The following is a 72,089-nucleotide window of genomic DNA, read 5'->3' on the forward strand; positions in this document are numbered from 1 at the left end:
GCATCTTAAGGGGTAATCTAAAAAGTATGATCCTTTACTACCCATAATGGCTATGTGGTTTATGGAGACTTGAGTTATCTGAACTCAAACTCGTCTCCATATCAGTGCTCAATACTACTCCCAAAATATACTTAGCTCATATGTTTTTAAAAACAAAACTCTTTCTTTGGTTTGAGATAATTACTCAAAACTTAGATTAAAAGCTCTCTTGGAAATCTTAGTTTCCTTTCTTGCAGAAATGTAAAAACATTTTAACTCTTGGGAATACTTAGTTCCCGTATAATCATTGAAGAATGAATTTTACTCTTACTCTTTACTGGAAATTAGCTCAAAGGCTCTTTTGCAAATCTCAGTTTCCTTTCTTGTTTAAATGTGAAAACATTTACTCTTTGGGAATAGATAGTCCCGATATACTCTTCTGAAGAAATGCACTTCAAACTTTACTCTTTACTCAACTCAAAACTGAAGTCTTAAAACAAAGTTAAAAGATTTGTAAAATACTTTTGGAAACTTTATGAACTTCTCTTAACTTGACTCTTAACTTGACTCTTGACTTCTCTTGACTTGACTCTTAACTTTCCTTCAATTGAATTATGGATTCAAGGATTGTGATTTCTGATATGAAAGATCTCATGATGTTTAGGAATGATTTTAGATAGCTAAACATGAGAAATGATCAAGAATTCAGTGCCTGGAAACCAGTCTGCACCGCGTAGGTGTATTTAAATTTTGGTCGCGAAAATAATTTTTAAGGCAGAGAGGTCCGTGTACTTGCCGTGACGCGAAGGGAAAATTATGTTTTTGAGGAATAGGTCTGTGATGCGGACCTGGTACCCAGTTTCTACCCGTCTTGTTCTTTCTTCGTTTTCTAACCCCAATTCACCTAAACTCAGTTCTTTTTCTCAAATTTCCTTTAGATTCAGATACCCAGTATGTATACACAAGAATATAATTCAAACAACTCAATGAAACAATATTTTAACGTCAAGGAACTCCTCAATCTCAACCTAACTCAAGAACGAAGGACAATTTCAAGAACACCATTCAAGATCCGTCAACTTTCAACTTTCTAGAATAAACTTTGCTAAATTAATGATTGGCGTGTGGGTGAACGAACCCAACGCTATGAAAGACTCACATACCTCTTTAGGGATCAATCCTTGTCGAAATCTATAAGTTAAACCTTCAAGAACGACGAACTTTGTTCTTTCTCCAAAAACCCTAGGATAAATTTCCAATTGTCTAAATTGAACCAATTAAGTTTAGACCCCAATATAATTGCTAAAAACGAATTAACTTAATTGGGTGGTGAAAAGACCATAATGCACTTCTAAAATCCGGATTAGACTTTCCTTATTTGAACAACCCAACTTCTAATGGGCATAACTCACTCATACGAACTCAGAATCGCGCAAACTCGGCGGTGTTAGAAAGATTATTCCAATATATTTCCTATGATATCTGGAAACACACCTAAATCATCCTGAGCTAGGAGTTATGGTCGTTTGAAGTTGACCAAAAACTCAAACTTAACTTAACCAATTTTCCAGATTTTTATTATTTTCAAAAATCACTCTCTAATTCTAGCTCTTTCTAGTTCTTTCAATTTGCGAGATATTACAATATCTCCTCTTGGGAACATTTGTCCTCGAATGAGATTACTCTTAGTAGGCTAAGGGTGTAACATTAACATTCAACTCAAACACCCAACAAGCAATGCAATTACAACATGCTAATATTATAATGTCCTCGAATGAGATTTCTCTTAGTAGGCTAAGGGTGTAACATTAACATTCAACTCAAACATCCAACAAGTAATGCAATTACAACATGCTAATAGTATAAATAAAAGCCAAGATAAGGATTAGTACCTTAATATGGAACTTCTCCGGATTCAAAGAGATGTGGATATCTTTTCTTCATATCTTCCTCAGTTCCCCAAGTAGCTTCCTCAACAAATTGGTTCCTCCAAAGGACTTTGACTGATGCTACCTCTTTTGTTCTCAACGTGCGAACTTGGCGATCTAGAATCTGAACAGGATCTCCTCATAAGACAAGCTATCCTTGATCCAAATATCTTCAGTTGGTATGATCAATGAAGGATCGCCCATACACTTTTCCAGCATGGAGATGTGGAACACCGGATGGACTACTGCTAATTCTTGTGGTAGCTCTAACTCATAAGCTACATTGTCAATCCTCTTGGATATTCTGTAAGGCCAATATACCGGGGACTAAGCTTTCCCTTCTTACCAAATCGCATAACAACCTTCATGGGTGAAACTTTCAAATAAACTCAATCATCTATTTCAAACTCTAACTCCCTCTTTCTACCATCAGTGTAGGATTTCTGACGACTCTGCGTTGTTCTCAATCTCTCTCGAATAACTTTCACTTTCTTCATAACTTAATGAACTAAGTGTGGTCCTATCAACCCTGTTTCACCAACTTCAAACCATTCAATAGGAGATCTGCATCTTCTCCCATAAAGAGCTTTGTAAGGAGCTATCTCAATGCTAGAATGTCAACTATTGTTGTAAGCAACTCAATGAGAGGTAGGTGATCATCCCAATTAACTTTGAAATCAATCACACAATCTACCTTGATACCTCATGTATCATCTCGCAACTAGAAAGAACTAGAAATAAGTTTAAAATCTGGAAATAGTCAATTTTGGAAAGTATGAGGAAATCTAGAAAATTTTAAGTAAGTTAAAGTGAGTTTTTGGTCAACTTCAAATGACCATAACTTCTAGCTCAGGATGAGTTAGGTGTAGTTCCAGATATGGTTGGAAATCTCTTGGAATTATCTTTCCAACGCCTCCGAGTTTGCGCGATTCCAAGTTCGTATGAGTAAGTTATCCCCTTTGGAAGTTGGGCTGTTAGATCAAGGAAAGTCTAATCCGGGTTTTGGAAGGGTAAACTAGTCATATCCTTACCTACTTTGCCTATTTCGTTTTTAGGAATTAATTGGGGTAAAACAAGACTTTATTCAATTTAGAAAATTAGAATTTACGCTAGGGATTGGAGAGGAGAAGAGAGAACAGAAAAGAGGAGAGAAATCAAGAAATCGTCAACAACGTTCAAGATTTGCGAGTGGAATTTGTCGGGGGTGATCCCTACAAGGTATGTGAGATCACATAATGTTGGGTTAGTTTACCCACACGCCAAACTTGTTTCAATTCAGCAAAATTGGAGTTGTTTGAATGTTAAGAAAGTGAAGTTCTTGAAGAACATTGTTGAATTCTTGTTGGTTGATTGTTGAATGCCTAGTGTTGATTTGATTCGTGTTTCTGGGTTGTTTTTCGAGTTAAATCTATTGGGTATTGAGGGTACTAATGATTCTAAGTGTTTGGGAAAAGAACCATTAGAGTTTAGAGGGTTTAGAGATGAAAAACGGAGAAGAAAAGTCGTCAAACACTGGGTATAGGGGTGGGGCGTCGCTCCAGCCAGCGCCCCCCAAAAGGGTCCCTGAATGTTCACCCTTGGGGCAACGCGCCAGCCAGCACACCCCATACCAGTCCCTGAATGTTGAGGACTGGCGCCCTGCGCCTCTTAGAGCGCCAGGGACGCCAGTTCTCCCCATTCGCTCCCCACCTTTTCGTACTTGTTCCTTAGCAATGTACCTATGTTTTCTAGTTGATTCCAACACTCTAATGTACCTACTTCATGAAATCATCAAATACACGAGATCATGAACCTTGAATCCATAATCCAATTCAAGGAAAGTTAAGATCAAAGTCTAAGAAGTCAAGAGTCAAGTCTAGAAGTTAAGAAGCAAGTCAAAACAAAGTTTCCTAAAGTTTTTCAAGAGTGTTTAACAATGTTTTAAATTCATTTTAAGACTCAAGTTTTCAAGTTAAACATAGATTAAAGAGTTGAGTTCATTTCTCAAAAAGCTATTAGAGAACTAAGTATTCCCAAAGAAGTTTATAAATGTTTTCACATTTGAGCAAGAAAAGGGAACATCGATTCCAAGAGAGCCTTTGGGCTAAGATTTGAGTAATTATCTCAAACTAAAGAAAGAGTTATGTTTTTAAACATATGAGCTAAGTATATTTTTGGGAGTAGTATTGAGCACCGATATGGGGATGCGAGATCATATTAACTCAAGTCTCCATAAACCATGTAGCCATCATGGGTATTAATGGGTCATACTTTTTAGATGATCACATAAGTTAAGCTAGTGGATCCACTAAGTTAAGTAGGTTCTATATGACGGCAAAGTATAGGACCGTTCTGGAAGCATGTCAAAAGACGTTGTATCACCACTTAGGCTCATAGTGGTGGTTGTCGGTTAGAGAAACTCCCACCTAAACTATATTACTTTGTATATGAGTAAAGTTGAGTTTGTTATTGCATTTCTTTAATGAACTAAGTTGCTTTTACTGTTTTATAAATATTTTCATATAATGCATGTGTTTCATTGTTTTATTCTGAGTTAAGTTTATTCATGAGTTGAGAAGAGCCAAGGTAAGTGTTTTCTTCAGATTCCTTTCAAGCCTATATCTTGTTTTAGCATTCCAACTCGCATACTCGTACATTCAATGTACTGATGCCAATTGGCCTGCATTTTCTTATGATGCAGACGCAGGTAACCAGGATCAGCTTGAGCATTCAGAGTCTGTTGGTGAGCCTTCTTGCATTCCGGAGGACTCCTTTATTTTCTTTCTAGTCTTTCAGATGTTAGGATGATCGGGGGTCCTGTCCCGACATCCCTCTTTGTTTTAGAGGCTTCGTAGATAGTTATTAGTCAGACATCTTTACATTATCATTTCATATGTTAAGACTTGAGTTGCCATTTTGGCCCAGTTGAATGTTGACCATTAAACATTCTGAGTTATTTCACTAAAGTTATTTGAGTAAGTTCATTTGATTATAGTAAAATGTTTAGAGTCTTCTGCTGAATCAGTAAGCCAGGCCAAGTGTTCGCTTGGGGCCAACAATGGTCTTCGAGTGCCAGCCACGTCCAGGGTGTAGGCTCTAGGCGTGACACCTCAAAACACTAACTTCCCCTTGTTCAAAAGCCATCACTTTTTGCTTATGAACATGTGCCTTTAATTCAAGCAAAATAGGGTCTCGGTCTTGCTTATCTTTTACTTCTGGCACTAATGATGATTCAACCCCATTCATCACCACTACTCCTCCTTTTATGGAATTCATTAGTCGAACTCCTAGCCTTGCAAGTCTATGCTCCTCTTTTGCTAACTCTTTCTTACCTTTCTCAAAATGGGCAGTACTACACATAGATAATCTACTCAAGGCATCAACAACAACATTAGCCTTACCTGGGTGATAAAGAATACTCATGTCATAATCTTTGAGTAACTATAACCACCTTCTATGTCTAAGATTAAGCTCTTTCTAACTAAACACATACTGAAGACTCTTGTGATCGGTGAACACATCCACATGCACACCATAAAGATAATGGGTCCATATTTTCAAAGCAAATACTACGGCAGCCAACTCTAGATCATGGGTTGGGTAGTTCTTCTCATGAACCTTCAATTGTCTGGAGGCATAAGCTATTACTTTGCCATTCTGCATTAATACACAACCCAAACCAACTCTAGACGCATCACAATATACAACAAAGTCTTGCGTACCTTTTGGTAAGGTCAACACTGGGGCAGTAGTCAACCTCTTTTTCAATTCCTGAAAGCTTTTCTCACAAACTTCAGACCATTGAAACTTTACTATTTTCTGAGTCAACTTGGTCAAAGGGGACGAAATAGACGAGTACCCCTCTACGAACCTTCTATAATATCCAGCCAAACCCAAGAAACTCCTAATATCAGTTGGAGATGTGGGTCTAGGCCAATTTTGTACTACCTCTATCTTTTGGGTATCAACTCTAATTCCATCACTGGAAACTATGTGGCCCAAGAACGCCACAGACTCAAGCCAAAACTCACATTTAGAGAACTTAGTATATAACTCCTTATCTTTCAAAATCAGAAGAACTATTCTGAGATGACAAACATGATCTTCTTCAATCCTTAAATAGATTAGTATGTCATCAATGAAGACGATAATAAACATATCTAAATAAGGTTTGAAAACTCTATTCATAAGGTCCATGAACGCTGCAGGTGCATTGGTCAAACCAAAGGACATGACCAAACACTCATAATGACCATAACGGGTTCTGAAAGTTGTCTTTGGAATATCACATTCCTTTACTCTTAATTGATGGTAGCTAGATCTGAGGTCTATCTTAGAGAAACAAGTGGCACCCTGAAGTTGATCGAAAAGATCATCAATCCTTGGAAGAGTATACTTATTCTTGATGGTAAACTTATTCAACTGACGGTAATCTATACACATCTTAAGGGAACCATCTTTCTTTTCCACAAATAGGACCGAAACGCCCCAAGGTGAGATACTTGGTCGAATGAAACCTTTCTCTAAAAAATCTTTCAACTGCTCTTTAAGCTCTTTCAACTCTGCTGGTGCCATTCTATATGGCGGAATTGAGCTAGGACAAATATCTGGAAGAATGTCTATACCAAAGTCTATTTTTCTCTCATGAGGGACTCCGGGAAGATCATCAGGAATGACTTCTGGAAACTCTTTTACTACTGAAACTGACTGAATAAGAGGTATCTCAACACTAGAGTCATTAACTCAAACTAAGTGATAGACACACCCCTTGGAAATTAACTTTCTCGCCTTAAGGTACGAAATAAAACGACATTTAGGCACTGCTGAACTGTTCTTCAACTCTATAACTAGTTCACTGGAAACTGGAACTTGACTACTCGAGTTCTATAATCTATTGATGCATAATAGGCATAAAGTCAGTCCATACCTAGAATGACATCAAAATCTATCATATGGTACTCTTGTGATTGACGGAAATGGAACAATCACTATAGACTCTTTCTTCTAGAATAAACCCACCATCAGGTGTAGAAACACTTAAGGGCTCAAGAAGTTGCTCAGGAAGAATATCAAAATTGAAGACTTGGATCATACCAGTGACAACATCTGGCGAATCCTTTTGCTCTCGGCGACTAGCGATAGCATAAATACGGTTTCCTTCTCCGCCTTCCCTTGAAGTAGCTCATCTAGATACAGCTCTTTCTTGTGGAACAACTGAAGAAGACTGGGCTCTATTGCCCCCATTATCATTACTATGTCTGCTATTAGGACACTCTCTCATAAAATGACCATTCTGGCCACACCCTTGAGTGCTCCTACCACACTTAGCACATGCAGGAGTCTTAGTACCCTCTTGTGCCTTACTACCTTGCGAATGCGCAGGTCTAACTCTGAAATTCTGACTATTGTACTCACATTTGTCCCTTGGTACAGGTGCACTAGCATATGATGGAGCAGGCCCTTTCTTCTTTATTGGAAAGAAGACCGGTTTGCATTACTCTTTTGCTGCCCAGATTCATTCCATGATGTATTAGCCCTCTTATTCTCAAACTTTTCTCTATCCTTTAGCTGGTTCTTCTCAACTTTTTGCATATTGATCATCAACCTTGCTATGCCCATGTAACTTATTAGCATGGCTGCCTTACTTTCCTCACTTGATAGACGAGTCAACCTAATAACAAACATATTCATCCCATTCCTCATGTCGGCAACCATCTCTTTGCTTCTCTTAGCTCAAGGGGAAAGAAACGCCCATGAAGGCACTCTCAACCATAGGCCAGCTCAAAATCGGTTACGTGTAAGCACGAGTTAGAAAGAGACTTTTATAGAGATACACTCTATCGTACGAAGTGAATATGAAAGAAGTGAAGGAATTCCTAAATGTTGCAGCCTCTTAATTATAGATGTGGCGTGCTTCACACCGATAACTAGGACTCTATAGACACGACTTCATAGACTCCCTAGGACTCTTGAACTATGTGCTCTGATACCAAGTTTGTCACGCCCCGAGCATACATCCCGAACGTGGCTGGTACTTGAGAACTATTGCTGGACCCAAACGAACCCTTGGCCTGACTTACTTACTCAGCGGAAGACTCTAAGCATTATTACAATGATCAAATGCACATACTCAATTGTTTAATAAAATAACTTAGAATGTTTAAAAGTCAACATTCAACTTGGCCAAAATGGTAACTCAGGTCTTAACATATGAAATGATAATGTAAAGACAACTGAACTACTAACTGTCTATGAAGCCTCTAAATCAAAGAGGGATGTCAGGACAGGACCCCGATCATCCTAATAGCTGAAAACTAGAAAGCAAATGATAAAAGAGTCCTCCGGAATGCAATGAGGCTCACCAACTGACTTTGAGTGCTCAACCTAATCAACGAGGTGCTGGATGTTGATCCTAGTTACCTGCGTATGCATCATAAGACGATGCAGGCCAACTGACATCATTACATTAAATGTATGAGTGTGCGAGTTGGAATGCTAAACACAACTTAAGCTTGAAAAGGATCTGAAAGGAACACTTACCTTGGCTTTACTCAACTCCTGAATAACTTAACTCAATATAAAACAATAAACATATGCAATATATAGAAAGCTTGTAAAACAGTGGAAAACAACTTAGTTCGTTAAAGAAAAATGCAATAACAAACTCAGCGTTACTCATATAATAACGTAATATAGTTTCTGTGGGAGTTTCTCTAACCGACAACCACCACTATGAGCCTAAGTGGTGATACAACGTCTTGCCCACGCTGCCAGAACTGTCCTATACTTTGCCGTCATATAGAACGCTTAACTAAGTGGATCCACTAGTCTATGCTAAAAGCATCTTAAGGATTCATCTAAAAAGTATGATCATTTACTACCCATGATGGCTACATGGTTTATGGAAACGTGAGTTATCTGAACTCAAACTCATCCCCATATCGGTGCTCAATTCTACTCCCAAAATATACTTAGCTCATATGTTTGTAAAAATAAAACTCTTTCTTTGGTTTGAGATAATTACTCAAAACTTAGCTTAAAAGCTCTCTTGGAAATCTCAGTTTCCTTTCTTGCTCAAATGTAAAAACATTTTAACTCTTGGAAATACTTAGTTCCCGTATAATCTTACTCTTTACTGAAAACTAGCTCAAAGGCTCTTTTGAAAATCTCAATTTCCTTTCTTGTTTAAATATGAAAACATTTACTCTTTGGGAATACATAGTCCCGATATACTCTTTTGAAGAAATGCACTTCAAACTTTACTCTTTACTCAACTCAAAACTTAAGTCTTAAAACAAAGTTAAAACATTTGTAAAAGACTTTTGGAAATTTTATGAACTTCTCTTAACTTGGCTCTTGACTGCTCTTGACTTGACTCTTGACTTCTCTTTACTTGATTCTTAACTTCTCTTTACTTGACTCTTAACTTTCCTTGAATTGAATTATGGATTCAAAGATTGTGATTTGTGATAGGAAAGATCTCATGATGTTTAGGAATGATTTTAGGTAGCTAAACATTAGAAATGATCAAGAAGTCACTGCCTGGAAACTAGTCCGTGACGCGGAGGTGTATTTAAATTTTAGTCGCGAAAATAATTTTTAAGGTAGAGAGGTCCGTGTCCTTGCCGCGACGTGAAGGGAAAATTACGCTTCTGAGGAACAGGTTCGCGACGCGGACCAGGTACCCAGTTTCTTCCCGATTTGTTCCTTGTTCATTTTCTAACCCCAATTCACCTAAACTCGATTCTTTTCTCAAATTCCCTTTAGATTCAGATACCCAGTATGTATACACAAGAATCTAACTCAAACAACTGAAGGAACCAACATTTTAACCTCAAGGAACTCCTCAATCTCAACTTAACTCAAGAACGAAGGCCAATTTCAAGAACACCATTCAAGATTCATCAACTATCAACTTTCTAGAACAAACTTCGCTGAAATTAACATGATTGGCACGTGGGTGAACGAACCCAACGCTATGAAAGACTCACATACCTCTTTAGGGATCAATCCTTGTCGAAATCTACAAGCTAAACCTTCAAGAACGACGAACTTTGCTCTTTCTCCTCTTTTCTCCTCTTGCGTTCTTTCTCCAAAAATCCTAGCGTAAATTTCCAATTGTTTAAACTGAACCATTTCAGTTTAGACCCCAATTTAATTGCTAAAAATAAATTAACTTAATTGGGTGGTGAAAAGCCCATAATGCCCTTCTAAAATTCGGATTGGACTTTCCTTATTTGAACAACCCAACTTCCAATGGGCATAACTCACTCATACGAACTCGGAATCGCGCAAACTCGGCAGCATTGAAAAGATTATTCCAAGATCTTTCCTATGATATTTGGAAACACACCTAACTCATCCTGAGCTAGGAGTTATGGTCGTTTGAAGTTGACCAAAAACTCAAACTTCACTTAACTTGACCAATTTTCTAGATTTTTATTATTTCCAAAAATCACTCATTCTAATTCTAGTTCTTTCTAGTTCTTTCAATTTGCTAGATGTTACAGCGGGTTTAAGGTTGTGCGGGGCGGGTGGGATGCGGAATGGGTTGAAGTGGATTTTTTAAAACTTATGCGGGGCGGGTTGCCGGTATATGTGATTTTCTATGGGTTTAAATTTAGTTTTAATTTTTTACATGTTATAAGAATGATAGAGAATTATTTATTAAGATAATTTCTTTCAAGCTACTAAAATATTCAAGATAGTAAATGAAAATGGTTCAATAAAAAATAATTCAATTTCTTACATGTTTCCCAATTGACCTCTAAAAAATAAAATTTTAAGTCACTATCCTATTAAATTAATACAACTTAATGAAAAAATGATTTTATTTTTATGAATTGTATTTTTAGTATCAAACTTAACTAGAAAAAGAAAATATTTAAAAAATATGCGAGGCGGGTTCATGCGGAGCGGGTCTATGCAAGGTGGGGTGGAGCGGGTTGAAAATAAAAAAAAATGTTATGTGGGGCGGGGCTGAGCGGGGTGGATTAAAAATTTTGTTTGTTAAACTCAACCCGCACCGCCCCTACCCCACACCACCCCATTGTCATCCATATTCAGAACTCTGAAAAAATATTACTAGTTCCATCTTTTAGGGTTCTAACAGAATTACACCTCAGATGTAATCACTATTCACAAATTCTATTATTAACCAAAATGCTAATTTTTTTAGTAAACAATCGTCTCTAGTTTGATCATTGATGTCAGGAAAATCTTAGAAAGAATATTCTCATGCTAAATTCCTGAAAATAACCAATTCCTCACTTGCTGGATGATACTACTACTACTAAAATGTAGACAGACTCATGCATTTAATTATTACTTTTTTTTTAATTGAGACTTTTTTCCCCTTATTACATTTGACTAAAATTGTAGTATTATTTAGACATTATATGTCAAATAATTCTTCCAAATCAAATTAATGAGTTGAAGACAAAATAAAAGCTGTCAGTTTTTAAGGTTCCATCACACCAAGATAGATATTCATAAAGAAATCAATTGCGCAAATATACTAGTTTAAACAATTATTCCCTCAGCTCCCTCCATTTTTATTTGTTCATGTTTAAATAATAATTTTATTAGTATATCATTCTTATTAATTATAAATTAATTACATATTAAAGAATTAATAATATTTAATTACAAAGATAAATTTAATATAAAATAATAAATTATATATTTTTTTCTTTTTTAAATTAAATAAATAACTATTTTTAATATACGGAATAATTAAAAATTGAGAAATAGAGTATATATCACGCAAAATTATGGAATAAGTGAATTATAACGAGCTAGCTTCATGTGTTAAATCACTAATCAAGTAGTTATCCTGTCGTTTTTAAGTCCAAAATTGACATGACTAGACTAACGTACTAATTGTTATGCTCTGACAAGAGAAACCTTACAGATTTTCTTCAAACTTTCAAAGCTAGATGGCATTTAATTCAGAGAAGTATCTTAATTAGAAAGACAGTTCATCAAACAAGAATGGATGTTTTATTTGGTGGAGCTGTAGGATATATGTCTTGTACACAAATCCAGGTCGTCTACTTCCACAAGGAACAATATTTCACGAAGTGTGTCGAGGTGTTAAAGTGTGAATGCTCTTCTTATAAAAGTAAGTGTGAATGCTCTTCTTATAAAAGTAAGTGTGAATGCTCTTCTTCTAAAAGTGTGTCTAAGATTTGCGTGCTACTAAGATTTGAACACACAAATACTTTAAGGTGTGTCTTTGCTCTTTAGAGGCGCTTAAAACCACTGGATTATATCATACTGTTGTGTCAAGGGTGTCCAGAATATGTTATTTAACCACTTTGTTTATCATTATACGTGTATATATATTATAATTTTCCAACGAATGATGTCCAATTGGACACCCTAACATGAGTGTAGCTACGCCACTGAAAATTTGTGTCCTACGCGACATCTTACGTGTATTATACCACACATAACCCGCGTGTCTATTTGTTTGTTCAATTTTATATAAGTTTAAGTGTTTACTCGTGCACACTCAAAGTTGAAAGACATAAATGTCAACAAAGGTCAAGTTAAATGACATATTTGTATGTTTTTTTTTAAATATTACTCTTCCGTCCATTTTTGCTTGTACATCATTGACTTGACATACTAGTAACAAATAAAATAACAATTTTTTAAATTGAACAATTAAAAATAATAGATACGGAAGGAGTATCTAAAAGAAGGGATTGGACAAAAGAATAGTGTTTGAGGGAAGTTCATGCATTATATTATACATTTGATTTTGGAGAAAAGTAGTTGAATTTTAACCCTGGTGACCCCAGCCAAAATTTTGCTTTCAACTCCTCTGGACTTTTGGGTCCATGAAGGTTCTGCTTTACCTAGATTTGGCTTTGTTAGACAAGCCATGTAGAAGTGGGCAAAAGATGTTATATCTACTTTAGCAATATGTGTGCCCACAATATCACTACTAGCTAGATAATGCAATCAATAAGTGAAGTGAGGATAATAAACTACTATTCTATAGGCAAAAAGTTGTCACAACTCATAGTTACAATGTAATTTCAACAGGATATATATATAATTAAATCTTTAATAAAAAGTTAGATACTTTAGTATAGGGTGCCCACAACCCATAGTTTGTGCTATTATGACCATTGTCAAAGTGAAGATAAATGCCAGCCATACCATAATCATGAACATCAACTAACAAATTCCATTATATAATTAGAACCTGGCCTTTATAATACTTCTTCACTCAAATATTTTAACACTTACAAGTCCTAAAACCACTTTGGCAGTTATTGGTCTAACTGACAATTCTCTGCCACCATGGTCAGTACTCAGTTCTTGCTCCCCCTCCACACCCCCCCCCCCCCCCCCAAAACAAAAAATTAATTATTATTTTTTTGTTGGTTCTTTGTTTTGTGTTTTGTCAGGAGGAAGGTACAAAGTTAGAGTACAATTCTGTAAGGAATTGCAAAATGAAAGGAAAAGGTGGATTTAGAGCTTCTTCCTTCATCTATGGTAATGTATTTGTATTAAGTAATAAATTCATTAAATGTATACCAATAGCAAAAGGTATCACTTTCTTCCCAAAAATGCAAGTTCCGCCATCAGCACACCCAACAAGAAACATATACTTGATGTGTTGCACTGTAAAAATTCAAAACCCATAAAGTTGAAATTCAATTTGATTTTAATTTGTAGGTTTTGTGGGATTAGACAACATTGGATTTGTAGCAAACATGGTGAGCATGGTACTATACTTGTCATTCAAGATGCATTTCGACCTGAGTGGTTCAGCCAACACGGTCACCAACTTGTTAGGCTCAACATATTTGCTCTCTATAATTGGTGGTTTCATTTCTGATACTTACCTCAACAGATTCAACACCATTATCATTTTTGGAACTGCTGAAATACTCGTAAGTTTAATTTATTTATTGATCAATCGATGTAGAATTATGGATGAGTTATTAATGGTTGCATACATTAATTAGGCATGGGCGTTGATGACAATTCAAGCTCGTTACTCATTTTTGCAACCAAAGGCAAATTCATTAGAAGGTGGAATAGCAGTATTGTTCTATGTATCAGTGTGTTTGTTAGCATTGGGTACTGGTGGTGTTAGGGGAGCTTTACCAGCATTGGGTGCAGATCAATTTGATGAGAATAATTCAAAAGGAGCAGTTGGAAAATACTTCAACTGGCTATTGTTAAGCTCAGTGTCAGGTTCAGCTATTGGTGTAACAATTATTGTTTGGATTAGCACTAGCAAAGGTTGGTGGATGGGTTTCCTCATTAGTTTTGCTACTACTTTTCTTGGTTTCATTATTTTTATCTTTGGAAAGCCATTCTATCAACTTCAACTTCCTGCTCAAACCCCACCACTTACAAGGATACTCCAGGTATCTTTCTTTTTTATTTTATTCATCTTACATTTTAATAAACATGTCCTTTAATCTGGTTATCCGCTCATACCTATGCCCTTTAAATTTTGAGCGTACACAAAATTATATAAAGTTGAACAAGCAGTACTAGATACTCCCTCCGTCCCATTTTATGTGAGGTAATTTGACTCGGCACGGAGTTTAAAAAAGGAAAGAAGACTTTTAAAATTTGTGGTCCAAAATGAATGATATAAATTTGTGTGGCTGTAAATCATTTCATTAAAGGTAAAATAGACATTTTATAGTTAAATTGTTACTTAATATAAAAATGTGTCATTCTTTTCTGGACTGACTAAAAAGGAAAGTAAGTCACGTAAATTGGGACAAAAGGAGTACATGTTTTCTATGTGGGGTCTCACATGGATTGCCAAGTTGTCTACATATACTACAACATATAAAGGATTTAGCGATAATAATAAATATGAGTATTTATAACCATCACTCTATATAAATGTTTAGCGACACTGAATGCAATGACATAATTCAATTCCGGCAAGTGCTACTTGTTCAATTATGTATCTACTTAGACACATCTAAAATTAAAGGATATAAATGTCAATTAAAGCCAAATTAAAAGATATGTTTATGTATAACGTCAATTAATTAACGATTTATTATAATAATAATTATATAGGTTATCGTTGCGGCGATCAGAAACCGAAAGCTGCAATTACCAGATAACCCTGAACAATTGTATGAGAAAGACTCAGATTCATCAGACCCAAAAATTGCTCATACTAATCAATTCAGGTAATGTAATAATTATATCTTAACTAATTAATTAAGGCCTATATATATAATTTGAATAGAAGAAAATGACGTTTTACACGTCTATTATGTGTGAAACTGAAAATCTCTTGTGCATGGATGCAGGTGTTTAGACAAAGCTGCAGTTGTTCCAAAAAGTGTTGAAATAACAGAATGGAGAGTTTGCACAGTGAGTAAAGTGGAAGAAGTGAAAATAGTAACAAGAATGTTGCCTATAATAGGCAGCACCATTATAATGAACACATGTTTAGCACAGCTTCAAACATTCTCAGTCCAACAAGGTTATCGAATGAATCGTCATTTTGGTTCCTTTGAAGTACCAGCACCATCAGTACCAGTCATTCCATTACTCTTCATGTGTATTCTCATACCTATTTATGATTTATTATTCGTCCCATTTGCTCGTAAAATCACAAATCATCCCTCTGGAATCACACAACTCCAACGTGTAGGCGTTGGATTAGTCCTATCCATCATCTCTATGGGTATAGCTGCATTGGTTGAGATAAAAAGGAAGAATCAATCATTGAAAAATCCATTGCAACCTATACATGTGTTTTGGCTATCTTTCCAATATGCAATATTTGGTATTGCTGACATGTTTACATTAGTTGGAATGCTTGAGTTTTTTTACAAAGAAGCACCTATTGGAATGAGGTCACTTTCTACTTCATTTACATGGATTTCACTATCGTTTGGATACTTTTTGAGCAGCGCGTTTGTTGACATTATCAACTCAGTTACTAAAAGAGTTTCTTCAAGTAAAAAAGGATGGTTGGATGGACAAGATTTGGATCAGAATAATTTGCAACTTTTCTATTGGTTTTTGGCTATTCTAAGTTGCCTCAACTTTATAAATTATATTTATTGGGCTTGTTGGTACAAGTATAAATCAGATGATCATCAGACCTCAGCTAATGATATTGTTTTGCCTAAATCAGCTTCTGTTAGTAGGGTGCCATTTCTCAAGGTAGATCATGAAAATGATGTCACACTACAAGGATTGGAGGATCACAAGAATTAAATATGTTTTTAATTAAATGCTTTGTCTTTGTGGGGTGTGTTTTCATTCTTTTTGAGTTGATTGAAATTTAATCAGATTGTCAAAGCTTGAAATTAAATGAAGTATCTACTGTTCATTCATCTCATGTTCTTTTAGTTTGCAAATTTTGATGTCATATTAACTAAAATAATACTAACATTTTTTATGGTTTACAAAACCAAATATAGATATAGTGTGGGTGGTCAAATAAAAAGATATTGCATTAGACACATCAAAATTCAGTAAATACATGCCTCGCGAGTTTCCTTACAAAGACAACTCAACTGATTACAGTTATGCCCTTTCGCAACACTTTCATATTATTAAACTACGCACACTTGTTGAATCCTTCTCTTCTCACCAACTTGAAAGTTACATTTCCAACAATTTTGATGTAGCTCCTCAGAAGACACGAAAAAGGGGTTAAAAAGGGAGGAAACATCTAATATTACCACCATCAAAAAGGACAACAGACAACAGCCTAGGACATATATGGCATCTCAATAAACATGGATGTCAACGCCAATACTTCCCAGCTTCTTCATTGAATGATAGCGAATCCAGAGGTATGAAAGCCGAGAAATTGCTGCCTGGCGAGCAACTTGAACTCCTCTACATGCAAGCTTTAAATCCACTAACACTTCGTTACGTGTTAGATCTGACTCAACACTTTCATCATATCCATCAAGGTCACATTCAGAGACTAGAACTACTGAGCCATCATCAAAGACAGCAACTTCTTTTTGAGCTGGAAAGTCGAGCATTTTCGATGAATTATCATCTCCACAAACATCACTATCAGTATTTTTTACTCTTGCGTAGTATTCTTGAACAGCCTGCATATGTATGACGTTTTTAACTTCAGAAAAATAAGAATAGAAAGGACAGGGAATTCTAAGCTATCAAGGAAAGCATTTTAAATACAGTAATATATTCTTCTTCTTTTTGATAACCAAGAAATCCATTGGTTCCAGCTTCCATAAAATGGTGGATTAAATGCCCTCTCATCAAGAAATCCATGATGGCGTGAGTTATACTATTGCTTTTGTCATTGAACTATTGCCCCGAGGGCAGTAATATATACATATCATAAAAACACAAAAGCACACAAATTTAAAGTCGTGAGGGACCGGCTGACATATTCTAACTCAGATGCACAGAATTGAGCAAGAATATAAGTGCATTGCACTTGGAACAAAAACAACAAGAACAATTAAACCTCAATGCAGAACAGGTATCCTAGCTAAGAGCATACCTGCCACTGAGAGGGGGCCAACAACACCCTTGGTCTGATGGTTCTGACGTAATCATAAGCAGCCTCAGGTGTCATGTCCTTGTGTTTGACCTGCTCAAGAGGCATTATTAGAACACAAAATAGCCAAAGCAGATTATAATTGAACACTCTTAGGCGTGGTGCCCACCAGGTAGCAAAGGACAATGGTTGTACTACGCCCACGGCCAGCCTTGCAGTGTACGTATGTTGTCTTACCACAAGATGCATTACCTTCAAAGCCACAAGCATTAAAAGTATGAACGGGCAATCAGAGATAATGCAATGAAACTGCAAAGTCCGGCAATGTAAGATATATACTTGAAACCATGATATATGAAAACTGGGAGAAGATTCTTATCATCATTACTTACTTAAGAGCTGGGTGAAAAATACTTACTGTAGATGAATTCTATAGCTCGGTCAATATCTCCATCTGATGGTGCAAAAAGATAGTCTCTGGTAGGAATCACCAAGTGATTGATGTCATGATCCTACAAAAAAAAAAGAAAAAGAGGGGGCATCAATGGAATGAAAAATTGTTGCAAATCACCACCTTTTAAGAATGATAGGAAATGCTGGAACTTCTCGCTAATGTGCACTACTTACATAGCATTAGGCACAAACATATGGGACCAAGTATGTTTTCTCTAGTTGTAATTCATTCCTTCACATACTACATGCTTTAATTAAGAGTTTCACTCAAAATATGTATATAGACATATAACAATCCAGTCATCTTCTTTCAATCCTGTTACTGACCTATCGTAGTAAATAACAATCGCTTCTTAACAAGCAATTTTAATACATAATGAAATGTAATGACTAAAAAGATGGTGATAATAAGAAAGTGGGCTTAGACAGTACAAGATATAACGACGTTGGGACCAAAGTCTCATATGATTCATTCAACGTAACCACTCCAGCAACACCTAGAGCCTTCAAGCGAGGGACATCAGCAGGAAATGGAACAGCTCCTAACAGTATGAACTGAAAAATAGAAAATTAATCAATAAAAACTAACAACACCTCAATCAACTGAAAACAAAAAGTGAAAGAAAAGATAAATGGTTAGACCCCAATGTATGATTCAATACATGCATTTTACTTTTGAGAGACAATACTTCAGAGATATGATCTGCTCTGATAAAAGGACAGATAACAAAAGAACGAACTGAGAAAACTCTAAAACCCACAATATGGTAGTGCATGAACAAATATTAACAACAGCTCAAATTCACATGGTAGCTGTATATAAATGAAATTTTTGTTGAAAGCAGCTCGAATCAATAAACCAGAAATGCTGACAAGTCTACAAGAACTGCAAATATTTGGATCAAGAATTGGGAGGGGAGAGAGATTGGATAATGAAAAGGAATGGAAGTGAAAGGACAGTGGCAAAATAAGAGGGACAGGCTATTAAAACTCTTTCCTAAAAGGATACTAATTTTCTTCTCCTTACATTTGCTTTACACCCAATTCAAAATACTTGTGTAACTCTTTTGTATCCACTAAGTTCCTTTTTCATTCAGTACAATTTGGCCCAACAACAACATACCCCATGAAATCCCACGTAGTAGGGTCTGGGGATGGTAGAGTGTACGTCGACATTACCTCTACCTCGTTGAGAGGTTGTTTCTGAAATACCCTCTGCTCAAGTAAAGCAAATCATAGTAGTAATGGAAAGAAAAAACGACAATGGAGAAAAACATGACAACTAATAGGAAAGCAAGGGGGAACATATATGTAAGGAACCGTAACATCAACAAGAAGGCGCGATTACCTAAACCTAGTAAACAGCACATGATAATAGATACCAAAAGCCCAAGATTGCATTAATAGGCTCATACTATGACAAACACGGTGCTCTAGGCTGCCACCAAGCCAGAGACTACATGAATACGCTAATACTAAGACAACGTTCGACTACCTTCTAACCTTCTACCCTTATCATGTCCGCGGTAAGATTAAGTACAATCTGGCCATATCACGCAAATTGGTGCCACTGTCAGGTAAAAGAATCCTAAATTTTATACTTCTTGAACACCCAGTCATTTTAATCTTGAAATGTAAAAACTTAGGAAACGGTTTCTTCAAATATCACAACCTAGCCCGAGAAAGCAAAGGACAAGGGGAGTAAACAGGATGATGATATGCAATCACCTCCCGCACAAAATAAGAGAATACACAGCGAACACATAATTTACAACTCTAAATTGAAAGAAGAAGGGTAGAGGAGAATAGGTACAGAATTAATCAAATTCACCAAACCAAAGCAGCTAAAAGTATTAGAGAATCTGTGAAAAATGGAGCATTATAAATTAATGTCGCCAACTGTTACAGTTGCACATCTGGACCTCCAACACTGCATTTCTACAACGGTGACATAGAAAAGGTATCAACTTCTTAGAAAACCTCTTATATTAAATACTCAGCACTAATTTTTCCATGTTAAGCACCATAGCAATGAGAGGACGTTAGAGAAAACAATCCAACCATATGCATTGCAACTTAATACTAAGATAGCATATCCTATAATGGATCTCTCTGACAACCACTGAAGTTTCTCTGATTACAGCAGTTGCATCTCATAATTTTGTACTTACTCGTGACAAATTTTGAGCCAAGCTACTAGTTTTAGAGCCTAACAATCTACAAACTGATTTATGAACACCTAATGGGAAATTAAAAGGATAACCAAACATCCCATAAATATGTGGTCGAAATATTAGAAGCATAAACTCTATATAAAAGTGAGTAACAAATCACGCCCTAATGTAGAAGGTGAGCTTGAGGCAGTAAAGGTTAAAGAACTTTTGAGAACATTCACATCTATAACTTGATTTTCCTTTAGGCCTTCCCAAGTAATATTATTAATGGAATATTTGAACAAGTAACATGGACAATAGTTTATCAAGTTAAAAGAGTGCAGCTCCAATTGTAGCTCTCGATTGAAGTTACTATCAAGAGAGCAATGCACAGATGAAACAAATGATAAGGGAGGGATAATCTCCTCGACGCCAGCCAAGAGGTTGGATTCAAGTCACCAAGGGAGCAAAGTGGAAAAAGCTACCGTTGTCTCCTTGACAGGGCAATGGGTATTGCGTATGGGGTTTACTGTTTAAAATGACAAAGAAAGATAACAAATGAAAGAGCAATACTAAGAACTTGATCCTGGCTTACTTGGACTAGTCAAACTATGTGTCACATCTTAAAGTCAATAACATTTACTTCTATTATAAATTGAAGAAGTCTAATTACCAACACAGGAGATGTTAGGAAAAATGACATTGACCAACTAATATTATACAATGCAATATGAAATTAGAACTTAAAATCAATATATACATAAACAACAACAATAATTTGTAATAGTAAGCAAGATGAATACAGATAGGTACAAATGATACCTCATCAACCCTATCCCACCATCGAAACTCGGTCTGAATCTTGTTTCTCACAACATTATACAGCAATGTAGGATAAAAAAGAGCACGAGCCCCTGCTCCAACCAAAGCCCTTTTCGCATCCGAAACAGCCAATGGACCTTCACAAGTATCATCACAAAACTTCTCCTCCATGTTTACTACTTCCCCCTCCTCCTCCTTCAGTTCTTCAATATACATTTTTCTATTTTGCACTAAACAAAACCCTCAAAAATAATTTGGATCCAAACTTAATAAAAAGGTCCAATTTTTATTCCTATACAGTATGAATAGAAAGACCCAGAACCTGAAAAAATGAATTAAGTAATTAAAAAGCACATGAACAGAAGAAATTAGAAACCCAGAAAAATAAATTCAATTCAGGCACCAGTTTACTCACCAAAACTGAAATCAAATGCAGCAAAAAACTAAACTGGACAAAAATTGCACATATTCCAACAGCAAGATAAAACCCAAAAAGAATTGGATTGAAGCATGTATCTTTTCCAAGCCATATTTAATTTAATAACAAGAACAAGAAACAAGAAACTCAATCCCCCAAAAGGGAAGAAAATTGATGTATGGACTAAAACAATAAAATCAAGAAACAAGAATTCCAAAAAGAAAAAAAGAAGAGAAATTTGATGGGTTGAAGAAAGGTTCTTGGTTGTTGGGTGAAATCTAATTGTTCAAAGGGCATATAGAGTGGGTGACTTTCTCTCTCTAACAATTTTTGTGACTTTCTCTCTCTTTTTTCTATACCTTGCTTTTTCTCTCAACAGACAAACTCTCTCGTCTATGAGGCCCTGTACATACAATCAATTTTAGAAAACACACATTATTTTGTAAAATCAGATTACCCTTAATATTAATTATTCATTTCTTAATTTAGATATAAAATTATGTACTTTCTCGGTGAAGCTTTCTAAAAAAAAAATTTCAATATCCAAAATAATTGAAAATTGTTCAGAGTTCGAGATGGATATTTGAAAATAAAATCATAATTTTAAATAAAGTTTTATATTTTCTAGGAGAAAAATTACACTACTGTTTATAATGGAAATTATAATTTAAATTATGTTCAAAATGTTTTTTTCCTTAATATGTGTGTATTGTTTCACAAATTCAGATAATCTAGAATAGAGGAAATATCAATTAATATTTGTATTGTGGTAAAATAATACTATAAAAAATAATTAACCAGTCATAATAGGTTAACAATAAAATTAATATGATAAAAAAATCCTTAAAAATTTATTACATGCCATAATAAAATTTAAGAAAGGAAGTTAGCATATGGTTTATAACGGCAGAGTTGATTTTCTGGTTACCCGTCTTTGGAGGGAAACGTTATGGATATGGAAGGAAACGTATGAGGTCTGCACCTAATAAGATAATACTAAATATAGTATAATATTTTTTAATAATTTTTTTGAAATATAAAATAAATTTAAATAAAAATATGTAAGTTTCTAAAATTAGTGGATATTAATCGCAGTCAGTTGCTAAACAAAGAAAGACGTAAAAAATGACGAATCTAAAGTTTAATTTTTCAATAAATAACTTGATATATAAAATAAAGGAATAAGTTTTGTATAATGAGTTTCTAGCTTAAATACCCCTTTTTCAAAACTCAATTTAAAAAATATTTTCATGCACCTTTTGTACTTGTGTGACACCTTCAATCAAGTAAATTTGGCTGCATATATAATATGCGCAGACACAAGTATAAATCTTTTTTTCTAATTTTTTTTTTAAATCTTCTTATTTTCTTTATCTTCTATCTAAACTAAGTTGATATACATAATTTTTAATTTTTTTTACCTTGTATTTAGTTTTTCTTTAACTTCATTCATTGTTTTTTTTTTCTCCTTTTCAATTGATTTTTATTCTTTTATTTTCTTTGTCTTTCCTTTTGATTTGATTTCAACTTTAATCCCAAATGTCTTGAACTTAAAATAAGTTAATTTAGGATAAATATCAAAATACGTTTAAAAGAGAAAAGTTAAATCTAAGGACACTTTTAAAAAAATATTACTATTATTTTAAAATAAAATATACTTAATTTTTTAAAAATAATTAAAAGTGAAGAGATAAAGTTAATAAAAAGGAAAAGAGTAAAAAAAAGTTAAATAAGGAGGAAAATACATATTTTACAAAGAAAAAAATAAAATATATATAAGTTTTATTGTTTTAATGTCAATAATTATATGTACTAACTAATTGTGAATAATCAATTAAAAAAATATTTACTTTTTCATTGTTCACACACTCTCATTGCGAAATACTCATTTATGATATATTTATTTTATTTTAAAATAGTTTAGGGATAATAGAACTCTAGTTAAGTGTAACTATATCTATCAATAGAATTTCTAACATGATTTAGGAGATATTTATGCTTTATGGATAGACATTGATTTACATATTTCAACCAAACTGGAGGCAGAAGGAAAGAAAAATGAAATATGGAAGCAGAATGTTAATATGAAGATATGTTAGGGGTTTTATTGTCAATATCTAGTAGTTATGTATACAAATTCCAAAGTGAAGAGAAGATAAAGTTGCTCTGTATTAACATTTGTTTGTTTTCCCCAAATAAACGACAGAGCAGCCATTTTTCCATTGCAATTGAGTGACTGTTAATGCTCTGAAAGCTTCAATCTTTTCCATAGAAAGGACAAAGTCATGCTTCTCAATCTGTCCAACATTTCTTCTCCATGTAATTCCTCTCTTCGCTTTTGACACTTTTACATTACTTTTGCTTCAGAAATTATTCGAATTATTTATCTTCTTTGTGTTTCTCCTATTTGATAGCTTTGCTATGATGAACAATGTGAATGCCTTTTTCTTGTTTGATCTCCCTTTCACCTTAATTAAATGCTATATTATCCCCCCAAGAATTGTCTCCAAATTACTATTTCCTCTGTTTGTAATTACTTGTCTATTTTTGAATTGACACACCTATTAAGAAAAAAATAATTGATATAGTGAGTTTATCATTTTATCCCTATTAATTATGAAGTAATCAATTAAAAAACTTAACATTTTCAAGAAGTTCTACCATAAAAGTAGTTAGTTGTGTCATTTCTTAATGTAATTAGGGGCAACTAAAAAAAGAAATGTGGACAAGTAATTAAGGAACGAGGGAGTAACATTTAGTTCTAGCTACACCTATAGGTTTAGCTATAGGAATTGGCTCCACTTGATACATTTTATTCCAATGTTTTTTAAATCCTCGGAAAGCACGTGCCTCTTTGCCTTCATAAGATAGGGGTAAAGCTGTGTATCCTCCCCAGACCCCACTTGTGGGAATACACTAGGTATGCTGGTGTTGTTGGAGAGCATGTGCCAAGGCATTCGATATTGGGAGGATTCATCATAATTAAGTAGTTTCATATGTGTTGTTTAACTAACTATTCTCCTTTTATCTAGGCTTTGGACTAGCAATGTGAACTCATATAGGATTATATGTTAACTTAGGGAACAATTTCCTCTAGGAAGTTGAGATTATTGTTTATACTAATGGATTAACAGTATTCCTAGCTCAATTTTTTAGCATCTTCTTAACCATGTCAAGTGGTGTGTGTATTACTTCCTGTTTTCAATATTTGATATTGACAAAGAATTGAACTTGAGCTGAGGGTCCTTCGAAAACAACCTCTCTATTTCCACGAGGTAGCGATAAGGTATGCCTATGTACGCTCTACCCTCCCCGGACCCCATTTGTGGGATTTCATTGGGTATGTTGTTGTTGTTTCCATGTATTTTTTGCCATGAGAATACAATATAGGGTCCTTTAAGCTACATTTGCCAGCCTTTGATAGGTAATCTTTATGGTTTGTCATGCATTAATCCCTTTATTAAACTACTTGTTTTATTATCAATTTAGATACTTTATCAGCTTGTCATACAACTAAATCTTTTCCCAGAAAGAAGTCAACATTCCAGTGTTGCTTAGCTGCCACATTACAAGATAAAAGGTAACCTAACTTTTAACCACAATGTCAATCTTTTGTAGCTGAAATACAGAATATTTTCAGGGTTAGGGAACAGAAAGTAAATGTATTGCATTATGAGGACAATATGAAGCGCAGATCTCTCCTGTTTTTTCTGATTACATCCGGCATATCTCCCGCTTTTCCAGCTTTTGGGAAAACAAAGAGTAAAAACCCGTATGATGAAAGACGCTTACTAGAGCAGAACAAACGGATCCAGAGAGAAAATAATGCCCCTGAAGAGTTTCCCAGTTTCATCAGAGAAGGTTTGTTTACCCATGAGGGACTGTGTGGGTGGAAAAGACCATGTGTAGTACCCAAGTTTAAGACATCAGTAGTTAGACATCCATTTCCTTCTTTTGATACCACGATACTTTATAATGTGATAGTGACTCTTCAAATCCTTTTTCAGGTTTTACAGTTAAAGTAGTAACGCCTGACAACTATGAAAAGCGTGATTCAGGTCTTATATTGCGGGATTTTTCTGTTGGTGAAGGTGATTGCCCAAAGGATGGTCAACAGGTTTTCTTTCATTCTTTGTTCCTGAAAAACGTGATTTACTTTTATTAAATTGTCATTTATTTTGAATATATATATCCTATTGGGAAAATAGTATACTGTTCGTACATTCATTTCTCTACCGGAGACTTGGAACCAATATGGTACATTCATGATAAAAAAATGCATTTCCTTTTATGATCATTTTTTATATGCTTTATTATGTAATTGTTTTGTTTGTATGTTATTGCATTCATAAGTTTCATTTGATTTTGTAGAAACTGTCGCGGCACAGGTCATTGCATCTAGTACTGTAGTCTTTTACCATTTTGGTTTGTAATTAAGATGATCCTTGGATGTGTGTATTAACATATCTTACTCTTCCGATAGTGGTTTTCCTCTGTCCAATGTAGACTTATGTTAGACTTACTTCAGTGATGGGTGATAGTTGTTAGTTGTTTCTTTATGGATTTTTGAGTACCAAAACAAAATGTCACTTACTCGATATAATTCAATATTAACTACCTGGGCTCCTTATGTAGTCATTGCTGAACTGAAAGCTTGGTAAGTCACTTTGATCTTTCACACCTGAGTTCTATGAAGTTGACTAAGGACAATCATTGTGAAATCTATTTTCCGTCAGAGAAAGGGGACTGTTTTAAGTGTTATGTAGTTATTCTGACATATGTATGAATGCAAAAGAGCTGACTTAGGCTGGTTATATCATTACGAAGCTCTGTTGGGCTTAGTACAACTTGGCACCTCGACTTAGCGATGATCCTTTTGTATTTCACTTTATTTTTCCTTTGAAAAAAGGACATCAGATTTCAAATTAAAGAGAAAGCAAGGTTTAATTGCATTAAAAAATGATAAACAGATTACTTTTCGCTGATTATTTGCATTGCTGCATTCATACCCAAATTTCTTTAACCATTGGCAGGTGACTTTCCACTATATTGGTTATAACGAGTCTGGACGTCGTATTGACAGCACATACATTCAAGGTTCTCCTGCAAAGATTCGGATGGGCACTAAAGCATTGGTCCCAGGTGATCTAAGCTAACACACAATCTTGTAACATCTTTACCTCTCAGAGAAAATTTGTAATAAGCAGAAAAGTATGATTGCAGGTTTTGAGGAAGGAATTAGAGACATGAGACCTGGGGGCAAAAGGAGGATAATCATACCTCCAGAACTAGGACCTCCGGTAAGTGTCCTTAAATCTCCTCTTCAGTTGGATTCTTTTATAATTAGTATCATCTAAAGTTGTTATGTAATAAAATAAGCATCTAAACTGCTATGTAGCCTGTTGCATTCTTCTGATATCATTTATTTGATAAGAATCTATTTCTGATTCTGCTAACCGACAGAAGACAAGGAACTCTTCATCCAATAATACCCCTTTTAATCGCTTTAGTAATTTCTTTCGTCTTCCTCACCTATTTAGACAGTTTGGCTTAAGTTGGAGTACCCCTTGCAAGGTTCAAAATGAGAGAGAATATATATGTGTTCCGCCACCTCAAAGATGAGTTCCTATATGTTGGAGTAATTTTGAACTCAAAACACCTACTTGGACCTAGGTGTACTGATACTGTTTTAATCAAGTAGTTTAACAAGATTCTATTGCACATTAGTTTTGAGAAATAATATGTCCTACATGTAATTGTATTTGTAGGGTGGGTGGGAGGGGGGGTGGGGGAGGTCAAAATTTCCCCTTAAGTAAAACTATCATTTTATTTATTGCTTCTTAAGGAGGGTGTCAAGTCAAACATGGACGGAGGGAGTATTATTTTTGTTATTTGGATTGATAAAGGCTACACTTCACATTAGTACATAAAAGTAAGTGATCATTAGCAATTGAAACCCTTTTAAATCAGTTAAGCTATTAAAAAACATCAATTCTAAATCATGTCATTACTGTTTTTTTCCTGCCCAACTTATGGTTATACAATTTTCCATAGCATAAAAAGGTTTACAAATGAAAAAGGAACCTTTTATTTGTTTGTTGAGTGTTAACTTATCCAAATAATTAAATATAAAATTACATTCTAGATAACAAATACAAAAAGAAGGGGAAACTTACATTTTTTAATTCTGTAATATTAAGAAAACATAAATCAATATGCATATTAATGGTTGTGGATCATGGTTTATTCCTTCCATGATAGATGAATAGGTGAGGTGTGGCTTGAGCTCTTAATGCACATAATTATTAATGCTTAGCACATAATTTTTCTTTCATCCAAAAAGTAATGGTGTTAACTGAACGTATTGTTGTTTGCACGATTTTTTTCAAGGTTAGGATATTGTGTACATAGATCAAGAAATGTTTAGTAAAACGTTAAATTACATTTAGGCAAAAGTCACATTGAGGCAACCATTGCAATTTCCTTCCGGCTTGACCAAAATATAGGCTGTCAACACCTTGAAAATCACATTTAGAGCCACACTTATGAAGTGTATTTCTCGAAACTAGGATGTAAATTAGTACTCTATTGTGTCTGGAAGATGCATAAGTAGAACTGCATCTTGATATTTTTGCAATGTCGTCCATGTCTCACAGGTTGGGCCTTCAACATTTTTTAGCTCAAAACAGTTTGAAGTTTTTGATGTGGAATTGCTAGACGTCCAAGACTGCAAGCGTAGGACAATAGGCTTCTACTCTGATGTTGTTTGCAATTGAACAATAAGGTCATGTTGTGAATATTTCAGTCACATCTTGTATCATTGCTATCAGGAGAAGATACTTTTTTTTGTCTTCTTTTTTTAACAGCAACAAAAGGAGGAACAAGAGACTAGTCTAGAGATCAGAAGGTAGTTGTAGTTCTGAATCTTTTGATTTATGCTGAAAGTAACAGGAGACTATCCTACAGTTTATAGACTAAAGGTTCACCTTTTGAACCAGACTCTTCCCTCTTTCCAAGTCTTGGTGGAAGGTAGAGCATTTGTCTGGTAATATAGTGGAGGTGCTTGTGAGTTGGTGCAGACACCACCGTTTATAAAAAGAAAAAATGTTCATCTTTGCTAAGAAATGTTGAACTTTTTGGTGACTGGCATATAAAGCATCTAAAATATTTATTTATAATTTAAATATCTTAATGTTTATCAAAGAGTGTCGTTTTTTTTCAATATTTTATTAGTGTGATATTTAATTACTATTTTTTAAAATTATAATATTTACTCTTAAAAACAAACCGTCTTAATCACTCCTACAGACAACATCTTAATCATTCAAATGTGCATTCAAATTCAGACGTCTTAATATTAATGAAAACAAATGAGACCTTGGTCCTTTCGGCTAATAACTTGTTTTGCTTTAGAATGTCAAAAGTAGTTCTCAATGTTGCACACGATCTTCGATTTACTATAGACTAAAATGTCATTAATAAACACTAAGATAAGCTTTCACAAATGTTATTGAAAGTTATTAGTTCATTAGGTTCTGAAAACCGGAATGACATAAGTTAGCCAATGGGCATAACTAAGTATTCAAAGTGTCCGGAGTGAGTCTTGAATGCTATTTTAGAAATATGTCCAACAGACATTTTGATTTGATGATATCCAAATTTCAAGTCATCTCAAAATAAATTTTAGAGCCTCGTAACTCATCAAGCAACTCCTCAATGACTGATATATGGATTTTCTCTTTAACTATGATCTGATTCAAGGCTCTATAATCAACACACATCCTCCAACTTATAAATATTGAGATGAGAAGGAGGTCAAAAGATGACCTTATTGAAATCTGCCAGCCATCTTAAATATATAAACTACAACTAACTTAAGCTAAACTGTAGGCAACTACTCCTAGATATGCTCCACATCAGGAGACTTAGTCAATATATAATAAAGCAGTAAATAAGATAAATAAAATACTATCCTATGACTTGGTCAAAAGCAAGCTGAAACTTAAGATACGTTAATACACCCCCTCAAGTTAGGCATGATGTAACAATACCTAACTTGGAACGACATCTAGTAAAGGCTGATTTAGGCAGTGGCTTGGTGAAGGTATCAACAAGTTGATCACAAGCATGAGTATGAGAAACTTGAACTCGATTAGCTTGAACCTAGTCATGGACATATGCAAAATCGACAGCAACATGTTTCATATGAGTATGAAACAATGGATTGTGAGATAAATAAGTAACTCCAACATTGTCACAGTAGATGGTTGGTGTCTTCAGAATGGTGACTTATAATTCATGAAGTAAGTTTCGCACCCAAGTAAGCTCTGCAAGTGCATTGGCGACTGATTTGTACTCGGCCTCGGTGGATGAGCGAGACACAACATGTTACTTTTTTGACGACCAACTGACTGGATTTGGTCCAAAGAAAAGAATGTAACCTGAAGTAGAAATTCTGTCATTTGGATCACCAACCCAGTCCGCATCAGCATACATATACAAATTAGAGTCAGAACTGCAAAGGATGCGAAGTCCTGAACTTACAATTTCTTTGAGATACCAGAGAACTCGTTTATCTGCTTTCCAATGACCATTGAAGAGTCCCACGACTCATTTAGGGCTGCATTTTGATAGATTTAGTGTCCTCAAATGCCTAATTTGTGCTATAAACTGATGTTAATGCCTTGATTTTCAAGTATATGGATTGAGGAGAAATGCAAGGACACTAACAGGCAAAAAGGAACAAAACAAGCTGAGGAAATAAAGAAGGGCAAGCCTGAAGATCGCCAATAGCACTTGGCGTGTCGCCGAGTGGCTCATTTGACAGCCTAAAGTTCCAGTGTGCCAAACCCTGAAGGAAAGAACCAAGTTGGCTAGAGAAAGGAGCAGTCGACGGATAGCTGAGTGGTTCCGCGATGCAGTGTTGGATCGTCCAAAGTTACAGACCTTGAAGATTCTGCAGGCCAAGGCAGAAGGGCGATGGAATTAACCAAAGGGTGGATCACCGAGTGGATAGGCAAGCCCGACTTACTGCATCGAGTAGCTCTTCGCAACACATTTTTGAACATTTAGTTTAGTATCAATCATTATTCATAATCAATTAGTCTTTAGAACAGAATTTGGAGAGTTTTGAACTGAGAGACAAGTTTTCTCTAGTTTTCCTTAGCTTTGAAGAATTGAAAATTTTTCACTTTTGAGAAATTGGAAGTGGGTCTTTGAGATTCTTCAACTTGGACCATTGTAAAGACAAAATCAATCTTACCAAGTTGATGGAAACTCAATTTGGTAACAATTTTTATCTTTTAATAATGTCTAGTTAAAACCCCAATTCTTGGGGTTTGATTATGGGCTAATTTAGTTTATGGGTATTGCTAATTGTTAGTTTAAATGCTATTTAGAAGTGGGTTCAATCAGTAATTGTGGTTTAATTTAAGAATTGTAGTTGCAAATGCAGTTCTACCCTTGGTTTTTGGCTTGCTCGAGAGAGAGGTTTTAAAACTAAGATTATTGATTGATGGTTAGTGGGTATTGGGCTGTCATGGGTTCAGCTCGAGAGAGTGAATCCTAAACCCAATTCCCCACATTTAGCTTGAGAGAGTAAATGGACTAAGATGTGGGTTGTTCTTATTTTGCATGCTTGTCGATGTTCGAGAGAAATTGACTTGATTCGGGATAACTTGTTCGAGAGAAAGTTTACCTTCTCTATAGTCTAGCTTACTCACTAATATCTAGCTATTTTCTAATAGTTGCAATTATCCATTTGTCTATATTAGCCTATAATCGAATCACATCCCAAGAACCCATCTCATTATTGTTATTTCGTATTGTTTACTGTTGTTGTAGTAGATAATCTCAAACCAAAACCCCCCAGCTGACACTCGTGTCACCCCCTGATTTGAATGATGCTCTTATTCGACAATTTCTATTCTTATTACTGATTTGACCATGTTCACACTTTACCATTAAATCTTAAACACGTACCGCTCTCTTATGCCGTCACAAGAGAGTCCATTATGCCATCACAAAATTAGTCAGTAGCTCCATTATGCCATCATAGAATGAGTCCATCATTTCCCACTCAAAAGTAGCCTATCTCGGATCCATAATAGCCACGAAGACCCTTAACTTGGGACTCATCATAGAGCAGGAGATGGCCATGAGGGCCAAGCAGAGCCAGACGTCTCTTCCCTTCCCGGTCTTGAGTACAAAGCTATGTCGGTGGGATGTAGTTCCTCGTAATGAGACGAGAGATATTGAGGTCAGTCCCACATCCTCCACAGACATCCGGCATATGGAGGCCGAGTACACGCGAGAGGATGTAGACAGAAGGAGAGCAGCTCCAGTGGACACATCCTGAGAGATTGATGTTACGATGATTCCTGTAGAGGCACATTTGCCTACTCCGGCCTCCGAGCCTTCAGGTACACCTGCTTCCACTTCTTCCTCCTAGGCTCCTGGTGCTTCTACTACTTCCCAGCCCACCAGGGTTACTCAGGCCATGATCCTGAAGATGGGGCACCTAGCCCATTCTGCGGATGTGAAGGCTACTCAATTGGAGGTTGCGGTACCATGGATGATCAAGAGTGCTATCCTAGCTGCACTGACATTCCTACGAGAATCTATTTACACTATCACAATGAGAGTTGAGACTTGTGAGAGTGGACAGGGGGCGACTTCAGAGGTGACATCTTTAAAAGCCGAAGTCGCTGATTTGAGAAAGGATGTGGACTACTTGAAGTCCACAGACTTCCCTTCATTTTTGTAGGCAGCTGATGATGTGGATACCCTGACTATCTCTGATATTCCTCCGGCCACCACTGGAGACGTATGAATGGATGACATAGCAGCTGATCAATCGGAGGCAGAGATCGACGATGAGCAGATAGAGGTGTCGGAGGAGACCATCTATGGAGACCTGCCAGATCTGGAGGAGAAGATTGTACAGTCAGTGATTCAGACATCACTGACAGAGACGTCCATGACGTGCCCTAGTGGAACGAGTGCTGCTGATGCTTCACCGGGCATTGATGCCCCGACAGATGGAGCGACTGCGTAGACAGGACTTTTCTTTACCTTCATCTCTGTCACTTTTATTGATTTTTAGTGTTTTTATTGCATTTGAGGACAAATTACTTTTTGTTCGTGGTGGGGTGAGGAATTTCCATACCTACCTTTTGTTATTATTACTTTTGTCATATATTGAGTTTTGTGCTGTAAATTTTATTTTGGCACTGTGGTGTGGATGTTTGAGCTTGTGGCTCCTTGTTTTAATTGCATATGGTTTTTGGACCCTTCTGAAAATTTTTGCCACCTCTTGTGTGTTTAATTGTGGTTGTTCTTGTGCAAATTTGAGTATCGTTATGATCAATACCGGTGACTTGAATAGTTCTCTCAATCGAACAAAAATGAACGTATGTCTACGGTGAGGCCAAATGAAGTTGCATAGATAATATGTGAACTTTTTGCATCTCGTTGTGACTAGCCGGGTAGGGAATGAGTCTCTTGTGATGAACATTTCACACTAGTGAAAGTGTTGAGTCTTGTTTGATATTGGTGTCAATGCCTTGTGTGATGAGCTTACTGTGAACCTTTTTGATGACATCTAGAATTTTCCCCGTTGGTCTGGTTGACTAAGTGATGCAAGCTCTTGAAATGATCTTAGGCAACAATCTTGAAGAGTGAAACAATTTGACATTATACCTCTTTTGTGGCCTACCTTGTGAGTGTGTGAACTTTACTTGAACACCCTTTGAGCCTTATCCTTTTCTTGGAAGAAACTTGATGTAATTGTTACCCCTATTTATCCTTTCACCTATAATCCTCATGAAGTGTGGTTTGCTTGAATATCCAACTTAGGCCAAAAGCCTAAGTTGGGAGTGTGGTGAAAAGAGAAGGTAAATCAAGAAGTGCAAAGAAGTCTCCCTTGATCCATGGTTTTGAGAAAGATGGAACCCCTCCATACAAAAAAAGGGAGAGACAAAGAAAACAAGAATGAAAAAGAAAAAGAATAAAAAAGTTGTGGAATAAAGTTGTGAAAGTTGCAAAAGAAATGGGGTGTCCGGTATTCCATGAAAAGTGAATAATGGGGTGAATTTGGAGCACGAATGAGAATGTTGAAGAAAGGGAAAGAAAGGGATGTTCATACCGCATTTCATGAGGATAGCAACCATTAAGCCTAAATGACCATACCTTTACACTCAGCCCTGTTACAATCCTTGAAAAGACCATTTTGATCTAGAGTGAGCTGAAACGAATGTTGGTTGGAAAATAAAGGCAAACCTATGGGTGAAGTCATGCATGTGTTCATCTTTGTGAGTGTGAGAGTTGTATGTGATTTCGGAACTATAAAGTGTTGAACCATTGTGTGTGACTATGGAATCATCTTTGTGTGAGGGAATTTGAGTACCTTTGTTGAGCTTGAACTTGCATTTGAAGCAAGTATTGTGAACTTGAGAATCTTTAATAATGGTGAGTCACAACTTGAACCTTCGAGTGCACAATTGATCCTTGCATAAGTAAGTTGAGTCTTGTTGTGTGCATTCATGATTGAATCTTGTGTAGCACTGTTTGAGACATCCTTTTTGAACTGGTGAACTTGAGTCTTACTTGAGGACAAGCAAAAGTTTAAGTTGGAGGTGTTGATGAGTCCGAGATTTGGACTCATTTATGGCTTTATTTGTATAGATTTAGTGTCCTCAAATGCTTATTTTGTGCCAATAACTGATATAAAATCCTTGATTTCCAGGTATATGGATTGAGGAACAAAGCAAGGACACTAATGTGCAAAAAGGAACGAAGCGAGCTGAAAGAATAAAGAAAAGCAAGACTGGTGATCGCCAAGTCCACTTGGCGAGTCGCCGAACGGCTGCTTGACCACCTAAAGTTCCAATGTGTCAAACCCTAATAGAAAGAACCAAGTTGGCGAGAGAAAGGAGCAGTCGGCGGATCATCGAGTGGTTCCGCGATGCAGTTTTGGATTGCCCAAAGTTATAGACCTTGAGGATTCTAAAGGCCAAGGCAGAAGGGCGATGGAATTGACCAAAGGGCGGATAGCCGAATGGATCGGCAAGCCCGACTTAATGCACCGAGTGGCTCTTTGCAGCACATTTTTGGCAACTAAAAATACATTTTTGAATATTTAGTTTAGTATCAATCATTATTCATAATCAATTAGTCTTTAGAACAGATTTTGGAGAGTTTTGAACTGAGAGACAAGTTTTCTCTAATTTTCCTTAGCTTTGAAGAATTGAAGTTTTTCACTTTTGAGAAAGTGGAAGTGGGTCTTTGAGATTCTTCAACTTGCACCATTGTAAAGACAAAATCAATCTTACCTAGTTGATGGAAACTCAATTTGGTAACAATTTTTATCTTTTTATAATGTCTAGCGAAAACCCTAATTCTTGAGGTGTGATTATGTGATTATGGGTTGATTTAGTTTATGGGTATTGCTAATTGTTAGTTTAAATGTTGTTTAGAAGTGAGTTTAATCAGTAATTGTGGTTTAATTTAAGAATTGTAGTTGCAAATGCAGTTTTACCTTTGTGTTTTTGGCTTGCTCGAGAGAGAGGTTTTAAAACTAAGATTATTGATTGATGGTTAGTGGGTATTGGGCTGTCATGGGTTCAGCTCAAGAGAGTGAATCCTAAACCCAATTCCCCACATTTAGCTTGAGAGAGTAAATGGACTAAGATGTGGGCTGTTCTTATTTTGCATGTTTGTCGATGTTCGAGAGAAATTGACTTGATTCGGGATAACTTGTTCGAGAGAAAGTTTACCTTCTCTATAGTCTAGCTTACTCACTAATATCTAGCTATTTTCTAATAGTTGCAATTACCGATTTGTCTATAGTAGCCTATAATCAAATCACATCCCAAGAACCCATCTCATTATTGTTATTTCGTATTGTTTCCTGCTGTTGTAGTTGATAATCTCAAACCAAAACCCCCATTTGACATTCGTGTCACCCCCTGATTTGAATGATGTTCTTATTTGATAATCTCTATTCCTATGACTGATTTGACCATATTCACACTTTACTATTGAATTTTAAACACGTACCGCCCCCTGTGAGATTCAACCCCAACTCATTTAGTTGAGTTATATACTGATTAACGATCGTTGACACTTAGAATTAGATGAAATGTCTTTGAAATGTTCTTAATCAAAATGGTGTCGCTGCCAGGGAGTGGTGTTGTTTAAGATTCTTTTGGTGAAGTTGAATTTTGTTCTTGTTAGTCATAATTGAATCTACTTATTTTTAGTTTTGGTTTTCATGTTGATTATTTAGAAGAGAAGAAAGGAGCATGTCTTGTAGCAACGGTAACTAAGTGAACCACCCTTCATCGAAAATGATGACTCTTAGGGATGACATCCTAAGTTTCAAGCAATTGGAGGGTGAGGCAATCCATGAGTTGTGGCTGAGATTTAAGACACTATTGCTGCAATGCCCAACTCATGGAATTCCAGACAAGATGCTACTAGACTACTTCTATAGAGGTCTTGGTCCTGAGAATAGAGGAGTGGCTGACCAAATTTCTCCAAATGGTCTCACACGACTGCCCTATGCAATAACAACCCAAATTCCTTGATCATATGGCCAAGACCAACAAAGAGACAGAGAAAGACCAGAATTTGGCCACACTGTTGATTCAGTTGGATCTCTTGGCCAAAACGATTATGGAATTGGAGGTACCGTACAAGAAGAAAGATCGGCACATTCCCCATCATGAGCGTAGAAACCCAAGGAGTACGAGGGTGGACAGGTAAAAGAGATGCTCTCACTCATTCTCCACAAAGTCGAAGAACACGACAGAGTGTTGAAAGAGACAAAAGAGAATGTCTCAATGTTGAATCAGATGACTGCTTCTCATTCCATATCTATTCAGCTACTAGAGACCTAAATGGGTCATATTCTATCTCATCTCTACCCCAAATGAAATGGGGAACTACCTAGTGACACTATGGCTAACCCCAAAAATGAGGTTTGAGCGAGGACTTGTGTTGTGCCATGACGTTAACTAAGGCGCTTCTTGGGAAGCAACCTAAGTTTTTATTGCTTTCTTTTTGTTTTTGAAATAATCGTGTGTTGATTGTGTAGGTTGAAGTTTGGAATGTGTTTGAAAAATGCGGGTTGGCGAGCCAAGAGTCCAGTCGGCGACCTCGACTTGGACCGTCGTTAGACTCAAGAAATTTTGAAATTGGAGTCTGTAAAACTCGACGGGCTTATGGACTAGTCGGCGGATTGCCGAACAAGTCAACGATCTTGACTTAGTCTGCCGTTTGGACCCTAACATTAACTGGAGGTCCTGTAAAACTTGGTGAGGTAAGTGCCTACTCGGCGTGCCGCCGAGTGGGTCGGTGAGGAAAATTAATGTCGCCTAAAGGGCACGAACTGAATGGTTTTAAAAGGCCAAAGGTTTAAAAGTTTAAACTCTTTCACATTCCCTCACTTTTTAACTTCCCAAGATCACACCCGCACTATATTTTTCTACATTTTCGTGTTTTTACCGCTTCCTAGTCGTCAATCTTGTGCTTGGAGTTGGAAATCTTTGTCGCCTAGCATTTCAAATTATATATTCAGCATAAAAGGTTGGTTTTTCCGAACCCTGAACTAGTATTAAGCGGTTATACTCATTTGCAATTGTTTTGTTCTTTGTGATGTGTTGGGCCTCTCTGAATTCATATCTTTATGTTTGCCTTCCTGGTTTGATTTCGATATCGTGCCGTAATCGCCTAAGTTGTTAATTTCCTTAATTTCGTGCCTTAAAATTGATCTAAATTGTTGGGTTATGCGTAATTAATGTTGGGTCTAGTCGGGTGAAGTCTCAGTAGCCCATAATTGTGCTAAATGATGTATTTTGCCCGATGATAGAGCGTTTGACATTATTCTTAAGGGCTTAAGTCATCAAATGTCTAATTTTGGCCAAACCGGGGAAAGCCTGAGTACTCTGGTGTCATGGGTCTTATGGGTCTGAGTCTAATTGAGTTTGTGTATGCTTTGATTTTGTTTTTGGGGGCTACGAGGTTTATTTTGGAAGTTAGGGTAGAAAGTAAGCACGTTGGGCAGTTTGCCGAGCTGGGTTGAGCTTGTGAACCACTCGGCGGTTCGCCGAATCCTCCTTGATCACCTTTAATTTTGTGCAAATGTTACGTTTTGGTTCTGTAACTTTCGGCGAGAAGCTTGAGTCACCGAGTGCACTCGGCGACTCACCGAAAGTCTTCTTTGACCGCCCTTTCTGCTCCCCTAACCCCTAAAATGTACTGTAACTTTCGGCGGGCTATTTTGAGCTCGCCGAATGTTGTCGGAGATTTGTCGTAAGGCCCCTCCCATTGCTGACATGCCACTTTGCTGGAAATTTTTGAAGTCAACCCTTTCGGCAAACCCGATCTAGCTCGCCATAGTGATTCGGCGACTCGTCGATCGGTTCGGCGAGTCTGTCTGCAATATGTTTTCTAGGATTTTTCTTGAATTGTTTCTAACTTTCTATGATGTTTTTGCAGATATGGGTAGAACCAACTTGGACATGCCACCTCATAAAAGAGCACGGGGAATTGTGATGAATGAAGGGGCAACCAATCATCCCAAAAAGGGAAGGAAAGAGCCTCCAAAGGCAGGAAAAGGCAAGGGCAAGAAGCCAACATCTGAGGTTCCAGAGCACAACTCTGGCAGCGAGGGAGAGTCCATTGACTCCCAAGCTGCATTATCTGAACCAAAGGATGACCAGCCGCTACAATCCCGGCGGGCAGAGATTTGTGCTAGGTCTCGCCCAGAAGCATCGAGGGTTCCAGAGGACACCCCTCCTACAACAGATACATTTCCAGCTTTGGTACCGACTGTGGTGCCAGTTCCACCAGTACAGGTTCCTCCTCCCCAGCTACTCAACAGATTAAAAGCCGATGGGTTGCAGACAATTCTCAAGGAGAAGATGCAATCCACAGAGGGCTTAGTGGGTAGGTACTCAACCATGACGGACACACTCCAGTTTCACCAGTTCTAGAAGTTCACCAGGCCCCTATATTCCTACATGGATCCGAGAGTTCTGCACAACATACAGTGAGTTGGTACCCAAGGGAAAGAAGAAGGCCAGTGCCTTTAGACCGGTGAAGTCTATTACGGTCTGGGGAAAGGAAGTAGGGTGCAACAGTGATCACATTAATATTGTACTCGACAGGGCATTAGGTTCTACACATGCATATGAGGACTTGGCTACTACTCAGTCCCTGGATGACTTAAAGAGCTGTCTTGCCCCTCTGATTTCTGATACCACCCCGAGGTGGATAGAGGCAGGAACTCCCATCAAGAAGAAGGACCTTTATGCTGCCGCTCAGTACTAATTTGGTTTTATTAGTAGCTCAATTTTGCCATCACATAATGAGTCCATCCTTCGCTACCCAAAGGAGGCCTGTCTCGGATCCATAATAGCCACAAAAATGCTCAACTTGGGACTCATCATAGAGCAGGAGATGGCCATGAGGGCCAAGCAAAGCCAAATGTCCCTTCCCTTCTCGATCTTGATTACAGAGCTGTGTCGGCAGTCTGGAGTTCCTTGTGATGAAATGAGAGATATTGTGGTCACTCCCATATCCTTGATGTGAGGTCAAAATACATATTTTTAATCATTATTTGCCTCACATTTAGTATTTATATTTGTCCTTTATGAGCATAAATTTTATGGATTGTGCTAAATTGTGTATTTTATTTGTAGGATTAAATTGATGGAAAATTGGAGATGTTTGGAGCTAAAACGAATTAAAGATGGAAAGTTGAAGAAGGAAATCAAGCAGGCAGCTTAATGGAAATAAGTTAATATAATATTAATATAATTTATATGCAAATAAGGAAAGAAAAACTTACCTGCTGGTCCACGTATCAGGCAGCAACATCAAAAGAAGTTACACGCACAAAATTGGAAGCTACACGCGGAGAAAAAGGAATCCAATTCCTTTCGGGTTTTGATTTCCTAATTTGTTTGGACTCAATTATTTTATTTAGGGTTTCCTATATCTATAAATAGGGCATGGAAATAATTATTAGAGGAAGCCAAGAACCAAGATACAAGACACAATATAAATTTTCTTCTAGCTTAGGAACTTTGGAAGAGCCGCCGTGGAGGCCGGAGAATTGTGGTTTATTCTTTCTTCTCCTTTATTATTTATTTGTATTCATGATTAATAAAAGATAATTTAGTTATTGTTCTTAACTTTTTATGATTAACACAAGCATATTTATTTTAATAAATTTTGATTGTGTTTTTGAGATAATGAGTAGCTAACTTTCATAACTAGGGTTGTGGGAACCATGAGCGATTAACAAAGTATGAATAGTAAATAAGCAATTCTTGACTAGTATTTTGCATGCATTGATAATTCTTTCGTTTAGAAGTCTTTTTAACGGTGGCCAACGTTAGAACTCGCCTTGTTACTACTTGCCAGACCAAGGAGGTAATTAACAAGAAAAGAATTATCAACATAGATTTAGTGTGATACTATCTAATAGGCTAGTGTCGATTGGTGCGAAGTAATAACTAAGCCAAACATCGATTATGATGTCTAATATGAGGTAAAGGTAAGGGTTAGTAAATTATACACACATAGCCGGACCAAGGTGCGGGGTGAAATTCTCTAGATGCCGGACCAAGGATTTAGAGATACCTAACTTATCACTTTGCGTGTAATACACTAGAAAATGATTACTATTATTAGAATTACTACGTTATGAGCTTATGGGGAACACATTCCTAGTTACTTTTCATAATCTGAATATAAATAAATACTTAGTTCAAAGCTATCTTTTTATTATTTTTATTTTATTTTATTTCAATTTACATCCTCCATTTTTATAACGACTATCAAGTTAAATATTTACTATTGACAATATTCTTCCATATTCTCTGTTGGATCGACCCCGACTCATAGTTGGGTAAATATATTGCATACGATCGTTTATATTTCTTTTCAAGAAGTATATTTGAACATTATCAATCCTCCATAGACATCTGTCGTATAAAGGCCGAGTACACAGGGTAAGATGCAAATAGAAGGAGATCAATTCCAGTGGACACATCCCCAGAGATTGATATTGAGATGATTCCTGCAGAGGCACCTTTGCCTACTCCGGTCTTCGGGCCTTCAGGTACACCTACTTCCACTTCTTCATCGCAGGCTCCTGGTGCTTCTACTGCTTCCATGCCTGCCAGGATTACTCAGGCCATGATCCTGAAGATAGGGCACTTAGCCCATTCTGCAGATATGAGGGCTACTTGATTAGAGGTTACAATACCATGGATGATCGAGAGTGCTATCCTAGCTGCACTGATACCCCTACAAGCATCTATTGACACTCTCATAACGAGAGTTGAGACTTGTGAGAGTGGACAGGGGCGACATCAGAGGTGACAACTTTAAAAGCTGAGGTCTCTAATTTGAGAAAGGATGTGGACTACTTGAAGTCCACAGACTTCACTTCACTTCTGGAGGTAGCTGATGATGTGGATGCCCCGACTATCTCTAAGATTCCTCCGACCACCACCAGAGACGTACAGATGGATGACATAGCAGCTGATGAGTTAGAGGCAGAGACCGACGATGAGTAGATAAAGGTGCCGGAGGAAACCATATGTGGAGATCTGCCAGATCAAGAGGAGACGATTGTATAGTCGGTGATTCAGACATCACTGACAGAGATGTCCATCGCAGGCCCTAGTGGATCGAGTGTTGCTGATGACCCACCGGGCATTGATTCCCCGATAGATGGAGCAACTGCGTAGACATGACTTTTCTTTACCTCATTCTCTGTCACTTTTATTGATTTTTAGTGTTTTTATTGCAATTGAGGACAAATTTCTTTTTGTTTGTGGTGGGGTGAAGTATTTCCATACCTACCTCTTATGATTATTACTTTTGTTTATATATTGAGTTTTGTGCTGTAAATTTTGTTTTGGCACTGTGTTGTGGATGTTTGAGCTTGTGGCTCCTTGTTTTAATTGCATATGGTTTTTGGTCGCTTCTAAAAAAATTTGCCACCTCTTGTGTGTTTAATTGTGGTTGTTCTTGTGCAAATTTGAGTATCGTTATGATCAATACCGGTGACTTGAATAGTTCTCTCAATCGAACAAAAATGAATGTGTGTCTACGGTGAGGCCAAATGAAGTTGCATAGATAATATGTGAACTTTTTGCATCTCGTTTTGACTAGCTGGGTATCGAATGAGTCTCTTGTGATGAACATTTCACACTAGTGAAAGTGCTGAGTCTTGTTTGATATTGGTGTCAATGCCTTGTGTGATGAGCTTACCGTGAACCTTGTTTGATGACACCTAGAATTTTTCCAGTTGGTCCAGTTGACTAAGTGATGCAAGCTCTTGAAATGATCTTAGGCAACAATCTTGAAGAGTGAAACAATTTGACATTATACCTCTTTTGTGGCCTACCTTATGAGTATGTGAACTTTACTTGAACATCCTTTGAGCCTTATTCTTTTCTTGGAAGAAACTTGATGTAATTGTAACCCCTTTTTATCCTTTCACCTATAATCCTCATGAATTGTGGTTTGCTTGAATAGACAACTTAGGCCAAAAGCCTAAGTTGGGGGTGTGGTGAAAAGAGAAGGTAAATCAAGAAGTGCAAAGAAGTCTCCCTTGATCCATGGTTTTGAGAAAGATGGAACCCCTTCGTACAAAACTAGGGAGAGACAAAGTAAAGATGAATGAAAAAGAAAAAAGAATAAAAAAGTTGTGGAATAAAGTTGTGAAAGTTGCAAAAATATAAGGTGTCCGATATTCCATGAAAAGTGAATAATAGGGTGAATTTGGAGCACGAATGAGAATGTTGAAGAAAGAGAAAGAAAGGGATGTTCATACCACATTACATGAGGATAGTAGCCACTAAGCCTAAATGACCATACATTTACACTCATCCCCATTACAAGCTTTGAAAAGACCTTTTTGATCTTGAGTGAGATGAAACGAATGTTGGTTGGAAAATAAGGGAAAACCTATGGGTGAAGTCATGCATGTGTTAATCTTTGTGTGTGTGAGAGTTGTATGTGATTCTGAAACTATAAAGTGTTGAACCATTGTGTGTGAATATGGAATCATCTTTATGTAAGGGCATTTGATTATCTTTGTTGAGCTTGATCTTGCATTTGAAGCAAGTATTGTGAACTTGAGAATCTTTGATAATAGTGAGTCATAACTTGAACCTTCGAGTGCACAATTGATCCATGCATAAGTAGGTTGAGTCTTGTTATGTGCATTCATTATTGAGTCTTTCGTAGCACTGTTTGAGACATCCTTTTTGAGCTGGTGAACTTGAGTTTTATTTGAGGACAAGCAAAAGTTTAAGTTGGAGGTATTGATGAGTTCGAGATTTGGACTCATTTAGGGCTTTATTTGTATAGATTTAGTGTCCTCAAATGCTTATTTTATGCCAATAACTGATGTAAAATCCTTGATTTCCAGGTATATGGATTGAGGAACAAAGCAAGGACACTAATGTGCAAAAAAGAACGAATCGAGCTGAAAGAATGAAGAAAAGCAATCATGGTGATCGCCAAGTCCACTTGGTGAGTCGCCGAACGACTGCTTGACCACCTAAAGTTCCAATGTGCCAAACCCTGAAGGAAAGAACTAAGTTGGCGAGACAAAGGAGCCGTCGACGGATCATCGAGTGGTTCCGTGATGCAGTTTTGGATTGCCCAAATTATAGACCTCTAGGATTCTAAAGGCCAAGGAAGAAGGGCGATGGAATTGACCAAAGGGCGGATGGTCGAGTGGATTGGCAAGCCCGACTTAATGCACCGAGTGGCTCTTTGCAGCACATTTTTGGCGACTAAAAATACATTTTTGAATATTTAGTTTAGTATCAATCATTATTCATAATCAATTAGTCTTTAGAACAGATTTTGGAGAGTTTTGAACTGAGAGACAAGTTTTCTCTAGTTTTCCTTAGCTTTGAAGAATTGAAGTTTTTCACTTTTGAGAAATTGGAAGTAGGTCTTTGAGATTCTTCAACTTGGACCATTGTAAAGATGAAATCAATCTTACCCAGTTGAAGGAAACTCAAATTGGTAACATTTTTATCTTTTTATTATGTCTAGATAAAACCCCAATTCTTGTGGTGTGATTATGGACTGATTCAGTTTATGGGTATTGCTAATTGTTAGTTTAAATGTTGTTTTGAAGTGAGTTCAATCAGTAATTGTGGTTTAATTTAAGAATTGTAGTTACAAATGCAGTTCTACCCTTGTGTTTTTGGCTTGCTCGAGAGAGAGATTTTCAAACTAAGATTATTGATTGATCGTCAGTGGGTATTGGGTTGTCATGGGTTCAGCTCGAGAGAGTGAATCCTAAACCCAATTCCACACATTCAACTTGAGGGAGTGAATGGACTAAGGTGTGGGCTGTTCTTATTTTGCATACTTGTCGATGTTCGAGAGAAATCGACTTGATTTTGGGTAAATTGTTCGAGAGAAAGTTTATCTCCTCTTAGTCTAGCTTACTCACTAATATCTAGCTATTTTCTAATAGTTGCAATTACCGATTTGTCTATAGTAGCCTATAATCAAATCACATCCCAAGAACCCATCTCATTATTGTTATTTTGTATTGTTTGCTGCTGTTGTAGTTGATAATATCAAACCAACCCCCTCCCCCCCCATTTGATATTCATGTCACCCCATAATTTGAATGATGTTCTTATTCGACAATTTCTATTCCTATGACTTATTTGACCATGTTCACACTTTACTATTGAATCTTAAACAGGTACCGCTCCCTGTGGGATTCGATCCCAACTCATTTAGTTGGGTTATATACCGATTAATGATCGTTGACACTTAAAATTGGATGAATTGTCTTTGAAATGTTATTAATCACTCCACATTTATCTCATGTAGTTTTATGTCGGTTATTGGTAGCTCTCACAGTTCAGTCAAATCCTATTCATTGACCATGTTATTAGTACAGTTCTGTATTCAGTCTCTGCATGTTATAAACTTGGTCATTGCATTCAGTTTAGTTATGTTTGGTATTTCAGTATTCTTATCATGTTCAGATTATATATTGCTTTATTGCTTGTTCAGTTATGTTTTTGTTCAACTTTATTCTATCATGCATGCTCAATACCTTTCAAGTACTGATGCATACACTGCACTACATCTTCTCATGATGTAGGTTCAGGTCCTCAGCAGTCAGATCACACATAGATCTGTTCCCGATCTTCAGTTCAGCAACATTAGTGGTGAGTCCTCATTCTTCGAGGACAGTTGACATGTTATCCTTCCATTTTAGTCTTAGTTTCAGTTTTTGCTAGATTTTTTAGGGGCATGTCCCAGCACTTCTAGTCAGTTTAGAGGCTTATTTCCGACATAGTTAGATTCAGCTATAGTGTTAGAGTTGACTTTTCATTTGCATTCAAACTCTCAGTTTTCATATATTTAGATTTAGTATATGGGCATTCCCCATTATTTTAGATTATTTATATGATTTAGCTTCCACACAGTATTTATTAATTCAGTTTGCTTTAGTATGCTTATGATATGCCAGCAGGGTTGGCTTGGGGTCACTTGTGATCCTAGGTCCCGTGTCCGCATCTTGGGGGTAGCTTTAGGGCGTGACAAACTTGGTATCAGAGCACTAGGTTTAAGAATCCTAGGGTGTCTGAATAACCGCACTAAGTAGAGTCTTTTTCATGGGTGTGAAGTGCACCACATCTAATGAAGGGGGAGGGGGGCTACAAAGTGTTTTAGGAAAAACTTTATTCTCTTATTACTCTTATCATACGTAAGGTGTGATCTAATTCCTCATTCTAACTCGACGTTTTGCACTTTCAGATTATGCCTCCTCGTAGAGGTTATGGAAGTAATGTGAATGCCAGGAATGCAAACGCAGCTCCTCCAGTCCCAAACCAAGAAGTTTCGAATGCAGAATTTAGGGACACCATCCAACTTTTGGCTCAAAGTGTGACTAATCAGAACAACCAACAGGTTCTAGTTCCGATAAATGCTAATGTTGGGTCAGCTACAGCTAGAGTTCGGGATTTTGTTAGAATGAATCCGCCTGAGTTCATAGGATTGCATATGGTTGAGGATCCCAAAACTTCATAGATGAAGTCAAAAAGATCTTTGGAGTAATGCAAGTGACAGGTAATGATAAGGTAGAGTTGGCATCCTATCAGCTGAAGGATGTAGCTCACATTTGGTATACTCAGTGGAAAGAGAGAACGGGTACAGATGCAACTCATATCACTTAGGAATGCTTTAGTGAGACCTTTTTGGACAAGTTCTTCCCAAAGGAGTTGAGAGAGGCAAGAGCTCAAGAGTTTATGAATTTGAGGCAGGGTTCCATGTCAATCCAAGAGTATGGACTCAAGTTCACCCAACTCTCCTCACATGGTTGCCTATTCCAAGGCTCAAATGAACAAGTTTCTTTATGGGGTATCCGACCTTGTGAAAACAGAGTGTAGGAATGCTATGTTGTTAGAAGATATGAACATCTCTAGGCTCATGACTCATGCTCAACAGGTTGAGGGTGATAAGATTAGGGAGCATGCCAAGGAAAATAAGAAGTGTAGGACATGTAACTATACCTATTCTCAACAGAAAACGGGTGGTAGAAATCACTCGCAGTTTCAGCAAAAGTCTTCAGCTCTAGTACCTTCATCAGTTAGTGTTCCATCCTCCAAGTTTCAAAATGATCAGAAAGGTAGTGCATCAGTCTCTAAGTCTCAGGGGAGTGTCTTGTAGGAAAGGAAGGATGCTTTGGGTATGGTCAGTCTAGTCACAGGTTGAAATATTGTCCTTCTAAATAGGGTCAAGGAGGTAACAATGATAGAGCTCAGTCCACAACTTCAGCAGCACCAGCAGGTCGCCTTACTCAGCAGGGTAACTCATCAAGTATAGGTGGCAGACAGCGCCAAAACAGGTTGTATGCTCTTCAGGCTCGCCAGGATGAGGAAGATTCTCCTGATGTAGTCACTGGTACGTTACGAGTCTTTGACTTAGATGTTTATTCTTTGTTAGATCCAGGGACTACTCTTTTAATTTCTTTGTAACTCCTTACATATCAGTCAAATTCGGTGTTAGTCCAAAAACTCTCTCAGAACCTTTCTCAGTCTCTACTCCAGTCGGTGACCCAATTATAGCTAAACGGGTATATAGAAATTGTTTTGTCACAGTCTCCCTTAAAGTCACCTCAGCAGATCTTGTAGAGTAAGAAATGGTAGACTTTGATAACATTCTAGGCATGGATTGGTTACATTCCCATTATGCCTCAGTCGATTGTAGAACTAGGATTGTTCGTTTTCAGTTTCCAAATGAACCAATCTTAGAATTGAAGGATAGTAGCTTAGCGCCTATGGGTCGATTCATTTCTTACCTTAAGGCCAGAAATATGATCACTAAGGGTCATATCTATCATCTAATTCGGGTTAAGGATTCTAGCTCTGAAACCCCAACTCTTGAGTCAGTTTCAATAGTTAATGAGTTCCCAGAAGTGTTTCTAGAAGATCTTCCTGGAGTTCCTCCCGAAAGGGAAATCGACTTTGGAATTGATCTCCTTCCAGATACCCATCTTATTTTTATACCTCCTTATAGGATGTCTCCAGCTGAGCTTAAGGAATTGAAAGAACAGTTGAAAGACCTTTTAGATAAGGGCTTCATCAGACCTAGTATTTTCCCATGGGGTGCACCGGTGTTGTTCGTGAAGAAGAAAGATGGTTCTCTCAGAATGTGCATCGATTATAGGCAGTTGAACAAAGTCACAATCAAGAATAAGTATCCCATCCCCAGGATTGATGAATTGTTGGACCAACTTCAATGTGCTAGCCATTTGTCAAAGATAGACCTCAGATCCGATTATCATCAGCTTAGAGTCAGAGATATTGACATCCCAAAAACAGCCTTCAAAACTCAGTATGGTCATTATGAATTTGTAGTTATGTCATTTGGACTAACCAATGCTCCTGCAGCTTTCATGGATTTGATGAACAGAGTGTTCAAGCAGCATTTGGACTTGTTCGTTATCGTCTTTATTGATGATATCCTCATTTACTCTAGGAATGAGGAAGAACATGCGAACCATTTGAGGGTTGTCCTACAAACTCTCAAGGATCACCAGTTATTCACAACGTTTTGCAAATGTGAGAAGGAGGCTCTGATACCATATAAATATTGAGATGAGAAGGAGGTCAAAAGATGATCTTATTGAAATCTACCAGCCATCTTAAATACATAAACTACAACTAACTTAAGCTAAATTTTTGGCCACTACTGTAGGCAACTACTCCTAGATATGTTCCACATCAGGAGACTTAGTCAATGTATAATAAAGCAGTAAATGAAATAAATAAAATACTATCCTATGACTTGGTCAAAAGCAAGCTGAAACTTAAGATACGTTAATACAACTTACATCTGTCTTACTTACCAATTAACCAGTAAACAAAGGCTGTAACCAGAGGAGGACTCACATGCACCCGGTAACTTTTTTTTTTTTTTTTGTATATATATATATAGATAGTTGATAAAATGATAATATATCTGATTATGCATCCTTGTACCCAAAAGTCACTTTGGTGCACTGGTCAAAGTCGCCATTGTAACACCCCAAAAATTTCTAAGTTAAGACTCGAATCATTCTTCATTTACTTGTAGGGTCATATTGGGTGGTTCTTAAATTTCCCATATGTGTAAAGGTAAATTCTTTAGTGTGAGAATGATTTTGGATATCAATTAAGGTCACTAGAAACTCCCAGCACAAAATAGAGTTAAAAGTTTCCTTATCGATTAAGTTTTGATGTAAGATTCTACTTGGGTCAGCTTCAAACGACCATATCTCTTAGAATATAAAGATTTACGTGGCTTATAACCTATCAAATTAAAGGTATTTGAATCTTCTTTCCAACACCACCAATTTCACAATAATGTGAGGTTTGAGTAAAAAGTTGTGACCATTTTAGTAACCTGATATAGTGCAGTAACGAATTAGCCGACTGGGAAAACATTAAAAAGGGCCCTTTTTGTCTTTTTACCTCTAAGAAAACCCTTAACGAATTTCTTGACTAATTAAAGACCCAAAACAATGAGACTTTCATCACTTAATCCCCCATTCTCTTCTCTCTATAAACCCGAAGGAAAAATCAAAGTAGAAGACTCAATTCAAGATTCTTTCAATCTTTTTCAAGATTCTTCTTCAAGGTATGTCTTTCTCCAAGAATTTCATTATCTCCAACTCAAATTCCTCCATACAATTATGAATCTCTAATGAAAATCATAATTCTTGGCCATAGAGTTTCAAGAAACTAATTCAAGAAATTTCAAGAAAGGTTTCTTGATTTTTCTCCTTCAAGCTAGGATTTCAAGGCTTCTAATCAAGTTCTTCATCAAGTTTCTTCACGAACCTTGTTATTCCAGGTATGTAAGTCTATCATAGTGTTGGACTAGTTTGTCCTCACTCCCTACATCTACTTTCAAATCAGTAAAAGAGTAATCTAGGATTCTACCCCTATATTTGAATATTCTTCATATGAGTTGATTTTGAGTTCTTGAGTTCTAGATTCTTTTTGAAATTCTATTCCTAATTATTGAATTGCTATATGTTATGCATTAAGATTCTTGGATTGATTCGTTCATGCCTATATTTCAGCATGAACCCTATGAATTGAATATTTTTGAGATGAGTAGTATCGTTGAGTTCTGAGTACTGAGTTTCCATATTTCTATTAAGATTCTTGAGTTGAGTCGTTCATGTCCATTATTCCGCATGAACCCTATGAATTGAGTTATAAATCTTGAGACACTTTTTTAAGTCAACACTTGAGTTTTAAACTGAGTTTTTGAGGAAGTAAAGATGAGTTTTGAGAAAGAGTTTCTAAAAGATGATTAGTATGACAATCGAGTATGCCATCAATATTTAAGCAGTATGATATCTAGTTATGCCATCAATGTTTATGCAGTATGACTTCCCGAGTCATCAATGATCATATCACAATATGATTTTGATATATTTTTTAGAAAGAGTTTTTAAGTATGAATTGAGCTAGAGTATAAGGGAACTAAGTATTCCCAAATGTATCAGTTTTTACATTGATAAAAGAGAAACTTTGATTTCTAAATGAGTTATGAGTTCAAAAGATATTTCAAGAGTAGTTACCTCTTTTAAGAAGGTAGTTTGAGCAAATATCTCAAACCTGAGGAAGAGTTATGTTTTTAAACATATGAACATGAGTATATATATTATTAGGAGTAGTATTGAGCACCGATATGGGGATGAGTTCAGACAACTCAAAATTCTCATAAACAATGTATGCCAACATGGGTAAAGGATCATACTTTTTAGATGATTCCTTATTGATTTTAAGCATAGCTTAGTGGATCCACTTAGTTGAGGTGTTCTATACCCCAGCAAGGTATAGGACAGTTCTGGCAGCGTGGGCGAGATGATGTATCATCACGTAGCTCATAGTGATGGTTGTTGGTTAGAGAATCTCCCAAATAGAGTTAAAAGTGTATTTTTATTATATCACTTATTATGTTGAGTTTCAGAGGTGAGTAAGTGTTTTTGTAAAGATTTAAATGATTTCATTCCTTTAATCTTTTATATTCAGCTGAGTTTATGTTTTATCTATTGCAACCATTTCATTCAGTTATTTGTTATTTAGCTATATTACATACTCGTACATTTAATGTACTGATGTCATTCGATATGCATCTTTTAATGATGCAAATACAGGTTCTTAGGATCCTCAACAAGAGTCTGTTGAGATCACTTCATCCGCTCGTCAGATTTTGAGTGAGACCTCCTTTCTTTCGGAGGACTCCAACTTTATGAGTTGTTAGTAGTAGTTCCCTTGAGGAGTCGTGGGTCTTGTCCCGGCAATCATCTTTGTATAGTAGACGCTTCATAGATAGACAGTTTTGGAGAGTCTTTCAGTTTCAGATGTTTTATTTAAATTTATGTTTCATACTTAGTATATTTAGTAAAGTTTTGAGATTCAGTGAACTGTTTTATACGTTTCTTTCAATTTGATGCTTATGTATGCTGGAGTTAGTCTTCCGCTTGTACTCATCCATGATAAGGGTTCTCTTGTGGACCAACAATGGTTCTCGAGTATCGTCCACATCTAGGGTGTAGACTCAGATCGTGACCGTCATATTGAACCACGACTGGGCGAGTTCGATTCCCATGAAAGGTAACTTTTTTTAATTTAAAATTAGCTTTTTCTTTAGAGTTAACATTTTTAAAATTGCTTTTATTAAAAGTCGTATTTTCCATCTCATCTGATCCCACCCCCTTTCTTAACCACCCTTTTTACTATGTCATCTGAACCCATTCCTTTCTTAATTGAAATTAAAAACAAATAAAATTCCTAGCACAATTCTAAACAAAATATAAGACTGCTAGAAAATCCAAAACCTACAAGTATTCTTCACTGAATAATTGAAGTCCTACTCCTATTATCTCTGCATAAATTGGTAAGTTTTTATTTGTAAGGGTATTTGTTTTGTAAGAATTTGTTAATGATTCTTGTGATTTGAAATGGATAGATTTTTGACGAAACATAATTCTTCTCAACCAAGTGCTAGTTCTAGAAACGATTCTTTGTGTTTTATAGATGAGTTTGATTTACAGAGTCACTTAAACTGGATCCGAGAGAAAGAATATTCATTGAGGCCTCAAGTGTTTTGTTAACCTTACCCTTGAGTCACTCTTAGTAGTGTCCCGTCTATCTTCAAATCCTGAGTTCGCCTCTTGCTACAACTATGTTGAATCAGTCCTTGATGTAACAACTCGTGAACCATCTTTTCTAAAATATCCTTTTGCATTGGTGAGTACCTGTAAGGTATACTGTTTATTGGCTTTGCTCTTGGTACTAAAGGAATTTGATGATCAAACAAAGGTTATCCAAAGCAGTTTGATTTCCTTGTGTTTCTTGTTAAGGCTTGTTAGACCTTGATCTGGCTAGTTTTCCACAACTCCTCTAATCATATACAATTGATCATGTCCGTCACATATTTTATGTCAAGCCTCAAAACTAACTAGCTTAAAGTTAGATGTTACATCATGTAATGTAAACAGTTTGTCATGATGTTCAAACTCCATGATGAGCCATTTGAAATTAAACTTGATATACCCTAAATCATATAACCATTGGACTCCAAGTACCATATCACAAGTGCCTAATGGTAATAAGAGAAAATAAGTTTTGAGCAGTGCCTTACCGTAATCATTCAACACTAATACTGCCTTCGGAAGCCGGAGGATTACTTGTTCTAGTACAACATTAAGTTGCTACTGATGAACCCGAACCAATATCGAGCTCCAATTTTGATATCCTTCATCTTTATATTCACTCCATCACCCAACCACAGAGGAGTAATATCAGAGATTAAGGGTTCCAACAACCCCTTCAAGGTATCCAAACTATGTTTCATACACTTGTACATTTCAGCCCTTTTGTCATTCAGTCCCAATACATCATTGATTACCCCTCAATGGCATTGAACCATTTTCCCCTGGATTTTGAATTCCTCGAGGAGTCTCCAAACAAAGCCCTTCCTTTTCTTGGGAATTTCTTTGCATAGGCAACGTATAACTCTCAAACCCACAGCGGGACATATGGGGTCGAGCTTTTGTGAATGAATCAAATTCGTGGAATTTTATTGTATCCCATATGACTGGGTAGTCACTAGCAACTCCATCCGTTGACAACCTTCTTTCCTCTAGTATTGTTAGCTTCCCTGCTACTTTGAGCCTGTTGTGGGCCCTTGGAGCTATCATCGGGAGCAACTTTAAAGTATGTTAAACCGGATATCGCGGCAACTTGGAATGGATTGCATTCATTTTCCTAGGTGTCGCCTCCACAAACTTTTTCTATTTTTTACTCACGTGCATAGAGGTGTGTGGAGTGACATGTGTTGGCCAAAGGGTTCATTTATCACCTCTTCTTTGTGCCTTTTAATAGGAGGAAAAGGGCATTCATGGTCGGACTCAGAGTCTAAAGAGACAACCCTTGAAGAGGCTGGGAACTTGGTTTTTGACATTTCCTGTAAAGCAAATAATTCAAAACAAGTATCGAATAAAGGTTACTTGAAAATAATAGCACAAATAAGCACAATTAAGACAAGTTACTAAGCTTCGCCGAATGGGAAGGCGATTCACCTAATAGGTTAGGTGAGTTCAGACGAGCTAGCCGAAGATGACATGAAAAAAAAAAAATTACTTAGGTATAATGGGCTATGTCAACTCCAACTCAATGATCCGTCGAGTTGGAGTTGACATAGCCAACGAAAGTGACAGTGCAAACAGTTCAAGGACAAGCACAATGGGCGATGCCAGATCCAACTCAGTGATTCACCGAGTTGGTTTTGGTGAGCTAAGACAAGCCCAACGAAAGTGACAGTACCCAAGTCACAAATTTGAAATTAAAGGGTGACTGGGGTTTACTCATCGATTCACCTAATTACCTTTGCGAGCTAAGACAAGCTCCCATAATAGGTTATTTCAGCCTAATGCCAAATTTTCAAAATTAAAAATCTAAAATGTAACACTACCCAACATCTAAACAAGTTAACAAGCTACCCATATGCCAATTTACCCCTGGATACTCAAATTTTCACCAAATTTTAACAAAGCATTACCAATTCGACGATTTTCCCTTAAGAAAACGTCGCCCTATTTGTCATTGGGAAAATACAAGTCAAATGAAAAACACTGGATTAATCAAACTTCACCCAAGAAAAATTCAACCTAAACCCATACCATTCAACAATTCATTTTCAATTTTTAACCTTCACAATCAATTTTAGTAAGTTTAGGCACGAAATCAACTATTTGAGTTCATGGACACTATGCAATTAGCTACAATTAAGCAACCCACATGAATCACACATCATATTAACACAAATATAAGCTAGCCCAATCAATATTAAATTATATGAATTCTCAAGAATGAGATATGTAGGCCTATGTCGGCCTCGGTCGGTTCCCTATCATTTTTTTCTATTTTTGTTAATCCTCGAGAGGGGAACTATGTTTGATCTGATTCCTACCTCAACGGGATACGTATGCGCCACAACGGGTTGGTCATATCCCAGTGAGATTTCCATTTCTCTTAATAATGGAAACTGGGACGAAAATTTTGAGAGGGACTCAAAAATTCTAAAGAGGAAAACATTTTCCCCAACGATTCAAAGCTGAAGATATATTGCGAGTTGCAACTGGGACAGAATTTTTGAGAAGGTCTAAAAAATTCTACAAGTCATATATCAATAGTTCGAGATAAGCCAAGACTTCTAACTAGGACAGATATTTTTGAGGATGGCATTAAAATTTTCTTCAAGCATCACTATAAGTTTGTAGTAAATTTCGAACATTTCAAGCATGATTAGAAGTTTAAATCTAACTTCAAATGATCTCTAGCATCATTAAAATTTATAGTCAACTTTAGCAATCTTTGACACTGTTGAAGTTCAGATTCAATTGTAAATTTTTTCAATTATAGTAGGTTTCAGCAGGACCATGTCAGAAACTTTCTAAGCTTTAAAGATCTTTTGAATTCTCCAGAACAAGCTATCGGACACGCCAAAGTTTCAAACCAAGGACGTTCATTTAAGCTGACATGACCTTTTCCAAATTGATTATCAAAAATGTCTTTTTTCTAATAGATTTTTAATATGTAAAATATTGTGTATAATTTAATCTTAAGTCTATCAAGAAGCGAGAGATCGGAGCGATCAATCGAAGATAGGAACTTAAGGACAAAGCAATCGAAGAAGTCAACATAGATCAGTTTGTTTTCAAAACTAACATTTTTTCTATGGATGCAGGTCTATAATAAAGCCACAAGATCATCATATTTCTCTCAATATATACGAAGAAGTCAAAAGGGCGAGAAGCTCCCCAAAATTGACAATTTTTCTATGGATGCATGTAGTGATTGATGTTTTTCAGAAGAAAAAGAAATAGTTAAAAATACGAACAACGACACCTCGTTCAAATATCCATCAAAGCATGAGCAAGTGAAAGCATATGTAACAGTTCGTATTATGCATATGCATGTTCTATTCTTGTGATACTTGACATGACCTTATAGTATAGGTGAGGGACCGTGTTTCTTATATGATTAGTGTTGGTTTAAACTAGCTCGAAAGGTTATGTGATGTCTTGCACGTTTCAGCATGTGTACTGCAAGTTAACTTCAACGGAAGTATTTAAACTCGAGACAATAATGTGGTAATTGAACTTAAAGTTGAAAGTTAAGTGCTAAGTTAAAGCAAATGGGATTAATATTTAGAAAATGGAATAAAATAAGTGAGCTGCTTTCTTGACTTAACTAAGCTAGTAGGTGACAAGTAGGTGCATCACCTACTTTGACTTATTGACCAGTCCAAAGGACCAAGTAGGTGCATCACCTACTTGAGCTTATTGTTGTGTTGCATATTAAATGATGACTAGTGTTAATAGAGAAAATGCTCGTAATCCCTAAAGGATATGTAGATTGTAGACAAAGGGAGTCTATCCTCTTTTTGAGAATTCCCGACGACAGATGACACGAGTCGTGGTTGGCTGCAGATCTACTTTCTCTATGGAGAAATTAATAAGTCTCCTAAACTAGTATTTATGATTGAAATACTACAAGTTATTTTCGATAACCCTCATAGACATCGGAAAGTAAAAAAGAAAGAATAAAAACAAAATAATAATGTACAAAACAAGTGTAGCAGCAGATATTAATACACATTAAAAAAAAGAAACTACACGATACCTAAATCATACTATAAGAAGTACAACACTACTAACCTAATCCTCAACATGCGTACCCTTATATCAAAAATTATTTTCTCGGTCAACTAAAAGCCATATTTTTCTTAATTTTTCTTTGTGATACACTTGTATAGATCTTTTCCTATTAGTTATTATTATTTCTATTATAAACATTTGTAAAGTTTCATTAGAGAAGTCATATATTTATTTTATAAGCATTTTCTTCTTGGTTAAATTGAAAATCGAACCGTGAAAGACCAAAATCTATAAATTGAAAATCGATAAGAATATCTTATTGATTTTAGCATATTTAAAAATCGAAAATCAATAAATTGAACCGAGAGTACATAAAATCGAATCGAACCGACCGATACATACCTCTACCTACAATAGCATTCTTGACTGACAAATATCTTATATAATAATATTGAATAGACCATCACTTTGCAGAACTTACTTTAGTCACACGAATTTGGCAAACAGTCATTGCTTTCTTATTATCTACAATCACGTCTTCTTATGCATATTCATTGGTTGTTAGGGGTGACAGTGGGGCGGAACGGATGTGGGGCGGAGCGGAGCGGGTTTAAGACTATGTGAGACATGACAAATTTAAGGCTATGTGGGGTGGCGAGGGATGCAGGGCAGAACGGGCGAAGTGGTTTGTTAAAAAACTAATGTGGGGCAGCGAGGGACACGGGACGGGTGAAGTGGTTTTTAAAAAACTAATGCGGGGTGGTGCAGGTCGTGGGTCTATGTGTTTTTATGCGGGTTCAAACTTATTTTTTAGGCTTTTTTCATGTTATAAGAGTGATAGAACATTATCTATTAAGATAGTTTCTTTAAAGTTACTAAAATATTCAAGATAGTAAATGAAAATGGTTCAATCAAAACTAATATAATTTCTTACATGCTTTCTAATTGACCTCTAAAAATAAAAATTTAAGTGATATCTATTAAATTAATACAACTTAATGAAAAAATGAATTTATTTTTATGAATTTTATTTTTAATATCAAACTTAACTAGAAAAGAAAAATATTAAAAAATTTATGCGAGACAGATTTATGCGAAATGGGGTGAGACGGGTTGAAAATGAAAAAATCATTATGCGGGGGGATTAAAATTCTTGGAGATTAAGCTCAATCCGCCTCCACCCCATCCCTATTGATTGTCAATTAAAAAATATTGTGGGCCTAAATAGATTGATTGCCACAATATTGTGTATGAATATATTTAAATAAATTTATTTTCATCATATATAAGTTAAATTGAGAGGAATATAAATTAATCTTTACACTATTCAATATCACTGCACCCACATCACCCAATATTCCTTGTAGATTCTTCATAATTGTCAAAATCAGAGTGGTCACGGACAAAAACGTCCACAAGGATAATAATAATATCACATGTCATGAGATTGGTTTATTCGTTTTTATAATAATTATTATTACACATACACCTCATTTTTCTATTTCCAAAAAGCTGATCGAATTTGATTTGATATAAAATTTAAGTAAAAAAAAGAAAAATTAAATTTTGTGATTCTAAATTAAAGTTATAATAAATGTATTAAAATACTCTTTAATCTTACAACTTTAAACATCCTGAAATTAAAATGTTGCAAAAAAAAATCATTCTTTTTTAAACCAACTAAAAATAAAAACAAATCATTTGTTTTGAAATGCAAAGAGTACTATATTTAGTCCCAAAATTATTTTATTCCATTATTTTACTATAAATAATGGAATATAATATCCAATGATATCATAAAATATTTTTATCTATCCTATTTCACCAACCAAACGTACCTTTTAACAATCTCTTGCAATATACCTCCTTTTTTTGAGTTGGTAATGGAATATCATTTAGAAGCTATTTTAGGGGTTTTAGCCTTTGTATTCTTGGCCATAATCTTATGGAGAAGATCAAACACACTCACTACCAAAATTTTAGCCCCTCAAGTCCCCGGAGCATGGCCTATTATAGGCCATCTCCGTCAACTAAGTGATATTGATAAAAATGTCCCATTTGCTCATACATTGGCCGCGTTAGCCGATAAATATGGACCTATTTTCACATTGAGAATGGGGATGTATCCTTACTTGATAATCAATAATTGGGAAGGAGCTAAGGATTGTCTCACTACTCATGATAAAGATTTCGCGGCTCGACCAACCTCCATGGCTGGCCAAAGCATTGGTTACAAGTACGCAAGGTTCACTTATTCTAATTTTGGTCCTTATTATAATCATGTGCGCAAGCTAGCCTTGACACAAGTACTCTCGAGTACTAAATTGGAAAAGATGATGCACATCCGTGTTGTTGAATTGGAAAATAGCATCAAAGACTTGCATTCTTTGACACAAGTAACAAATAAGAATAATGAAGTGATCAATATAACTCAATGGTTTCATCAATTGACTTTAAACACAATTGTGAAGACCATATGTGGGAAAAGATACAACAATATAGAGGAGGATGAGGAGGCAAAACGTTTTAGGGAGGCTTTTAAGGGGATCATGTATGTTGTAGGACAAATTGTTTTGTATGATGTAGTGCCATTTCCATTATTCAAATATTTTGATTTTCAAGGGCATATAAAATTGATGAAAAATATCTATAAGGATTTGGATTCTATTCTTCAAGGTTGGTTGGAGGATCATATGAAGAAAAAGGATGTGAACAATGATGATGAAGATGCCATAGATGCTATGCTTAGGGCCACAGATATTGATGAATTCAAAGCCTATGGGTATTCTCAGGCCACTGTCATCAAGTCAACTGTCTTGGTATGTTTATGTTGCCATTCTCGTCTACTCCGTTCACTTTTACTTGTCTGTTATATTAAAAATATTTTTTATTATTATTTGTTCATTTTTAGATTTATTTTCATGAGTTATCCTAAGCATTAGTTACTTATTTTCTAAATTATTTTTTAATACCTAACTAAATATCAATTATTACCTTTGTCTCAATTTAAGTGTCACTTTTCATTTTTCAAGAGTCAAACAATTTAAGTTTTATCGAGAATTTGCGCATGGAATCATCAATTTTTGGAAATGAAATTTATATACTTGTAAACTACGTAAAAAGTACTATAAGTCATAATAATTGACAATTCAAAATATTTAAAAGATATATGAAAATTTTATAATAAAAAATAAACTTGTTTGATCTCGAAATCCGAAAAGTGTCACATAAATTGAAACGGGATGAGTAATGAATAAGAGTATTGTAATAAAATAAAGTCAATCATTATTTTTTAGAAAATGGGAAAATTCTAAATTGGAAGAGTAAATGTGAGCACCGGGAGTAATTTCAGTCGGAACCTATTTAAACGACATAGAATTTAAGACTAAAATTAAGTGTTTTGGTACTTGTGATCTTAAATATATACTCGTATGTCATTGTAATCATCATTTATTAATTTCCTGATTATAGCAAATTAAATAATATATATATATATATATATATATATATATATATATATATATATATGTATATATATATATATATATGTATGTATAGAGTTTGATCTTGGATGGCTCAGACACAACAGCTGTTCATATGATATGGATAATGTCCTTATTACTGAATAATCCACATGCTATGAAACAAGCCCAAGAAGAGATAGATGCAAAAGTGGGTAAAGCGCGATGGGTTGAAGAAAGTGACGTAAAAAATTTAGTGTACCTTCAGGCTATCGTTAAAGAAACATTACGTTTGTATCCACCTGTTCCTTTATTATTGCCACACGAAGCAGTGCAAGATTGTAAAGTGGCTGGTTACGACATTCCAAAGGGTACTCGTTTATATATCAATGCCTGGAAAATACATCGCGATCCTAAAATTTGTTCAGAACCTGAAAAATTCATGCCTGAGAGATTTTTGACAAGCAAAGCAAGTGTAGATGCTCGTGGTCAGCATTTTGAATTCATTCCATTTGGATCTGGTAGACGATCGTGTCCAGGGATAAATTTTGCAACCTTAGTAACACATTTGACATTTGCTCGGCTGCTTCAAGGTTTTGATTTTAGTAAATCATTGAATATGCCAATAGATATGACAGAAGGCGTAGGCATTACCTTGCCTAAGGTAAATGAAGTGGAAGTTCTAGTTACGCCTCGTTTATCTTCTAATTTTTATGTATTTTAAAAGTGTAGATTATCTGGTATGGATCGAATAATTGATGTTTTTCGTTGCTTGAATAAGTGTGTAACTTCATATAAATGAAAGACTGCTTATTGACTTCTAATCTTCCCATGTCGTGAATATTTTTATTTTATTACGTGGATGTCCACTTAATGTAATTTATTTAACTCTCAATAACTATTCACCATTGACTCCCATGTTATATTCTGAAGTTTTTGATGATTTAACAAACTGTGGGATCTGGTAATAAGGGACATGATCCCATGAAAGACTGAGAGCTCCAGACATAATGAAAAGGACAACATGTAAGGCTGCCACCACTAGTACAACTGCAGTGGTTGGCGCGCGACTATAGAGGAACAAAGCCCTTGGCTAAGGTTGTTTGTTCATCTTATATTAGTCAGTTTGACAAGGGACAAAATCTAGTTTTTGCATTCCAGAATTTCACAAGCAAAACTCAGTCTCTCAAGAAAAATATTCTCATACTTAGCAAGGGACCTTATCGAGTGATCTACTGCAGTCCTTAGTTGATTATATGAGATTATTGTTTTGCATTCTAAGTTGTAAGATCCATTCCTGTGTTATAAAGGAATTAGATCATTTCAGTTGTAATTATGAATTTAACTCGAAATTCAATAGAAAAGTAACTAAACTAGAACGCAGTCAATGTTTGTGGAACAATTTTCGATTATCTGAAATTGAAACTAACAATCTAACAATACACTGAGTTAAATTACAGAACTGAAACAGAACTAAATAAATATAGCCTAGATGAAGTTCCTTGATCTCAATCTGAAACGAAAGAAGAAGAAGACAGGATTAGAACGGAGTTGAAAAGAAGAGAGAAGAGGCAAGGAAGAAGTTGAGAATTGTAGGATACCAGTTTCTTTTCACGTCTCCACTCTTTCCCTCAACGTGTATATGATAGCCTCTCGACTAATCTCAGACGTTGAACTTCATTTAGCTACTTTTAATCCAGGCCCTTTATTATTTGCAATTCACTCCTTCCGCATCTCCTATATTAACTAATACTCCTTCCACTACTAACTGCTATTGGAAAGTTAGCTGAAGTTGTTACAGTGACCTACTGACTCCATGACAACTATCCAGACTATAATGAATCAGCCTAATAAAGCTAATTAATAACCGAGCAGCCTCCTCTGCTTCCAGCGTTCAAAACCCAGCTTCCTCATTCACAAGATTGGGCAGGAAATCATCGTTTATGAGATATGGACTTCCTATGATCTCACTAACGGTGCTTGGATCAATTGGTCTTAGCCAACTTCTGCAAGGCAGGTTAGTTATACTTAATGTCAAATTACTCAATTGATGTTTGCTTAACACTTACAAAGTGACTGCATTTTCAGCCATTTTGTTGGAACAGTTCCGAAAATCCTACTGCTAATAATTGTTCACCTTTCCCTAGGTTTATCAATTTATGTAATTGTCCTTATTTACACTTGGTCCTTATATGACTATCTGATGTTGTGAGCTCGGAACTCGATCTTAGTTTGGTTCTGATTTACTTGTTGTTGTGTATATTAGTTAAATTGTTCTTTGATGTTCCTTTTGATGCATTTTTCTGGCTTTTCGAATCTTTCATGATTGTTGCTTCCTCGGTAGTAACTAATACGTAGTAGTAGTTTTTATATTTTGATTAGTTAACAGTAAGTTTTTAAACATCTGAGTTCATATGTAGAGGAAGTCAGCAAGGAACGACCTTTACATGTTAATCGATAATGGGTCTTGGATACCTCAAGCTCCTATGTAGCAGTCAAGTCCTTGTAAGAGTTGTCAAGGACACTGTTTTTTGTTGTTTAACATTGTTACTTTTTTCGGCAAGAAAAAATGATAAATTCGAAATGAAGTGTATTCAAGGCAATTCAAGGCTCTAAAGATATTGATAGCTCAAGAAAAGTAACAATTATTCAGGAGGAGATTTTCATTTACCTTGTTGATACCTACATGCCATTTTTATCTTCTTGTTTATAATCATTGTGCTTTTGACTTCTCGCACTCTAATGTTATTGACTCATTATCTTTTTGGATCATTATGGGGAAAATGATACTTATATGTGTATTGGTAATGCAATAATAACTTACTATATATAGTTAGTCTACTAACTATTGGCATCCTGCTAGAGTGCATTTCGGTACCTGAAGTGAAAACCATAAATTTTATGAGCTATTTCAGTCGGCCTGAGTCTTACCCTCAATATGAGGGCTAGGCATTAAAATATGTTGTCCCCCCCCCCCCCCTTCTTCCACTGGGTGTATTTATGTGGTTCATGCCCACTCCTAAGCAGTGTAGCTTCTAGATAGTGAAAATTTTGACATTTTGGTGATCTTTTTGTTTTCTTGTGATAGTTTTCTCCTGCCATAAGTAGTGTGGGGTTTTCAGACATTGTCCTATTTTTTTTCCCCTTGGCTTAAGACTGAGTGGTGCAAATTTTTGTAGTTCAGCAAGGATATAGCTAAAGTAAAGGATGATCAAGAGTGGGAAATCATCGAAACAAGAAAAGCACTTTCCCGGTTTGGACCTATCAATGCATATAACCCCCAAAAAATGAACTTGGAGGAAGAAGTAAAGGTACAAATAGTGTCATTATTTGTGTGTATGCATGTGTTGAATTCCTTTCTAAAGCTTACTTTGAATTCCTTTGCAGGCTTTGCAAGAGAAGGTTCATATTAATGATTATGAATATAAGAAAATCCCAAAGCCCAAGGAAAGCGAATAAAATAATGTTACTGGGACTCTCTTGTGCAATAATTTTGCAGCTCGTTGGCTTCTCTTTTGGTGAGTCATTTCACTGATTTATCTACCAGGCAGCTCTTCCATACGTGCTACCGTTGGAAATACTTTCTACTGAGTTGTGTATGCTTTTAGTTGTATATGCAGGCTAAGTATGTAACTCTTAGTCAAGTTTTAAGTTAATGCATCTCATGTTTGAAACAATGTGGGCCATCGTAATTCCTATATTAACAGTTGATTTTCTTGCAGTTGTTAAGGCTACGATTTCCTTAGATCTCCTTAATTAACTTCTATATAAGAGACTGTTACATGTTCCTTCTGACTTGTTTTCTCTTGAAGTTTGCCCACTATACTACTAATTCCTTTTTAGTTTGGATTAACATATAATACTTGTCAAAAAAGGCTTTGTTTTCTATTTTAATTTTCTTACTTCTTAGTCATTTTTAGTACGTGTAACATTCATTATATGCCCTTATATTATAAAAGAAATGAAAGTGAACAAAAAACTAAAGCAGGTTACAGGGGCGGCTCAACGTAATCGGAGGCCTAAAGCAAAATCTTAATTAGAGGCCTAAAATCTAAATAAACTTCACTTGCATTTATTTAAAATTTATTTTTCTTACATTTTTAAATGCAAAGTATTACCTAATATTTTTTTATATATAAATGATTTATTCGATTTCTTTTTCAATTATTAGTTTTAAATAAGATTTTATTAATTCAACGTTGAAAAATATTATTTTACTCGGGCAATCATTATATGAATTGTTAACATAGTTCTACAAGTAATAAGTTGACAAATTTCAAATAAATATAAGAGTTATAACCATAGCTTTGATGAAGTTGATAATTTGGTTACCCCACATTTTACTATGGTTGTTGTAATGCTTGAAAATCTAAGAAGAAATGGAAAAAGAATTTACAATTCAATTTGTTCAACACTTTTCGACTATTAATTGATATTTTTGACAGAATATTACTCTAACTTATCAACAATTTAAAGAAGAGAGTGTAAAAGGAGTTAAAAAGAAAATAATGTGAGTATTAGTAGAGAGAGTGTAAGAAAATAAAATAATATTTTCTTGATTTCTTCTATTTGAATGGGGTTGAAGAAAATAAAATAATAAATTTAAATATATACTTTTTATCATAAATAATTAATATTTTTCTTTAAAAAATTAACACATAATTTATTCTTGGTAAAAAATTAAGGCCCCCTAAAATTGGGGGCCTAAGGCCAATGCCTTATTTTTGTATACATAGAGCCGGCCCTGGCAGGTTATCTAATACGCTTCGATTCATTTCTCATTATGAACTTATATTGCAGTTTAGGTAGAACCATGCATTCAACTTCCAATTCTATTATGGTCATCGACTCATCAGATTGACTAAGCTCCTAAAATTAGATTGCATTTTACATGCGTTATGTATAGTTTTATTATTTTTTAAAAACAACTCGACCCACAGCCTTTGACGTATATGAATAGCACTATGGTTTCGTTTACTTTTATTTTTTTTACACACTGGTTTGATTCTTTTGCAAAAAATATAGAGAAAATAGTCAAAAGCCCCTTCGATCTATACTCAAATTTCCAACTACACACTTTAACTTCACGAGAGTCCTATCACCCCCTGTAGTGTTTAAAATTGAAATTTTTACCTCACTGAATGCTTAGCTGGCAAAATGAGTGTATTTCACTCTCTAGAGTGAGCACAAAAAACAAATATTAAAACTTTATTTTTAATATCTCTTTTTACAAATATATGTTCTTTTTTCTTATTTATTATCTTTCTTCTCCATAGCAAGAAAGACCAAATTCCTCCACCATTCACCATCTCTAAGCCGTCATTTCCACTACCATCTTCATCGGATTCATTATTGTTGATTTCACACAAACTTTTAAACTCTCATATAAAAAACTTCTAAAAATCAATCAAATCAATTAAAGATAAAATGACATGTATTTATATCACCCAAAAGAGGGATTTGGATCAAATTTGAAAAATAAAATCAAATTGGTTTTACATTAAATCCAATTGAACTCCCAAATTAGAATGTTTTTCTAATTTATTTATAGGTCCTTTAGTTTATTTTTCAGTTTACCCTCTCTCTGTTGCTCGATTGGCCGGTGAAATGCTACCACAGCCACTACTATCCCCGCCTCCGGCGAAATCCAAACCACCAGCAAAATCCTTTCTCTCCCCCTGCACTGCTCCGAGACCAGCGAACTCCGCTGAACCAAGAAAAACCTCGACAAAGCATCGATATGCACAAATCTTGTTAGTTTGTTTTTCACGTTCTTCGACGAACAAAGCTCGAATATCACTTGACAAGCTCTGCTATCATTGTTCATCTTTTTTCTTCACAATCCAAATTCAATGGATTTTGGTGTTTAAAGTTATGGTAAAGTTGCTTTAGGAATTTGAAGGAAATGGAAGAAGAAGTTACTTTAGGATTTGAAGAAATTGGGAGAGTATAGGAGAAAGGGGAAAGGAATTATAAAAAAAATTGAAAAAAGATATTAAATTAATCAAATTTCCACGTGTCAAGTGCGTGAAATTCACATATCAACATAGATGTGGTTGTGGCCTTTTAAGGGTGTAATTATTTCTGTTTTAAATAGTTCAGGGGTGATAGGACTCCCGTAAAGTTAAAGTGTGTAGTTGGAAATCCGGATATAGATTAGGGAAGCTTTTGACCATTTTCTCAAAAATATACATTATTCTTGTTCTGGACCTGTAAATATAGTAAGATATGTCCTCTGTTTTCTTCACATTGACAATCAGCATTTGCATGTTTAATAATCTGCTAAATGCTAATACACAACATTCTGCGTATTACCTTTAGATGGTTATTGGCAACAAGTAATCAAAATTGTTGAACTTCACACTGAAACATACATATAGACTATAGTATAAAATGGGTCATATGTTCCAAAGAAAGGCAGCTGTAGCTCTTTACAACATTTATAGATAGCAAACAAAAACATTGTTCCCTTCTTTACCACTGTCTACCTTACGCAACTTGGTTTTCCCACCTCCGTAAAATTTATCACTATGGGGTCGTTTGGTAGGCCACATTAAAAGAAATAGTCCATATATTATGTATGGTATTATTTAGTACTATGTTTGGTAGGAATTTGAACCTATGTATAACTAATCTAATCCATCGATTAGTTATACATCTTACATGGTATTATAGGATGTATTACTAATACCTTCCATTTGGAGGTATTAGTAATACATATGATATAATACCATGGGATAAGTCTATGTAAAGACAAAAATATCCCTCAAATCATATTAATTATTTTGTTTATTTTCTTGATTTTATGTTTTATATTTGTATTAGTAAATTTATTTAAATAAATTTGCTTACAAATTCTTTAGAGAGAGTTGTTTGTTACTAAATAAATCCAATACAAATTTGAAATGTGAGTTATTTAACATTTACTAATTAAAAAGGCAAATATATCACTACATGACATTTGCGATATTAATTGAATGGATTATATATATGTATGTATGTATGTGTGTGTGTGATTTTCTAAGTATTTGTATTTTGAACAATTTAAGAAATTATTTCAAGTTCTTGAAGTCTATACTAACTAGGGTTAGTTGGTGTAGTGGGTAATACAATTATTGTTTTATTTATACGTAGCAGCGGTGTTACAAGGGGTAGGGATTAAGAATTTAATTCCTAGGTTGCAAGAGCTTGCAATCTTAAACTTGGCTCTTTTGAAATAATGGAGTTGTTGAAATCCTGTGAGACATGTCGTAGTTTTGTCCTCCCTTGAACAAGGAGATTTCCACATTTTGTGTTTGTTATTCTTAATTTTTACTTTCTGAACAGTTTTTTATGTGTCAAGAGACCTGATCCATGAACTTGTTATGGACACATACAAGCCATCAATTGGTATCAGAGCATGAACTCTCTATACTATTAACACTGAGAAAGGATCATGCTTAAGAAATGGCTGCTCCACCTAACTTGGAAAAAGGACAATCAACCTCGTTTCAATGGTCAGTTCTATGGGTGGTGGAATATTTGAATGCATGATTATATCATGGTTGAAGACGGTGAACTATAGGACATCATCTTGGATGATACTCATATATCCATGTGAATGAGGAGAAAGAAGGAGAAGTCACCCGACTTGTTCCTAAAACTCAAAGGGAATACAATGAAGCTGATAGAAAGAAGGTATATAGAAAAGAACTACAAAGAAAAGTAGCTACTGGTCCATGGCATAGGACCAAATGAGTATAATAGAATCTCGGCATGGTTAAAAAGCTATGGGATTGCTTGAGGACTGCTCGTGAACGAATTAGTAAAGTAAAGGAGTCTAAAGTGGATATGCTTACTACTCAATATGAAAATTTAATCATGAAGGAAGGTGAAACTATCCAAGAAATACATACTAGGTTCACCTCTATCACAAATGAACTTTGTTGCTTAGGTGAAGCTATCCATCCAAGTAAGCAAGTCAGGAAAATCCTAAGAATTCTTCTAAAGTCCTGGTAGAGTAAAGTTGATGTTATTACTAAAGCAAGTGATTTGAAAACCCTGGCAATTGACGAGCTGATAGGGAATCTTCAAACTCATAAGCTGAACAAACAACAAGATCATTCTAAGAAATATGTGAAGTAGGAAAAACTTTGGATCTTAAAGTTTCTCAGGGTGAGCACAGTGAAGAAGACGATGACATGACTTACTTGACTCATAGATTTCATAAGATTGTGAGAGAACATGATGGTTTAATGAAAAAAGGAAACTCAAGCAACCTGGCAAATGCAAATGATTTATATCACAAATGTGGAAAATCATGACATTACAGCAAAGACTGCCCTATGCACAAATTGGATCGTACAAACATTATGTCAAATCTAGAGGTGATAAGGACAAGAGAAGGTACCAAATCACAAATAAGTCGAAGAAAGAGCAATTGCTAACTATGTAGTAAAGAAGGCTCTAGCAGTCTGGGGAAATTCTTCAAGTGATTAAGAGGAATCTGAACATCCATAGGATGCATCTATGCTAGCCGTGAAGGATGATGAGGATGTCTTTGACTCCCTGTTCACTTTTATATATGGTCAAACCAAAAGATGATGAAGCTGATGAAGAGGTAACTCTTCTTAATTTTAAGCAAAATAAAAATATGTACTACATTAAAAACAGAGAAGTCTAATTGTTGTATTGATTTACTCAATATGTAAGTTAACCATTGAAAAGGACCTCTTGAACACCAACTTAGATATATTTCAAGATGAAAAAGTTGTTATGGTTTCTCATATGTTTGAAATGGAGGAACGAATGATGGCTCTAGATGCTGAGAATCTAGTACTCAAAAAAAGTTAAAAGGGGTGCATATGTGTAGTTCCAAGGGAAAATATGAGGATAGTAGTCTGCTACTGGAATTTGAACATAGCCTAAAATATGCTAAGTGAAACTGACTATGACTTTAGAGAGAAACATTCAATTAGAGAAGGGCCTGGTCACTGGTCAGTATAAAAAAAGAACTGAATAAATCTCTCAAATGGACCATCACTTCTAAAATGCTAGCTAATCTTACTAGTCAGGGAAACAATGGTGAAATGGGTGTGCGATGCTTGAAGATAGATCCTCCTTTCAATCCCCACAGCAAATATGTCTCCGTACCTGACAATTTGTTGTGTGTTCATTGTGGTCATAATGATCATCTTAAAAAGGACTGTGCTTCTTGAACAAGAACTGAAGAAATTTTTTCAAATTATTCCAAATTAACAAAAGAAAAAATAAAGAATTGGGGACATGGTGCTAGTCCTAAGTTAAGGAAAACCTATATGCCTTATTGGACAAAAAAATCAATTATTACACCATTGTCTGCATATTAGGGACTCAGACTTAAATGGATTCCCAAAGCTAACAAGTCATTTGTCATGAAAGTGAGAGGAGGAGGAAACAATCGATGTTGGTTCATGGTCAATTTTGATCGAAATCAACTGTTCATGTTTCAAAAGCTCCAAAATACGGAAACTTGTACAAACCAACAAACGACCAGGTGATTGAACTGTCAATCCCAACAAGTAGGGGTGTGCAAAAACCGAACCGACCGATAAACCGAACCAAAAAAGTGTTTTTGGTTTATTGCTATTAGGTTATTGGGTTAACGATTTCCTAATAGTTTTATAAAAAAAAATTATCGGGTTATCGGTTCGATTTTGGTTTTCAATATTGGGTTATTGGGTAAACCGATAACCCATTAAGAGTTAAGACTATAGTAATTTAATACTTTTACATATACAACATACATATTAATAAATATTAATCTCAATATCTTAATAGTTATGTCTTAGCCATTTAGCCATCAATTCATACTTCGCTGTAACTTTGAGTTCACAATTTTACATTATACAAATCGCCAAAACCTAAAGTAAGAATCATATTCCTCTTTATTTCTCTTTGTGTTACACATGTATAGGTCTTTTCATGTTTATTATTATTATTTCTATTTTATGAGCTTTTGTAAAGTTATATTATTATCTTGTCGTGTCAAATTTATTAGAGAAGTCATACATTTGTTTTATAAGCATATTCTTATTGGTTAAACCGAAAACTGAACCGTTAAGGACCAAAATCGATAAACCAAAAACAGATAAAAAATTATCTTATTGGTTCGTTATTGATTTAGGGTATTTAAAAACCGATAAACCGAACCGATAATTCATAAAACCGAACCGAACCGACCGATGAACACCCTTACCAACAAGTCATAATTGACTTGGGATCACTATAGGAACGCTCTAATCGGTGAAAAGAATGTAATAAAGAAAAAAATATTTGAAGGATCATTACACTAATCAAGATTAAATGGTGGTCCATTAATATGTTACATAGTTGATAATGACATGTTTTTCTTAAAAAGACATCAAGAGAAATGATGAAATTTGGATAGTACCTTTTCATATTGAATATGTTGCATGTGACTTTTTCAGTGGATTATGAATTTTAAATGAGTTGAGACTTTTCTGATAAGACACAAATACACATGTTAATATTATCCTATGTTGCCTATAAACAAAGACGGGTCTTCTCATTTTTCTAATCGAATTTTCTGAACTTCTTTGTTATATTTTCTTACAAAGAAAAATAGTGTCTTTGTGTGATTTGTTGCCTACTTTGAGTTCAACAAAGTTATTTACGTTTGAGGTAACGCTACACCAATAAAATATATATCTGTTTTATCTGGAGAGAAAATAATTCATAACTTCGATTACAGAGAAAAAATTAAATTCCTTAAGGACACACAATACATTTTGTAATTTCAAATATTTATATGATAAAAGTTTACTTTCTCATTTCCAATTTATTTTGAAAATCTGATTTTTTGTTTTTAAACACAATAATACAACAATAAATAGATAAGTAGATATTTCTCAATTCTGTAGGGCATAATAGTGATAAATCTCAGAGGCCTCCCATTTAGCTGATGCTGTCACAAAAAACAGATAGAAAAATATTAGTCAAGCTATAATTAATTAAGCATTGAGTAAACCGAAACGCTTGACAATAAATATGGGAGATACTGCTTCTAGTTCATACTCACTTCGTTGATTTCGTTATACTATTTTGGAATGTTCAATAATACTTGTCAAGTTTATAAAAATAATAAATAATTTATCATTTTATGTCTATTTTACCAATTCTATTAAATACTATTTATTTTTCAATGTTTAAATGACTTATATTTAATAAATCCATTTTTACTTGTTTACTATACTAATGCATTGAATAAATTAAAATACTTGAAAATAAATATGGAAGATACTGCTTCTAGTTCATACTCACTTCGTTGATTTCGTTATACTATTTTGGAATGTTCAACAATACTTGTCAAGTTTATAAAAATAATAAATAATTTATCATTTTATGTCTATTTTACCAATTCTATTAAATACTATTTATTCTTCAATGTTTAAATGACTTATATTTAATAAAAGTGATTTAGTAAAATTACTCCTATCATTTACTGTTTCTTAATTCATGTTTCAAGTCAATAGTAGACGACAATTATTGGATTGAAGGAGTATTGTACATTTTTAAAGATTTGTATACACTACTTCAGAAGGATATTTTGTAATTTTAATCATAAAAGTGTTTTTTTTTCTAAAAGAAATATCTCTCCCTAACATCTCTCTAAATTAATAATCCACTAATTCGACATAATTAGGGAAAATCTGGAAAGAAAATACAACTTTTCATCTGTCGAAGGACACACTCGTTATAATCATGAGGACTATTTAACTAGATTACCCTCATCTCTTTCTTAAATGAATAATTAATGATTATATGTCTTTTTGGAGTTGTAAGGGTGAATTATATTGGAAGAAGGTTTATTAATGTCTGTTTAATTCTCTAAAGTGACACTAGACCAAATTATTTCTCTTTTAGAAATAAATATTAAAAGGAGAGTTTACATGCTCATATCTCATATATATGACATTTTAATTTACAATAGAATGTAATCTCATTAGTGGTGTTTAAAAAAGGTAAAATGTACGTAGAGTATTTTTGTGGGTAGCCAGAGAGGTCATTTCCAATAAACCTCGGCTCAAAACAAATACAATCAAAGCATGATATAGAAAGAACAAAAACCGACAGTAAAATAACATGATAAACAAAACAAATGAAACAACATCTAATAGTAAAAATTAGAAGAATAAGATACTATACGCATATATATACAACCTAATACTACAACGCTAGGCTAGCTACCTATTACCCTTGTACTCTTAATCTTCCTATCTAGAGTCATGTCATGTCCGAAAAAATAAAAGGACTTACAGTTGGCAATTGAAGGTTGTTGAAATTGGAAAGTCAAGTTTGATACCACATTTGTGAGGAAGAGTTTGTAGTGCATCCTCTTTGAGGTTTGAGTAACGTTTAGCAGCATTCATTAGACATATACATAGTGATTTTTGATCACTCAGTGTTGGAGCCATTCCTTTGATATTTCTAACACCATTACAACAAGAAGGATAAGGTTGAACATCTTGAGTAAGATAACTTATGCATGGTGACAAAGAATGTTCAACTTCATCACAATTTATTATGCCTTCTCCACGTTGTACCATCAATATTATTGTTATCAACACTAATAATGTTGCAACAACATTTCTCATTTTCTCTACTTCCATGTTTGTTTTGTTGAGAGGAAGAAAAATTAAAGTTTATGTCTTCTTGGATGTCAATATATTATCATTGGGCCTTTCTTTTTTTATACTTTAGAAACGTGTTGTTTACGTGCATTTTTGGACAATATATCTGCTAATAGCTTTCGTATGATCATAAACTTTGAATTTTATTAGGAAAAGATTTCACCTTTTGTAAGTGAATGTGAAATTTCATTCAGTTTTTGTATATTGAAAAGATTTTCAAAATCTAAAGCCAAATAGATATTTGAAGATAAATTTTCAAAATATGATCTTAAATCTATGGCAAAACTGCATCCAAGGGTGTGACCTAGTGGTCAATGAAGTGTTGAGAACCTTGAGGTCTCAGGTTTAAGACTTAAGTGGAGACAAAAAACACTAGGTGAATCTTCCCATCTGTCTTCTATTGTTGGTGGGAGGTGACATGTATCCCGTGGAATTATCCAAGGTGCGCCAAAGCTAGTCCAGACACCACGGTAACTATGGTGAAACTCTACCTTAATCAGTAGTTTTGTGTGTTTCCTAAATAAAACTCATGTAATTATTTTTTTTGAATAGTAATTTGTACACTATGTAGCATACATGTAAATTTCTTTATGACAACAATCTTTTCATGCTTCAAGTTTTTCTCCTATTCTGCATTTTTTTGTTTTCCTTGTAAGAATAATTCTCTTACATTATTTTTTTCAGGCTTCTAAAGTTATCTCCTATTTTTCTTGCAACAGGAATTACATCAGCTCTTCTGTTCTGTTTTAAAGTTTAATTTTTTTGTTAGTTTCTTTCTGCACTTGATAATGATGATGATCTCAATTCTCAATTGTTGTTATGCTAATTTGGATTTTCCCACATAAAGTGATAATGATAATTTGGTGTGTTAAATGAGTTAGTTGGGTTGAAATTGGAGATATTAAAATGGGTTGATATAGAAATTGGATTGGGTCCTGATCTGCTCAAAGTTACTTTGGGCACAAATGAGCTTAAAAATGGGAAAGGTCT

General features: G+C 35.4%; 4 protein-coding genes and 1 pseudogene across 4 annotated transcripts; 4 read left to right on the forward strand and 1 right to left on the reverse strand.

Annotated features, from left to right (window-relative positions):
• The first annotated feature begins 13,142 nt into the window (after window positions 1–13,142).
• On the forward strand, window positions 13,143–16,234 carry LOC125823223 (protein NRT1/ PTR FAMILY 4.5-like). Its single transcript, XM_049502624.1, has 6 exons — window positions 13,143–13,205; window positions 13,310–13,397; window positions 13,581–13,798; window positions 13,874–14,281; window positions 14,958–15,073; window positions 15,197–16,234. The coding sequence occupies exons 1-6, from the start codon at window positions 13,203–13,205 to the stop codon at window positions 16,113–16,115; spliced, it is 1,752 nt and encodes a 583-aa protein (XP_049358581.1). The 5' UTR covers window positions 13,143–13,202; the 3' UTR covers window positions 16,116–16,234.
• Window positions 16,235–16,391: 157 nt separating this feature from the next.
• LOC125823225 (phosphatidylglycerophosphate phosphatase PTPMT2-like) lies at window positions 16,392–21,105 on the reverse strand. The gene is made up of 6 exons (XM_049502626.1): window positions 20,814–21,105; window positions 18,271–18,393; window positions 17,804–17,897; window positions 17,555–17,637; window positions 17,389–17,478; window positions 16,392–16,969 (listed from the first exon to the last, which is right to left on the reverse strand). The coding sequence occupies exons 1-6, from the start codon at window positions 21,027–21,029 to the stop codon at window positions 16,634–16,636; spliced, it is 942 nt and encodes a 313-aa protein (XP_049358583.1). The 5' UTR covers window positions 21,030–21,105; the 3' UTR covers window positions 16,392–16,633.
• A 2,315-nt stretch (window positions 21,106–23,420) lies between these two features.
• Window positions 23,421–28,079, forward strand: LOC125823218 (peptidyl-prolyl cis-trans isomerase FKBP20-2, chloroplastic). The gene is made up of 7 exons (XM_049502622.1): window positions 23,421–23,550; window positions 24,721–24,811; window positions 24,872–25,092; window positions 25,239–25,348; window positions 26,265–26,373; window positions 26,455–26,531; window positions 27,888–28,079. Exons 1-7 carry the CDS (start codon window positions 23,517–23,519, stop codon window positions 28,005–28,007), a joined length of 762 nt encoding a protein of 253 aa, XP_049358579.1. The 5' UTR covers window positions 23,421–23,516; the 3' UTR covers window positions 28,008–28,079.
• Window positions 28,080–56,801: 28,722 nt separating this feature from the next.
• LOC125823220 (cytochrome P450 CYP82D47-like) lies at window positions 56,802–59,152 on the forward strand. The gene is made up of 2 exons (XM_049502623.1): window positions 56,802–57,786; window positions 58,526–59,152. The coding sequence occupies exons 1-2, from the start codon at window positions 56,851–56,853 to the stop codon at window positions 59,150–59,152; spliced, it is 1,563 nt and encodes a 520-aa protein (XP_049358580.1). The 5' UTR covers window positions 56,802–56,850.
• A 1,092-nt stretch (window positions 59,153–60,244) lies between these two features.
• On the forward strand, window positions 60,245–61,887 carry LOC125823241 (uncharacterized; annotated as a pseudogene).
• The last annotated feature ends 10,202 nt before the right edge of the window (window positions 61,888–72,089 follow it).

This window comes from Solanum verrucosum, unplaced genomic scaffold (genome assembly GCF_900185275.1).
Source record: "Solanum verrucosum unplaced genomic scaffold, falcon-dt-bn FXZP01000011.1, whole genome shotgun sequence".
NCBI classification, from domain to species: Eukaryota; Viridiplantae; Streptophyta; class Magnoliopsida; order Solanales; family Solanaceae; genus Solanum; species Solanum verrucosum.

Excerpts from the sequence above, each read along its gene's own strand:
- LOC125823223 (XM_049502624.1), top strand. Across the intron at positions 14,282-14,957 it reads CACTTACAAGGATACTCCAG|GTTATCGTTGCGGCGATCAG; the intron begins GTATCTTTCTTT and ends ATAATTATATAG. Across the intron at positions 15,074-15,196 it reads GCTCATACTAATCAATTCAG|GTGTTTAGACAAAGCTGCAG; the intron begins GTAATGTAATAA and ends GCATGGATGCAG.
- LOC125823225 (XM_049502626.1), bottom strand. The coding sequence starts at position 21,029 with ATGTATATTGAAGAACTGAAGGAGGAGGAGGGGGAAGTAGTAAACATG. Across the intron at positions 17,638-17,803 it reads AGCTATAGAATTCATCTACA|GTAATGCATCTTGTGGTAAG; the intron begins GTAAGTATTTTT and ends GTGGCTTTGAAG. Across the intron at positions 17,479-17,554 it reads CCATTGTCCTTTGCTACCTG|GTCAAACACAAGGACATGAC; the intron begins GTGGGCACCACG and ends CCTCTTGAGCAG.
- LOC125823218 (XM_049502622.1), top strand. The coding sequence starts at position 23,517 with ATGCTTCTCAATCTGTCCAACATTTCTTCTCCAT. Across the intron at positions 26,374-26,454 it reads CACTAAAGCATTGGTCCCAG|GTTTTGAGGAAGGAATTAGA; the intron begins GTGATCTAAGCT and ends GTATGATTGCAG. Across the intron at positions 26,532-27,887 it reads CTCCAGAACTAGGACCTCCG|GTTGGGCCTTCAACATTTTT; the intron begins GTAAGTGTCCTT and ends CATGTCTCACAG.
- LOC125823220 (XM_049502623.1), top strand. The coding sequence starts at position 56,851 with ATGGAATATCATTTAGAAGCTATTTTAGGGGTTTTAGCCTTTGTATTC. Across the intron at positions 57,787-58,525 it reads TCATCAAGTCAACTGTCTTG|AGTTTGATCTTGGATGGCTC; the intron begins GTATGTTTATGT and ends ATGTATGTATAG.